The following is a 68,572-nucleotide window of genomic DNA, read 5'->3' on the forward strand; positions in this document are numbered from 1 at the left end:
TGGTTAGCAATGTTAGATCACCTGTAATCCAGGGGGAGCTAGCCATTTGGATGCAAAATTGGTATGAAGATAGGATACAGAGAGGGGTGGTGGAGGGTTGTTTTTTTGGGTTGGCGGTCTTTGACCAGCACTGTGTAGCAGGGATTGGTATTGGGTGCACCATTTTTTGACATTTATATAAATTGTTTGGACCATAAATATCTGTCTATACTCAAGAAGCATAGAATAAATCGATAAAGTTGCCTAGTAAATTTCTAGGTGATTCACATTACTGGTGAAAAACAATCAATGGTTAGTCTTAGATTTTGTTAGAAATGCGTTTTCATAAAGATAATGCTCTCTTAATTTTTATGGTTCACACACATCAACATTAAATTGCTAATTAAATGTTTGTGTGACTTGTTAGAAAGTATTAAACATTACTGCTTAGCATTGGACCAGAAGCTGAACCATTAAAATTATGTTCATTATGTGGCCACACAGATTAATTATCAGCCCGTTAATCCTCCCCGTTCTCCAGGAAAGTTTCCTGATCAGTTGAAGACAGTGCCAAATTACTGCAATACTTTGTCTGTAAGCTTGGACTAATCCAATGGACCAAACTTCATTACTCAACCTGAGGAGACAAGGAAAGTGGAAAAGAAGGATTTCTTTCCTGATGACATTATTCGCTGACGATTTATATTGTTGTTTAGCATTTTCATCTTTTAGAGGAATACTTTAGTGGGAGCGGCACAGTGCCAGGGACTCAGATTAGATTCCAGCCTAAGGCAACTGTCTATGTTGAGTTTGCTTGTTCTCGCCATGTCTGTTTGGTTTTCCTCCGGGTGTTCTGGTTTCGTCCCACAGTCCAAAGATGTGCAGGTCAGATGGATTGGCCATGCTAAATTGCCCACAGTGTCCAGGGATGTGCAGGCTAGATGGATTAGCCATGGGATATGCAGGGTTACAGGGATAGGTTAAGGCGGGGGGAGGGGGAGGGGGAGGGGGGGGGGGGGGGGTGGGCGGTGGGTGTGGGTCTGGGTCTGGGTGGGATATTGTTTGGAGGATTGGTGTGGACTTGATGGACCGGATAGCCTGCTCCCATACTGTAGCGATTCTATGATTCAAATCTTTTACCTGTTTTGCACTAAAATGCTTGCAGCATTTCAAAAACAATGCCTGACTTTTGTGGTCCTTTTCTCTTTCCAGACAAGAAAAGGACGATTGGTTGAACACGTTTGCTCCTTCCAACAAACATGATAAGAAGAAATTTGAGATTAATTCGCTTCTTTTCAGCAGAGGAAAACAGCACTCTGATTCATTTAGCAGACTTTGAAGCCACCTAGAGAATTACAATTGGCACTGCAGATTTTAATAAATGGAACAACCTTGGGATAGAGCCCAGTGTTGTGGTTTAATGTGGACTCTGAAACTTGGTGACTCCTTCAAGTCACTTTCTGTGAGAATCCCAAACCAATTACGTAGTGTGCCCATGTAGACTCTGTTCAAATTTGTTTAGAATTGTGGGATGTTGAAACATTATAAATTGTTAAAGCAATTCTGAATTGGTGGTGTCTGTTTTAAACAAGTATATTTTAAACTATGTCGTCACAGAGGCTGGACTTCAAACATAAGCGCTGAATAAAAGAAAGTAGGTCTTTTGATCATGAAAGGTATCATCTAATTACAGGTCATTTCATCTTCTTTTGTTTCAATTATTGTTCTAGTTAAGGAATTAGCTGAGCAGTCGAAGACAGAGAGGAGGGATAATTAGTAGCATGTGACTAGAATTGATCTACCAGAATCTGTGATGGTACCTCAACTGCACCAAGTTTATTAACTGCTTCATTATTAGATTCTGTTCATGAATGTCCACTTTGTCTTCAATAGCATTCAGAATACAGGCTGATGTTTCCTTCCACAGTCCAGACACTTCAGAGTTAATCCATTGTGGCCCTTTCGAGGAGCAGAACTTTAAGCTAAAGGGTAATTTTCCAAGCCTATGCTTTCAGAAGGAAATGTTTAATTGATGTCCACAATTTTCTAACCATTATCACATGTGCCTTTCTAGGTTTTACAGCTCAGCCACACCAGTGGTATGTGATTCATTATTAATTTTCAGGATATGAGCGTGTACTGGCAAGACCCCCAATACTTACAGTCCATCTCTCGTTGTGAGGCAATGGACTTTCTTCTTGAACTGCTGCCATACACAAGGTGACAGTGTTCTGACAGCACTGTTTCGTAGGATATTCTGGGATTTATCCATTGTAACAAAGGTGAGTTAAAAATTTATTTAGAAAGCTAAAGATAAATCATATTTTAGAAGCACTTTTTAAAAATAACTAATAAATTCTGAGGTGAAAGTAAATTGTATAACAGGAAAGAAGGCCCTGAAATTTTGTAGGGGTTCTCCCACCATAACTCAATCTGAAACATTGAAGACCATGTGGACAGAATGATCACAATAGCCCATTGGGAGTTTTGTGACCCATGTTTTGGAAGCAGCATTCTAAATGCTGGAATATAGGGCCCACTTGAGATCAGAAGAGATTCTGGGCCAAGAATGTCTAAAGGTGAGGAAGAATTACAGGTGGGACAAGCCCCCTGGTGCAGCCAAAAGTTGTTTAAGGTGTAAACAAAGCATGAAAATTTGCAGCACCACACTGAGATATATGAGGAGGAACCTTAGTGGAAGTGTATTAAATCACAACTTTGCAGTGATTTGTACTTGAGCACGTGGAATAGTTGCAAAATCGTTAAGTAAAAGTCTATAAATCATTTGAAGATAAATTTTACACTTACACTGTCTTTAAAGTATAGCTTCACAAGGCAACGGCACCACCTACTGCATAGGACAAAAGTGTAGCCCTGCTGCAGCTCTCATTCGATAGCATAACAGCACGTCGCAATGAAGCAGTTGTGGCTTTCACACCTGTTTATGGTTGGACACAATTTCTAAGCATTTAATATTCATCAATAGAGATATTAGTTATTGTAAAATTTAATATCAGAGCATAAACAGATATTGCATTATTGCTATTATTCTCTGCAAATTTCTTTGAGGTTTATAATCATCTGTCAGCTGCACTTTGGCAGAAATCCCATTTGTCCACAAACATCCACTAAAATAGATAGTCTTGCACAACAGATTTGTGTCAATTTTGAGTGCCTCACAAGTCACATGAGCATACAAGTTCGGGGCAGGAATAGGCGGTTCCATTCAAAGCTGCTCCACCATTTAATGAGATCATAGCCGCTGTACCTCCATACTCCTGCCTACCCCTGATAACCATATTAAGTCATATTTAGTACTGATCAGAAGGCTAGTTTTCTACATGGGTTGTTAAATAATCAAACATTAATTTCAAAGGCTTTCTCTGGATACTACTAAACAACCTGTTCAGAAGTGTTATTATTCACTTAGGGAACTTGAACCTGAAACTTCTTATTCAGTGTTAGGGTCACGACCACTTCACCACAAGAACCCTCAAAGGCTTATTTTATGCTTTTGTGATGTTACTTGAATACGCTACATAATTATAGGATGATTAGAATTCGCAAGATACCTCTGGTAATTTTTTTTTACATTGGGCAACCCACATAGGAAGCGAACTTAATTTACTGAAATGTTACTGCTCTGGTAGGATTTTTTGCCACTAACAGTGTGTAAAAGGGTCTAAAGTTAAATCTGCTTATTAATAAGAACTGTCAGTGTATGAATGGATCAACAGACTGGAAATATAAAGAACAGAGATGAAATATTCCACAGTGAGAGGGATAAGGGACTATATGCAGAACAGATGTTTCTTAAACTGAGCAAAAGAGCATTTAATTTTCCAATACAGGAAAAGAGATGGTGAATAAAGTTTCAGATACCTGACCTATCATATCTAAATGTCTCAAAGGACTATTGTACCAGCACTTCTGTTGGTTTTAATGCCACATTTCTGTTTTTAAGATTCCATATTTTTCTGTCAAAATGATCTTCAGTGTCTGACAACAGATGTTACTAAAACACAAATCATGGATAACAAACTTTGCTAGGTCAAGCAACTAGCTTGTTGTTGGCCACTATTACACTGCAGCTCCAAATCTCCGGTCAGTACCTATGGAATACATTTCATAACTCATAGACTGGCTTTACACTGTTAGCTGCTCACTCAGCAGGGTGCAGTACAATTAGTCAGAAAATATCTCAGCTGACAAATCCAAGCACATGTGTACACTGGTTTGCTCTTCAAACCATTTCTTTTTTTGTGGAGGAAAGCATGTTCTATTCATTCAAAATAATAGAAACCTGTCCTTAGAAAGTTTGAACAGTTTATTTTATACAGCCCAGTGATTGTTTGGAATCTGAAAATACAGTTTTTCGTGTGGTTGGAGCTGCGTTGTTGCTAGTACAAACTCGAAGCTTCCTAAGGTGCTCTCCTCACAGGGTTCTCCAATCCCTTATTTTTGGTGTCAGGGTGTCTGCCAGGGTCTGCTTCTCATTAAATTTTCATTTTCCTGTTCATGTGGACACAAAACTGTGGCAAAGCCAACTTTGCCATTCAGTGAGATCACAGCTGATCTGTGGCCGAGGTCCATAAATCTGCCCTTGGCCCAATTCCCTTAATACCTTTGCTCAACAAAAAAATCTCAGTTTTAAAACTAATATTTGGTTCGGTATTCATTGCCATTTGTGGAAGAGAGTTCTATACCCCTACCATCTTTTGTGTGTTTATCCTAACATCTCTCCTGAAAGATCTGGCTTTAATTCTCACTCTACGCCTCCAAGTTCTAGAATCACCAACCAATGGAAATAGTTTGTCTTTATCAATGCTGTCTTTTGCTGTTAATATCTTGAAGACTTCGTTCAGATCACCTCTTAACCTAAATTCTAGGAGGAAACAGGCCTAATTTGTATAATCACTTCTCTTCATGTCTGAGGTTCAGGCATCGTTCTTGTGTCATGTCTCTGTACTTAAACTCCATTGTATCTCAAGTTCTCAAAAGGCTGCTTCAGCATTAGATTAAAGTATAGACACCATTAAGCTCAGTTGTTCTGATGATCTATTTGAATGATTCTGGTGTGGTAAAAATTCAAGATAAATTAGTTTGCATCGCTCTAAAACATAAGCAGCAACCACATAACTGCAGTGGCAACTAACCCATATTCTGACACACCAGAATACCAGAGATGCATAGCACCAGAACTTGCTCATAGCAAAATAATACTAAATTATTAGGTATGGTCAGTTGCTGACGAAAAGGTTGAGTGTTCACATCCCACTCTAGAAACACTGGCACATAATCTAGGTTGAACATTCCCGATGTATTAATGTGCCATACTGCTGGTGTTATTGTCTCTTGAACAATAAATTAAACTGAAGTCCAGTAACCTTCAGGTGGCTGTAAAAGATCTCTTGGCACAATTCAGGAGCAGGGGTGTTTTCACAGGTGCCCTGGCCAATATTTATCTCTTAACCCCCATGGCCAAAAGTATTATTTGACCATTATCACATTGTTGTGTGTGGAGTCTTTCTGTGCACAAATTGGCTGTTGCATTTCCTAAAGTACGTTAGTGACTATACTTTACTGTATTTGAACACTGAGATTGTAGAAGGTACAAGTCTGACATCATGTGGTAATCATCTCTAGGCTAGAAGGTCCCATTTCCTGTCTCCCTCTCTATATATCTAAACATAAGCAGTGGCCCTAAGCTATGTGAACTGATTTTCAATCAATTACTGGAAGAGCATTTGATACTTTATGGAGGGTTGGCAGCCATTTTGTTGACAATCTGAATTTAAATCCATGTCACAACCATGCAGTTTGCACATATGCTGGGAAGAAAGCAGCATCACAGAGGGAAATAAAACAGGCTCACAAAACAGAGACCATAAAACCCCACTCTATAATTTACATTTTACAGGTGTGCGCAGGCTCTTTTGCTGCTTTGAAAATTCTAAACCCATAATTAGTTACCAACTTACAAATTAGCAAAACTAGAGGATACAGTATTCAATTATTTAGGAAGTTGAACGATGTTTCATTAACTCCAATTAATTCAAATTTGGATTTCTGATCAAGTATAGAATTCAATTTCATGATCACAGGTTTTTAAAAGCTGTATTCAGTCTTAAGATTAGCATTAGGAGGCAATGGCAGCCGGTGGCCCTATTAGAAGGTAAAGCACAGCTCTATATGTTGCCATAGCAATAGGTCTTACCTATAAAATTGAATCACCAACTTTATAAACTATAACATGATATTATTCTAATTTTAGTTGATAGTTAAGTTTTGTTTTAAGTTTTTACATCCCAGATTAGACATGTGAAAAATACTATTGAAATTTTATAGAAATATAGGGTGGCACGATGGCTTAGTGGTTAGCACTGCAGCCTCACAGCACGAGGCACCTGGATTCAATTCCTGCCTCAGGCGACTGCCTGACCTGCTGTGCATTTACAGCACCACTCTAATCCAGACTCGGGTTTCCAGCATCTGCAGTCCTCATTTTTACCTACCTGACTGTGGAGATTGCACATTCTCCCCATGTCTGTGTGGGTTTCCTCCAGGTGCTCCGCTTTCCTCCCACAGTCCAAAGATGTGTAGGTCAGGTGAATTGGCCATGCTAAATTGCCCATAGTGTTAGGTGCATTAGTCAGAGGGAAATGAGTCTGGGTGGGTTACTCTTTGGAGGGTCAGTGTGGACTTGTTGGGGCCAAATGGCCTGTTTCCACACTGTCGAAAATCTAATCAAATAACTAACTGGAATATGAAGACACTGTTTGGCAATATTTAGCTGTTTCTAATTATAAGGTTCAGCAACCAGTTCCTAGATCCATTATTTCTAGAGGAAGAAACCTCACAAGCACAGAAATTACTTTAAACTTGTACACAGCCGTGAGTAAATCACATTTGGATCACTGTGCACATTCCCTGGATTTCATATTCTATAAAAGGATACACAGGCACTGGAGAAAGCACAAAAGGATTGTTGAGGTGATACCAGAATCAAAATGTTATACATATTGGGAAAGGCTGACACTCTTGATTGTAATGTGGTCAGCCAGGTAGACCTCAGAGAATATGAGTTCCCTGATTGGAGCTGTTAATCTTGTCCAAGCAGGGAGCCCTGGCTGACACATAAGAACGGGTCTGTTAGAGGTTCTGTTCGCTCTGAGGGAACTGGATCATTATCACAGACCCTCCATGTGTAAATAAAGGGTGACTTAGTGACAGGATACCAACCTCTGTGAAGTTATTTCAACTTTTATTTTCTCAAAAAGAGACAGCTGAGAAGTAATCGGGCAGAGGAATTTAAAAATATCAGAGGGTTTGATAGAGGAAAGATAATGAAGATGTTTCCAGTTGCAGAGATTCCAAATCTAGAGATCATAAATATAAGATTGTCATTAATAAATCGAATAATTGTCAGGGGAACTCAGCCAATCGATTCTTTGCGTTACATCAGAATACCTGGTGTTGGGGATATGATTCAGAGATCCTAGGTTTTTCACCAAAAACTGAAAGTTATCATGGTGAAAATGAAACCGAGTCACTTTCTCTCCAATGAAGGTAAGATCTGAGTAATCAGGTGCTAGACCCCTTTGGTGATGAGCCGTCATCTGAGTCATCTTCCACTTTGCCTGGAGTTCTTAAATGGGCTGTATCAAGAAGGACATAAGGTATAAATCTCTCCACAAAAGAAAAGTAATTATACCCAATATTTCCCACATCCTGATATCTACCTTTCTACGTAGCTGCACTAACTGGACCACGCTACATCTGTCCCTCAGGGAACCCCTTGTGTTAAAAAGTACCTTTGGCTACAAGTTCATCAGGCAGTAATATGCATATAATGTTCTCCAAGCCCTGTGCAAACAGAAGGTATTGGGTCTTGTTAGATAGTCCCCAAGCAGACTGTCAAAGTCATTTGGCAGAATGCCTCGTTGCCAGACCTTAAAAACAAGCACCCACTTGGCTGTGATGTAAAAGATACTTCCTGTCTGCTCCCTGCTGCCTGCCTGGGGTCTCACGCACACACTGCTTCAAGGCAGCTGCAGTGGGAAAAGACAATCTCCCGCCTCCTTTGGAAAGATGAATTTACAAATAATGTCCAGAAATTGATGCACTGGATTTTGTCAAGGTCCATGCCAAACAGCTGCAAATTGTCCTCTGTAGGTTTTTCCTAGGGATACACACTGAGACTAACATCAGCTGCTGCTGGATTATTATCAACTCAGAAGATCTTTGCATTACGTAAACATGGCTGTTCTTCAAATGCAAATAGTTATCAACAACCAAGTCTTACATCTTCCAAGATCCAGGACTACACACTGAAGGACTCAGCAAAGCTAAGGGTGGGTGATACAAAAGCTCAATGATGAAAGGTCACTATTTTAAATCTGCAGTCCTCACTTTCTCCACTATTTTAGATCTGTCCACCATATTATACTGAGGGACTGAGAAGCATGTAAAACTCCTCAGGATGTGTGGTCAGCATGAAATTAATATAAATATAAATTGTAATCGGAAGAGTAGTAAGATACCCCAAAGTGCCACAGCCTGTTTTGAAATAAATTAATCTGTACTGTACTTAACATTATGTTAATTTTGAACTGTTGTAAGACAAATAGGGACAGGAGTAGACTATTTGGCTCATTAAGTTGCTCCACCATTCAATAAGATTGTGTATGAGCCTGAACTCCACTTTCCTGGAGAAAAAAAATTGCAGATGCTGGAATCCAAGATAGACAAGCAGGAGGCTGGAAGAACACAGCAGGATTGCTGTGTTTTTCCAGCCTCCTGAGTGAACTCCACTTTCCTGCCTGTCCCTCATAATCCTTGCTTCCACTATCAATGAAAAATCTGTTTAATTCAGTCTCAAATATATTTAATGACTCAGCTTCCTCTGTTTTCTGGGGACAGAATTACTTGGATTAACAACTCTCAAATGTACACCATTTGTTTTAAAGTGTCTATTTCTAGATTTCTCTCAGCATGAAGCCTGTCTCACACCCTCAGAAATGTACACATTTCAATAAGTACACCCTTCCTTCTTACACTCCAATGCATATTGGCCCAACCTTTTCATTTCTTCCTCATAAGACAAATCCCTTGCAGCCAAGAATCAGCTGACCAATTCTTCAGTGAACTGTTTCCAGTTCCTTAAGTAAGGAGACAAAAACTCTACATAATACTCAAGTTCTAGGAAGACTTTCACCACTTTTATATTCCACCCCATTGTAATAAAGACCAATATTCCTTCCTAATTACTTGCTGTACTTGAATGCTAACATTTTGTGATTCATGAACAAGGTTATCCAGGCTTCTTTGAACCACAGTATTCTGCAGCCTATCTCCATGTCCCATCTTGGTTTCAGAGGACAGCGTCTGTCCCCCTACTGGTTTTGTCACCTGCTGCAACTGTGTTTGGTTTCATTACCCCCATGTAAATAGCTTCCTGCCATTTGTGGTCAATTTACTGGCCGCGGTCTCTGCTCTCATCTCCGCAAACTGCTAAAGTTCAACCTTATTGGACAGTTTTGAGGTCAGAGTCTCCTCCTGTTCTAACAGATCACCTTATCAGCCTCACACATAGCTGCCCTCTCTTGCCTTAATCATGACCAATTCTGAAGTACCTAGCTTAAGAGGAGTGACTTGGTAATGGTGAAGCTTCATCCTGGGTCAGTCATTATTTTGATAAAAATAAGAGGCTTGCTCGGGTCGCTTTACAGGCTAAATAAAAGTCAACCATCATTGGTGTGGGGCTGGAGTCTGCATTGCACTCTGTAAGATCATGAGATTTGCTTTTCTAAAGCACATCAGTTAATCAGTTGAGTTTTTACAGTAATCTACATCTCATGGTCACTTTTACTGATACAAACTTTTAAGCTCCTGGAACTGAACATAAACCTTCTAACTGATATAGTGGGACTTGAACTTAAATTCTCTCGATTATTAATGTTGGCTTCATGAAGCATTAGTCCAGTCACATAATCACTACAATATTTAATGAACATCTAAATATCTTACACTCAGCGTTCCCTTTAAGTTTCCAAGGTTCTGTGCACTATGATTGATGTCAAGACATTGATAGTGGCATTGATTTCTGGTTTGAGGAGTCATTGCCATGACGGACATCAGAGGACCACACGGCTGGAAATAAAATTGGAGAAAACACTGCTTATGCTGCCAGTACCTTGTTCAAAATTAATACCAAGTTAAGCAAGCTAAGAAGCCACTTATAGTGCATAACATCCTACATACAGCATGAATGATATAGACATCCTCAATTGCACAAACTGATTATCTTTTCTCCCCATCTACTACTATTCTAATGACTGGGAATTGGATGACCTGATGTCAGTAACTACTAAAATTGTAAAGTGCCTGAAAACACCCTTCAGTAATTATAGCAAGTCAGATGTTATGTTAAGTTACAATGTCCTTTAATTCACAATGAGTAAATTTAGCCACTGAATAAAAGGATTGGGAACTTCATCACCTCACATCATTTCCACATAATCCCAAGTCAAATGATTTGGAGGTGCCGGTGTTGCACTGGGGTGTACAAAGTTAAAAATCACACAATACCAGGTTATAGTCCAACAGGTTTATTTGGAAGCACTAGCTTTCGGAGCGCTGCTCCTTCATCAGGTAGTTGTCAAATGAAAAGGCTGAAGAAGTAATGAAGATCACCAAAGAGATTATAAAGAAATTGAGGGAACTCAGCACAGACTTCTGCAAAGTAATCCTTGATGAAGAAATGCACTTACTGAAGTACGGAAAATAATCCAGTTCACAGACTAACGTGATGCTCCACTTTCAAGAGAAAATTACTGATCCAGAAGTAATAACAGGCACAAGAACACAAGAAGTAAGTGCAGAGGTAGGCCATTCAGCTCCTCGAGCCTGCTCCAGCACTTGATACAATCATGGATGATCTCATCTTGGTCTCAATTAAACTTTCCTCCCCATTCTTCATAAGCCTTCAATCCATTACTCATTGAACATCTGTCTGTCTCCTCCTTAAATTTACTCAATGTCCCAGCATCCACCACTCACACCCCTTTTACAAAAGTAATTTTGCCTTATTTTTGTTTTAAAACTGCAACCCCTTATCCTAAAACTATGACCTCTCCTTCTAGAGATGCGGAAAAATCAAGGTGAAATGACAGAAAATCAAATTGCACTGTGGTAAAACTGCCAAGGCATTCCTGGAGCTGAGCGTTGGAGAGTCAGTAAGAATGGAAACGTTCAACACCAGTCAGCCATGTGGCAATCAGGGACCTGTGTGAAGCAGGTGTCACCTTGATGATACACAGTAAACATGAAACACCAAATGTATTATCACAATGCCCGACATCTTCATACAGCCATTCCCTAGCAATGGAAATGGACCAGCAACACTGTGTCCAGTGGGGTTTTGCTGAGATCAGTAATTGTTTTCTGTGGTATATATAAATGATTAACCTACATTAACTCCTACATTCAGGTTTTAATCAGTTTGTGGATGATACAAAAATTGGTAGACTTAGATTGCAAGGAAAACATAGACAGGCTGGTCAGATGGGCTGATCAATGGCAAATGGAATTCAATCCAGATAAATGTGAGGGGATGGGAAGGACAAACAAAAGAAGAAACTATAAGGTGAATAGTAGGACCCTGGAGAGCACCAAGGATCAGAGAGACCTTGATCTACATATCCATCAGTGCCTTAAGGAAGTGGGATAGGTGGATAAAGTGGTTAAGAAGGCATATCATTTGGGATATTTGCCTTTATTAGCCAAGGCACAGATTAAGAATAGAGGTGTTATGCTGGGACTGAGTGCAATGTGGGTTAGGCCACAGCTAGAGTGTTGTGTGCAGTTCTGGAATCGACATTAAAGGATGGATGTAATTGCAGTAGAGAATGTGAAGACGAGATTTACCAGGATGTTGCCTGGGTTGGAGAATTTCAATTATATAGAGAAATTGGATAAACTGGGGTTAGTTTCCTTGGAGCAGAGGGTACTGAGGGGGCCATGACTGAACTGTATAAAATTATGAGAGACATGGTTTGGGTAGACAGAAGGTGACTTTTCCCTTTGTGGAGAGACAATGACCAGGGGCATAAATTTAAGGTCAGAGCAGGAAGTTCAAAGAGGATGTAAGGTTCTAGAAAATGGGATTAGAATAGTTAGGTGCTGGGTTTTGACTGACACAAAGGTCTGAAGGCCTTTTTCTGTGCTATTGACCTCTGTGACGGCATGTCTCACTGTCTCACCTATAGACTCATTAAGGCTTCAGAATGACTACAGGATTTAACTGAATTAACTCTTGCCTAGCTTTTATATTGTAATTCTTTGATGAAGTAAGACAGAGGACATGGTGGTGTAGTGGTTGCAGTGAGGCCAGCCAAGTAGACATCATAGAATATGAGTTCCCTGAATGGGGCTGTTAATCTGGTCCAATCAGGGAACCCTGGCTGACAGATAAAAACAAAGAGTCAGACATTTTGAGAGTTGGCTCTGAGGGAGCTGGACCAGTGTTTCGGACTCTCCACGTGTAAATAAAGAGTGTCTTAGTGACGGGATACTGGCCACTGTGGAGTTATTTCAAATAGTAGTGAGTTGTGTGTGGATATGCAAAAGGCATTTGATGAAGTACCAAATAATAGATATGCTAGAAATATTGATGCCCACGGGACCCGGCAATGTGGATGTGAAAATGACAAAGGGACAAAAACAGATAGTGGTGATGAATCTCCGTATTTCTGATTGAAGAAGTTTACATTACTGCTCCTCAGGCATCATTGTTTTTCATATATGTTAATGATCTTTACTTTGGCATATAAAACAGACATAATTTCAGTTTACTGATGACATGCAAATCAGAAATGTAAAGAATGAGGATAGTAGTTACAAATAGGTGAAATACATTACAGATGAAATTTAATAGAGGTCTTCAAATTTTGATAAAGTGAATAAGAAACTATTTCCAGTGGCAGATGAGTGAGGTAATCAGATTAAACAAATTTAAGGCGATTAGTAGAAGAACACATTTGATCAGTGAATTGAGTATAAGAGTTCGGAAGTCATTTTGTGGCTGTGTAGGTCATTAATTTGGCCACTTTTGGAGTGTTGCATGCAATTCTTGAAACTTGAAAGGGTTCAGAAAAGGTTTACGACAATGTTGCCCGGGTTAGAAGGCTTGAGCTATAGGGAGAGGCTGAATAGGCTGTGGGTATTTTCTCTAGAACATTGGAGGCGGACCTTATAGAGGTTTATAAAATCATGAGGAGCATGGATTGGTGTAATAGGCAAGGTCCTTTACTCCCGGAGTGGGGGAGTCCAAAACGAAAGGGCATAGGTTTAAGTGAGAGGGGAAAGATATAAAAGGAATCTAAAGGGCAACATTTTCACGCAGAGTAATGCATGTATGGAATGAGCGGCTAGAGGAAGTGGTGGAGGCTGGTACAATTACAACATTTAAAAGGCACCTGGATGGGTATGTGAATAGGAAGGGTTTAGAGGGAAATGGGGCAAATGCTGGCAAGTAGGATTGGATTTATATAGGATATCTGGTCCTATATAACGCATGGATGAGTTGGACTGAAGGGTCTGTCTCAGTACTGTACATCTCTACAATTCTATAACATGAGGAAACATTTTTACACAGAGATAGTGAGAAGTGCATTGTCCAAAAGACTTGTGGAAGCAAATTTGATTGTACATTTAGAAGAGAACAGTTCAAATAGTTGACAGGAAAAACATATACCATATATACTTGAGTAATAGTCAATTTTTTTGACTACTTTTTAAGGTTAAATTTGTGGGGTCGACTATTCCATGGATACTACTTTTGAGGGGCTGAAATTCATGCCCATCAAGATCCATACGGTATCATTAGCAACAATGGGGGGAAAAAAAGGGATGGGTAATTCTGAAAACCTGGAGCGGAACTCAACAGTCAGTGGGATGGAAGACCAGGACAGGAGCTAAACGACCTGCAGACTGGAAAGCTGGAGTGGAACGTGACGGCCAGCATACTGACTCATGAACGTTTATCTGTTATCTGTGAAGAACTAGAATCGACTTTTACACACGATATGGAAAATTCCGGGTTATTTGGCCAAAAATAGGGGGTCGACTTTTACATGAGATGGACTATTACTCGAGTATATATGGTAGTGCTAAGTGGAAACAGTAGGAGAATAGGATTCATTAGATACCTCTTTCAAAGAGCCAGCACAAGCACCTTGAGCCAAATAGCCTCCTTCTATGCTTGACCTTTCTATGATTCAAAGAATTGCATTTTTTTTTGACAATCAAAACCAACTGAATGGGAGCAAGGAAAGTTCCATGTCAAATGGAACTCGTAATGGGAACCAGGCATAGAAAGTTATGTTGTTGCAATATCTATGATGTCTTTCTGTATAGTCCCTATCATTTAAATTTGGCAATTGAATAAGCCAAAAAAATGTAAATATTACCATTAGTCAATTGCAAAGTTACGGATTATAGCATGCTAAATGCTCCATAGCTTTTGGGCAGAAACTTAGTCTATGACACTTTGTTCAAACCTTGTATATTTAATCGCCCTTAACTGATGTCAGGTTACTCAGGATTGACCGTAATACAAACATGTTCAATAAATAAATAGGCCCTCATTAATGTTGAATTATCTTGTGTATTAATCCACTCTGAGTGCTGTGGGTTTTTTCTGTGTACTATAATAGCAGACATGACTGCTTGAGGAAAGCCATGGGGTGCTGCTCTGATATTGACCTCTTGAACAAAACTAATGAACTGCCGAGATGAGCCAGACACAATTCCTCCCATCCTTCCAAAATCTATGGCAGATTTGCTAAAACAGTGTGAAGAGCTGTACATTGAATAGCATTAGAGATCTAACCCAAATAGGAAAAAGGAAAATGCGAGTGTAAGGATCAAAAAGTCCAAGAGTCAGATTTCCACTGATGCTAGACTGCACATGGAGACATATTCATAAAAGTATTAACGTTTCAGGTTGAGTGATCCTTCAGAACTGCAGTTGGCTGAAGCACTTTAAAAGTCTGGTTTGATCTCTCAAATCTCTCAGGGAAGGTAATCTTGCCCAACATTGCTCATCTATGCACATGGAAAGCTGATTCCGAGAGAACCCAGATGCACAGCTGTGAATAGAAAATGTGCTCCTTGAAGGCTACTGTTCCCAGGATATTCCTAATTGTGACAACTGGAACTTTCTGTATGTAAGTTGGATAAATCAAATTAGCCTTCATTTGATTGATAGAAAGCTGAGGAAAGAAAGGCATCAACCTAAAAGGTTAACTTCTCTTTCTCCTTCAGACGCTGCCACACCTGCTAAACATTTTCAGCATTTTCTCATCCTTTCAATAATTTCCATTCTGGTTTGCTGCAGTTTGCTTCTTGATGACACCAAGAAATGTGGTCTGTTAATGCCTGGAAAATTACAAAACACTTGCTATTTTAGAGAAGTTAACTGCAACTCAAACAAGACAGCTTAATCATAGAGATTGACAGCACAAAAAAAGGTCCTTCAGCCCATCATATTAACGCCAGTCGAAAACTATCCCCTATAATTCCATTTTCCAGCACTTGGCCCCTAGCCTTATATGCCTTGGCAATACAAGTGCACATCTAAAGACTTCTTAAGTGTTATGAGGGTTTCTGCCTCTACCATCCTTATGGGCAGTGAGTTCCAGATTCCCACCAGCCTCTGGATAAGAACATTTTTCCTCATATGTCCTCTAAACCTGCTGCCATCCTTACCTTAAATCTATGGCTGCTAGTCATAGAAAAGTCTCTTCCTCTCTACCCTATCTATGCTCCCCTCCCATTATTTCAGAGGTACATGATGGCCTAGTGGTTTATTGCTAGACTATAATCCAGACACTCAGCTAATGTTCTGGGGACCTGGGTTCAAATCCCACCATGACAGAAGGGGAAATTTGAATTTGAATTCAATAAAAAAAATCTGAAATTAAGAATCTATTGATGATCATGAAACCACTATTGATTGTCATAAAGACCCATTTGGCTCGCTTCAGGGAAGGAAATCTGCCATCCTCACCTGATCTGGTCCACACATGACTCCAGGTCCACAGCAATGTAGTTGACTCTCAACTGCCCTCTGAAATGGCTTGGCAAGCCACTCAGTTCTATCAAACACTATAAAGTCCCATAAAAAAGAAACAAAACCGGAAGGGCCACCTGTCATTGACCTAGGCACTGGAAAAGACAATGACAAAAACAGCCATGTCGATCCTGCAAAGGCCTCCTTACTCACAATGTCAAAATTAAGAGAGCTATCTCATGGACTAGTCAATCAACAGTTTGACACAGTCATACTCACGGAATCATACCTTACAGACAATGTCCCAGACATCACCATTCCCATCCCTGGATATGTCCTGTCCCATTGGCAAGATGGACCCAGCAGAGCTGAAGGCAGAGTGGTATACAATTGAGTTGCCCTAGAAGTCCTCAACATTGACTTCGGATCCCATGAAGGCTCATGGCTTCAGGTTACACGTGGGCAAAGAAACCTCCTGCTGATTGCCATGTGCTGTCCTCCCCTGGCTGATGAATGAGTACTCCTCCATGTTGAACAATACTTGCAGGAGGAACTGAGGTTGGCAAGGGTACAAAATATATTCTGTGTGGGGGATTTCATTGTGGGTCAAACAGTGGGCAGCAGTGGCTCAAAAAGGCAGTGCACCATCATCTTCTCAAGGGCAAGGGGCAATAGGCAATAAAAACTGTAGCTGTGGCCTAACCAACATTTTATATATTTTAAAGACAACCTTCCTGTTCGGCTAATAAGGGCAAACGTCTCACATGTTTTCTTAATTACTTTATCCACCAGTCTTGATACCTGAAGGGGCTGGTGTACATGCACATTGAGACCTCTCTGATTCTCAATGCTTCCCAGGATCCTACCATTCATCATGTATCCCCTTGTCTTATTTGTCCTTACTTGTGTTACTGCAGAAATTTTTATTGAATGGTATGTCTGTATGGTCTCAAAGTAGAGAAAATTAGTCCCAATTCTAAACAACACTACTAGAACCCTCACTTATTTAGGCTGGAGAATTCAGCATCTGACTTTGTAACAGGAGTTTAAATCAGGGCAGATACACTGTGTACCGTGCTATTTAGTTTCTTGAATAATTATTTGCTCTAGTCTTGTTAAAAATAGCACTTAACCAGTCAACTCATATAATGAGAAATTCACCATTTTTCATTAATGTTTGCTTTTTATTTTCATTACTAACAAATGGGAAACAGACGTTGTCAATGAACAGCACTCACAGATGCTCAAGTACAATTTGTTGGCACAGATGATAAGATGTTTCTCAATGACTCAGATTTATTTCTGAAGTTCAGTGGTTAACTAGTACACAATATTTTCCATGACTAAACACTACATTTGTTACTCTTCAGTGTGCGGGACTTTCCACTTTGTTTCTTTATAAATTATAGATACTTCGTGCTAGAATTGAATTGAAAACATGTGGGGAAGGGAGCGGGGGAGGTTGGTGGGGAGAATGTGTAAATTTAACCTACGTCCTTTGGTAGGAATGCAGGCGGAGAAGGACTTAGAGCTGCCTGCTCATTTCAATGATTTGTGTTCAGTCAGCGTTTTGGTGCTCACTTGCTGCATGCCAATTACAGCTGCACATTATCAAGGCTAGGTAAATTAGATGATTAAGAAGGTCAATGGGATACTTTCCCTTATTAGCCAAGAAATAAAATAATCTCTCATGCAATCACACACTTCCTATAAGGATCCCCTAATGTTTTTTTGCAGTGTGTGGACCATCGAGGTCCCTGCACAGCAGGACTTCCGAAACCATCAACATGTCAGCACGCTGATCTCACTAAGCATCTGTTTGGCAATAACTTGCTCATTGATGTTCAGTTGGTTGTGCCAGAGCCATGTGACTCCTGACCTTGTTACAGCCTTGGTTCAAACATGGGCAGAGTTTCAGAGATGAAGTGTAAGTGACAACTCTTGAAACAGAAGCAGGAGAAGACTATTCAATTTTTTTGAGCCTGCTCCGTCATTCAGTATGATCATGGACAATCATGCAACTCAGTACCTTGTTCTCACTTTCTTTCCATATCCTTTGATCCCCTTAGCCCAAAGAGATAACTCTAACTCCTTCTTGAAACATTCAATGATTTGACTTCACCCGCTTTCTGTGGAAGAAAATTCCACAGGCTCATCACTCACTGGGTGAAGAAATTTATCATCTCAGTCCTAAATGTCCAACCCCATATCTTTACAATGTGAGCCTGGGAACATCCTTCCTGCATTTACCTTGACTGGATCTGTTGGAATTTTATAGGTTTGAATGAGATCATAATTCTTTCTTCTGTACTCTAGTGAATATAGTACCAACCAATCCAGTTTCTTTTTATATGGCAATCCTGCCTTCCCATGAATCACAACTTCCTCCATAGCCAGAATATCGTTCCTCAAACTGCACACAATAGTGCAGCTGTGGTCTCTCCAAGGCCTGGTACAATTGCAGCAAGAAATCCCTGCTCTTGTCCTCAAATTTTTCACTATGAAGGCCAACATACCACTTGCCTTCTTCACCAGTTGCTGCACCTCGTGTTTACTTTCAGCAGCTGGTCTACAAGGATATCCAGGTTCATTACACCTCTCCCTTTCCCAACCTATTGCCATTCAGAAAATAATATGCCTTCCTATTTTTGCTATCAATTATCCACAATATATTTCATCTGCCATGCATTTGCCCACTTGCTGAATCCATACTGAAGCATCACTGCATTCTTTCACAGTTCATCTATTATCTTGACATCAAGGACACATATGATCCAGTGTGGCATCTAGATGTGAAGCCTTGCAAAAACGGAGTCAATGGAAATCAGGGGAAAAACTCTCAGCTGGGTGCAATAATACCTGGCACTAAAGAAGATGATTGTGGTTATTGAAAGTCAGTAATTGCAGATTCAGGACATTCTGCTGCATTCTTCAAGGTACTGAACTGGGCCTGACCATCTTGGCTGATTCATCAACAACTTTCTCTCCATCATTAGGTAGAATTGAGAATGTTTGCTGAAAGTTGTTCAATGTTCAGCACCATTCACGACTCCTCAGATACTGAAGTAATCCATGACTAAATGCAGCAAGACTTGGATAACATCTAGGCTTGGCTTGGAAAGTGGTAACTAATACTTGTGCCATGCAAGTATCAAGCAATCACAATCTGTAGAAAGAGAGGAGCTAATCATCACCCTTTTACATTCAATGGTGTTACCATCACTGAAGCCTCCACTATCAATATCCTGGTGTTATCATTGATCAGATTCTGAAATGGGCTGGCCATATAAATACATTGGCTACAAAGAGCAGATCAGAGGCTAGGAATCCTGGAGCAAATAACTCACTTTTTGTATCCCAAAGGCCTGTCCACATTCGACAAGGCAAAAGTCAGAGTGGAATGAAATACTCCCCGTTTGCCTGGATGAGTGTAGCTCTAACAACACTCAAGAAGCTTGACACCATCCAGGATAAAGGAGCCCGTTTGATCTGCTCCACAATGTTGTGGACCAGGCCAGACCCCTCTAAACATTCTAAGAAGATAGCACAGACCCTAACTTTTTTAGTAGGTTTCAGGCAGGTATTCCAGGAGTGATGCAGCTGGTCAAACCATAAGTAAAGTAAAACACCAAATTTACATACCACCAAATGAAACACAAGCAAAACAGAATTTAGAATAACAACTATTTGAAGATGCAACCAACACGATATGCTCGTAACTTAACAAAGGAGCTGTTCCAATTTCCTGCAACATCCCCATAAACACACCCCTTGACAAAAAAAAAGATAAGTTCAAACACAGGTTCTTATAGGAAAGATGTTCGAAAGGGAGAGTCAGTCATAAACATCTGTTAAATCAGGGAACCTTTCTTCCCAGCAACTTTCTTTGACTAGCAGCTTCAAACAGACTGCTTGCTAAAACCCAAACTAAATGAAAACCCTGAACTGGGACAACTGGTCACTCCTCTTTCTTGTACAAATATTTTAAAAGCCTTTTCCCTGATTGCCTTAGGCAGTATCTGTTTGGCACTAACAAGGTCCCTAAAAGCCAGTCAAATCTGAAGCTCTGTCTTTTACAAGCCCTCTTGAAAAAAAAACAAGGACAACATAACTTTGTTAAAGGAGTAGCATCACAACCACAAACATTCACTTCCTCCACCACAAACACTCAGTAGCAGCCGTGTGTACTATCTACAAGATGCACAGCAGAAATTCAATACCACTCCTCAGACAGTTTTTTATAAACCCACGACAACTTTCATCCAGAATAACATGGATATTAAATACATGGTAATACCATCACCTGCAAGTTCCCCACCAGGTTACTCACTATCCTGACTTGGAAATATATCATTGTTCTTTCGGTCTTTGGGTCAAAATCCTGGGATTCCTTTGCATTATGGGTCTACCTACAGAATATGAACTAAGCAGTTCAAGAAGATATCTCACTACCACCTTCTAAGAAATACAAAAAATGGACAACCAGGTTTAGAATGCATGTATGTAAGTGCAAAAAGGATGATGAACAAGGTTAGAGAGCTGCAAACTGAAATAGTCACGTTGGAATGTGATGTAGTAACAATGCAGTGAGGGTTGGGCCCTTAATATTCAAGGTTCAAAGTGTTTAGAAAAAAGGATGGGTATGAAAGAGGGTGTAATGGTAGTTCTGATTAGGGATAAAATTGCAGTTTTAGAAACAAAGGATGCCCTGAGGAAGCTGGAACAGAATTCATCTGAAGAGAGTTAAGAACCAAGAAATGGATTATCACCTTACTGGGGATATTCTACAAACTTACAAATAGTAGGAAAGTGATAAAGGAGGAAATCTATACGAAAAGTCAAGAGATATGCAAAAATTATACAGTGGTGATGTTCAATGAATTTACTTATTCAAATTTCAATTGGGGTAAGAGTACGGTCAAGGGATAAGTGAGGAGGGATTTCTGAAATGTGTTCAAGAGAATTTCCTTCATGAATATGTTCTCAATCTAAGTAGAAAGTAGATATTGCTAGATCTGGTAATAGGGAATAAGATAGGCAATCAGCAAAAATGTCAGAGGGCAACACTTGAATAAGAGTGATCTTTAGATTAGTAATCAAGGAAAACAAGTCTTAAGTGGAACTTCTAAATTGGAACAGGGCTAATTTTAATAAGAGGGTATCTAGCCAGGGTAAAATAGAGCCAATAACGTACTGGAAAAACTAATAAAATAATCAATGATCCTTAAGCACTGTATATGTCAGGTAGGCTCATTCCAACTAGGATGAAAGGAAATCAAATTCCTTGGGTGACAAGGAAGATAGAGGATACAATGAAACAAAGAAAGAGATTTTAAATGCATGTGAGATGATTTCTTCATGTGAAATTAATTTTATTTGATTTGATTATTATTGTCACATGTACTGAGATACAATGAAAAGTATTGTTTTGTATGCCATCCAGAGAAATCATACCTTACATAAGTACATCAGGGTAATGCAGTAGAACGTAAAATACAGTGTTACAGCTACTGAGAAAGTGCCAAGATCAACTTTAATATAAGAGAGATCCGTTCATAAGTCTGGAACAACGGGGAAGAAGGTGTTCTTGAATCTGTTGGCACGTGTTTTCAAACTTTTGTATCTTCTGCTCCATCGTTGAGGGAGGAAGAGAGTATAACCGAAGTGGGAGGGGTTTTTGATTATGTTGACTGCTTTCGCGTGGCTGCGGGAAGTATAGACAGAGTCAATGGAAGGAAGGCTGGTTTTGGTGATAAAACTCTCTGTAATTTCTTGCAGTTATGGGCACACAGTTGCCATACCAAGCTGTAACACATCCAAGTAGGATGCTTTCTATGGTGCATCCTTGAGAGGGAAATTGAAGAGTAAAATAAGGCTGGTAAAGAGACATTGTGAGAACAGAATCTCAGTCAACATAAAGAAACCCAAAATTCTTCTATTAGTATGCAAATAGAAGTAAACATTAAGAGGCAAGGTTGGTTCTATTATGGACTGAGGAGGTGATAAAAATTTGAATGCTTAATAAGCACAGTATTTATTCAGGAACATTGTTTGAAGCCGAGATGGTAGAGATTGTGTGAATATTGTTAGGCGGGGATCCAGGAAACGTTGGCTATGCTCATAATGGATATGTCACCTGGCCCCTGACCCAACTAGTACCCCTCCACCAACACACTCATTCGATTGGCTGAACTGGTCGTCACCCTCAACAACTTCTCTTTCGAATCCTCCCAATTCCTTCTGACCAAAGGGGTAGCCTATGCACTCGCACAGGGCCCAGCCACCCCTGCCTCTGCCTCAGATACTTGGAACAATCCATCTTCTGTAATTACACTGGCACTATTCCCCAGCTTTTTCTCCGCTACATTTATGATTGCGTCGGCGTCACATTGTGCTCCCATGAGGAGCTTGAACAGTTCATCAACTTCACTAGCAACTTCCACCTTGACCTCAAGTTCACCTGGACCATCTTGGACACCTCTGTCCCTCCCCTTCCTGGACCTCTCTGTCTTTGTTTCTGGCGACACTGACATCTACTTCAAACCCACTGACTCCCACAGCTACCTGGACTACACCTCTTCCTACCCACCGACATAAAAATGCCTTTAATCCCAATTCCTCCACCTCCGCCGTATCTGCTCCCAGGAGGAGCAATTCCACCCCAGAACATCCTCCTATTTCAAGGATTGCAATTGTCCCTCCCACGTGGTTAACAATGCCCTCCAGTGCATCTCCTCCACTTCCTAAATCTCTGCCCTTGAACCCCACCCCTCCAACTGCAACTCCCTTCTTAGGTCCATGTCCCCCACCAACTCACCCTCCACTCCTGGCACCTTCCCTTGCCACTGCAAGAGGTGTAAAATCTGTGTCTACACCTCTCCCTCACTTTCACCCAAGGCTCCACAGGATCCTTGCACATCCAGCAGAGATTTTCCTGCACATCCAAACACCACAGCTATTGTGTCCATTGCTCTTGATGTGGTTTCTGCTACATTGGGGAGACAGGATGCCAACTTGCGGAATGTTTCAGAGAACATCTCTGGGACATATGCACCAAACAACCCACCACCCTGTGGCTGACCACTTCAATTCCCCCTCCCACTCCGCCAAGAACATGCAAGTCCTGGGCCTCCTCCACCGCCAAATCCGAGACACCTGATACCTGGAGGAAGAATACCTCATCTTCTGCCTTTGTACTCGACAACCACATTGCATCAATGTCGATTTCATCAGTTTTGTCATCTCCCCTCCCCCATCTCATCCCAGATCTAACCTTCCAACTCAGCAGCACCCTCTTGAACTGTCCCACCTGTCCATCTTCCTTCCCACCTACCTGCTCCACCATCCACTCTGACCTATCGCCATCACCTGCATCTAACTTATCGCCTTCCAAGCTATCTTCCCCTCCAGCCTCAGCCCCCTATTTATCGCTCAATGCCTCCCCTCCTCCAACATTCCTAAAGAAAGTCTTATGCTTGAAACGTCGACTCTCCTGCTCCTCGGATTCTGCCTGACCTGCTGTGCTTTTCCAGTGCCACACTTTTCGACTCTGATGTCCCGCATCTGCAGTCCTCATTTTCTCCTAGTTTGATGGAAACATCAATAAAGCGCTACAGGGATAGAATAAGGAAATTGGTCAGATGTGATGCTCCATACAGACGCAGAACAGACTTAAGAGCCAAACCAACTTCTTTTGTCCTGTAAATATCCTATAACAAGGATGAGAATTTTAAAAACAAAACATTACTGAACCAAAAAATCATTATAGATAATCAGGCAGCATGGTGACTCAGTGGTTAGCAGTCTCATAGCAGCAGAGACCCTGGTTCGATTCCAGCCTTGGGTGACTGTCTGTGTGGAGTTTGCACATTCTCCTCGTGTCTGCGTGGGTTTCCTCTGGGTGCTCCGGTTTCCTCCTACAGTCCAAAAATGTGCAGGTGAGGAGAATTGGCCAAGCTAAATTGCCCGTAGTGTTAGGTGAAGGGGTAAAATGTAGGGAAATGGGTCTGGGTGGGTTGTGCTTCGGCGGGTCGGTGTGGACTTGTTGGGCCGAAGGGCCTGTTTCCACACTGTAAGTAATCTAATCTATGCTTCAAGTATAGGTCTCTACTGGGAGTATGGGCATCAGTGAATTTATTCTGGACTCCTCATCCTGTCAGTTTCTTGCAGCTCATTTTCTGCTTCTGTAGGTTAGATAAGTATGAGTTTCAAACTGCTGTGCAATCCACTTTAGTCAATTCTAATGAATAATGATATTTCCTCCAAATCACATCTGAGATTTAAACTCCATTCTCGACTCATACTTAAATGCAATTCTAAGGAGGGAGTGCTACACTGTTAAAGGTGGTCAATCTACAGATGAGGGATAAATTGAGTTACAATGTTCCCCCTTGATGGATATAAACATTCCTACGATAGTCTTCCAGAAAGATCTGGGATGTTTACCCAATGGTTTGCTTAACATCTGGCAATTTATCTTACGGCTGTGTATGATTTCAACCATGTATGGGATCTTGCTGTGCAGAGTTTGGCACCTATGTCAATTGTTGTATAAAATCACATCAAGGTTGCAGCATTGAAACATTCCATTTAACCAAACAATGCTGACGTACTTGCTGCATTTCGACATGTCAGGGTTATACTTCGTTCCAATCCTTTCTCCCACATGTACTTGTTTAGCTTCCCCTTAAATGCACCCGTACTAATCACCGCAGCTCCTCTCGTGGTAGCAAGTTATTCTTCCGACTTCCCTCCTGGACTGACTGGTATTCTGTAAATATTATACATTAAAGCTTTGGTCCCCTGCATCTCCGCAGAGCAAGCCCTTCCACAATTTAAAAGACCCCTGCTCAACTCTCTCTTTTCGGGCTCCAGGCCCGAGATCAGTCCACCTTGATCTCAGTTCTGACATTATCCTTGTAAATACCGCCCTCCGCCAGCGGGTATTTCTCAGTCCTTTGTGGGAACACGGAGACAGCAGTTGAGTGGGAGCCCTCAGCGTCGCCGCGGTCTCCTCCGCCTCGGGCCTGAGGCCTTCCGTTACCACGGCAACCGCGGCGGGATCTCGCGAGAGGTGGGCTGGGAGGTCAGGGAGGTCGCGACGTCACAGGGGCCCCGTCGTCAGGCCCAGGGGCCGGCGGGGAGGAGGTTCAGTGCGGCCTTCCCTTCCCTCCGCTCGGCTCGGCTCGCCTCGCCCCGGCCTGCTGCCTGGATCCATGAGCGCGGCCCTGATGGTGGCGGCAGCCGGGCCGAGCTGAGGCCGGACTAGCCCAGCGACCGCCACCCCGCCCCCGCGCATTTTCCTGAATGCGGCCGTGTGGAGCAATAACCCAATGGACGTTATGGAAAGCCCTCTGAACCTGGTGAGTCAAGTTCACCGGGGCCGCTGGGCTCGAAGCTGAGCCCTCAGTCTGTGTGTGTCAGGTACAACTCCCCTCCCTCCACATCCCCAGGTCCTGTAATGTCAGGGTGTTTACTTTCTTTCTCAATGTCCAAGATATAAAGAGAGGAACACCTGCATTTACATAGCACCTGTCATTGAAGTGCTGGGGCGGGGCAATCAAGTAGCTCCAAAGTTCTCTCTTAGGAAACGTGGCATTGCACGTAGCGGGTTCCCACAAAACATTAATGTAATCACTTGTTTTCAGCGATGTTAAGGAGAAATCCTTTCGTTTTCAAAACACCACCATGGGTTTATTTGCAAGGGCCGGACAGAACCTTGCTGTCTCGTTCTCTTCACGGTTTAGCATCCCCAGTCCTGTTTCATCAACTTCTAGTGGGACTTGAACCCACAATCCTCCAACTCTCAGGCGAAAGCGTGACAACTGAGGCACCACTGACAAATAGTCGTAAATGGCAACAACTTTTCTTGACAGAAGTACGCAAGTGAATTGTGGCTGCACAATATTTTCATGGGTTATGTACCAAAAAATAACATGCTGACTTTTTAACTCTTCTATAAAGAGTAAGGCAGGATATTTGCCAACTGTTTTCCTTTGAGTCTAATCTTTATTTAATTTAATGAGTTGCATAATCTTTGATCATGCTGAAATCTGTTTGGTTTGAAGTTTTAAAATCGGGTAAGGATGGTTTGTGAAGGGAAAACTCGGTCGCCTAACCATACGTTATAATGTATTGAAATGTCTGAAATTTTCCCACAAAGTGTAAGTTGGTAGTCCACTGACATTCCGTTGTTTGAATTTCTTTAGAGTGCAATCATATGGAAATAGACACGGTAGTATAAATGATCAATCTTAAGGAAGGACCAAAATCTCAACATGTAGTTCTCATCTTAGGTATGAAAGTAAAAAATTTAAATCATATTGGCATCAAGCAGAGGATATTTTGCAAACTGAAATCAAGGAAGACTTTTAAATTTGTTTTATACTTATGACGTTAAAAATAATTCAAAGAAACAGTACAACCTTAACATGATCGAAAGCTGATCCTTTCAAGTAGCATTGTAAAAGATCAAAGATTTGGATGTATCATGCCTAATATCACTTATGCCCAAAGTTCTGTAATACTTTAGACTGTGTAATTGATTTGGGCACTGATTATGTATGTCTCTGATTTGTAAATGCAGAGAAAAGCCATGAACTGAATGGAAAAGCTGCCTGATTGCTGAAGGAATTCTGAAACAATCCCCAAAACTGTACTTGTACAAATAGAAGAATTCATGGACAAGTGGGTCCACAACTTATGTAATTTTACTGCTTATTGATTATGCAAGTGCTTTATTTAGCAAAATTCATGAAAAGTTTAGTCTAAATTATGAATGTCCTTGGTCTAATGTGTTGCACAGAGTACTAAATTTTGAAGATTGGCTGCAGGGATGGAATAAACTTCACTATTACTGATGGAGGAGACACATTAGGCAAGAAGAGCAAAGGAAGCAAATTGGTTCACCAGTTTGAGGAATGTTGCAGAACTTGAGCCAAGAGTTTTGAGCATTTTCTAAATAAACATGAGGATTCTGAAATCATTGGAGAATGGGCAGTCAGCAAAGATTGGAGAGAAGTTAGAGATGACTTGGAGTGAGACTTGAAAAAGTAATGCTGGATAAATTGAATGAAGGACAGTATAGGATATATTCAAACAGGATGTTGCAGAAATTACCATTAAAGGCTCCAGTGATAGATGATATGAAGATGGAAATAGAAAGCTTGGAATTGATTCTGATCCCATGAGTAGCAGGAGGAGAAACCTGGGGCTTTGATAGCAACATGTTGCTGTGTGTTGAACTGGAGACTGTTCTAGCTCATCGATGAATATAGGAGGAGAAAGTGAGGTCTGCAGATGCTGGAGATCAAAGTTGAAACTTTATTGCTGGAACAGCACAGCAGGTCAGGCAGCATCCAGGGAACAGGAGATTCGACGTTTCGGGCACAGGCCCTTCTTCATTCCTGAAGAAGGGCCTGTGCCCGAAACGTCGAATCTCCTGTTCCCTGGATGCTGCCTGACCTGCTGTGCTGTTCCAGCAATAAAGTTTCAACATCGATGAATATATATTAGTCAGAGGATGGCATAATGATAAGCATGGGATTAAGGATGATAGAGTAACCAAGCTGAGTGTTATTGACTGACATATACAGATAGCAGCTGTATTTCTACCAAAAGAATTTGCACATAAAGTATTTTTCAAGCCATCAGAACATCCCCACAAGAGCTTATTACCATTAAAATATAGACAGGCAGAAAGGTTTAGAAATGATATTCTTAGATTTGGGAGCCTTGGCATCTGATTGGTCAGGTGCCAGTGGTGGAGCATTTAAAATCATGGTAGCTCAAGTGGCCAGAATTGAAGAATTTTAGATATTCTGGGGGGCTAAAGAAGAGTACAGAGATAGGGAGGAGTAAGAATTAGCATTTCAGAAAAAGGGATTGGCTTAACTGGTCAGTGAGCATTCAGGTAATATGTGAATGAGTCATGTGCAGATTAGGACACAGCAGCAGAATTTTGGGTAACCACAAAATTTACAGCAAGTGGAACCTGGGAAGCTAACCAGGAGTGTATAGGAGTAGTTGAATCTAAAGCTAACAGTGGCATGGATGAAGGTTTCAATAGCATGTGAGCTGAGGCAGGGACAGAGTCTAGTTATGAATTCAAGGTGGAAATAGATGGCCTGGGTGGCAGCACAGATATGTAGTTGGAAAATCATCTCAGAGTCACAAATGACACCAAGTTTTTAAACGTTCAGTTCAGGCTCAGCAAGATGGACTTGGTGGTGAGGCAATGGAGTTTTTTCAGTCTTTCCAATATTTATTTGTAGAAAATTTCTGTCCGTCCAGTCTGGATGCTGAGCAACCACTCAAATGACTTAAAGCCTGTGGAGTCAGTGAGATGGGTGGTGCTGATTTAGATGTGGTGTTGTCTGCACTGTTGTGTAAAACAAGACTATGTATTTAAGTCATATCATGGGGCTACTTTCTATGATTTAGGATGTGAATATATGCTAATATTTATAATACCTACATGTGCTGAAAGCATGTTGCTGTTGATAAATAATGGTCAGAAGAATTGTGGAGGACGCTCTGTTTTTCTGGGATAGTATGCTCAATTGAGCGGACAGATAAGGCTTTAGGATTAGTATCTCTTCCAAAAGATGGCATAAGAACATAAGAACTAGGAGCAGGAGGAGGCCATCGGGCCCTTCGAGCCTGCTCTGCCATTCAATAAGATCACAACTGATCTTTTTGTGGACTCAGCTTCACTGCCCGTGCTCTCACCATACCCAGTAATTCCTTTATTGTTAAAAAAAAAACTATCTTTGCGTTAAAAATGTTTACTGATGTAACGTCAATTACTTCGCTCGGCAAGGAATTGCGTAGATTTACAACCCTCAGGATGAAGAAGTTCCTTCTCAATTCAGTCCTAAATCTGCTCCACCTAATTTTGAGGCTATGCCGTCTTGTCCTAGTTTCACCAGCCAGTGGAAACTTGCTCTCTACTTCTATTTTATCTATTCCCTTCATATTTTGTAAATCTATAAGATCTCCCTCTCATTCTTCTAAATTCCAATGAATATAATCCCAGTCTACTCAGTCTCTCCTCATAAGCCAACCCCTCAACTCCAGGATCAACCTAGTGAACTTCTTCTGCACCCCTTCCACTGCCGATACATCCTTTCTCAAGTAAGGAGACCAAAACTGCACATAGTACTCCAAGTGTGGCCCCACCAGCACCCTATACAGCTGCAACATAACCTCCCTGCTTTCAAACTCAAAGCCTTTAGCAATGAAGGACAAAATTTAATTTGCCTTCCTAATTACTTGTAACTGCAGACCAACCCTCTGTGATTCATGCACAAGGACACCCAAGTCCCTCTGCAAATCAGCATGCTGCAACTTTTTACCATTCAGATAATAAACCTTTTTACTGTTACTCCTACCAAAATGGATGACTTCACATTTATTAACATTGTATTCCATCTGCTGGACCTTTGCCCACTCACTAAAAGTATTTATGTTCCTCTGCAAAGTTTCACAATCCTCTGTACGCTTTGCTCTGCCACTCATCTTAGTGTCATCTGCAAACTTTGACACACTACACATTGTCCCCAACTCCAAATCATCTATATATATAGTGAATAATTGCGTTCCAACACTGATTTCTGAGGCACGCCACTAGGTACTGATTACCAACCAGAATAGCACTTATTTATCCCCACTCTTTGCCTCGAGTTAGTCAACCAATCCTCTATCCATGCTAATACTTGACCTGTGATGCCATGCATCTTTATCTTACGCAGCAGTCTCTTGTGCAGCACCTTGTCGAAGCTCTTTTGGAAATCTAGGTACACCACATCTACTGGGTCCCCATTGTCCACCTTGCTCGTAATGTCTTCATAGAATTCCAATAGATCTGTTGAGCATGACCTGCCCTCCATGAACCCATACTGTGTCTGTCCATCGGGACAATGTCTATCTAGATGCCTTGCTATTTCTTCCTTGATAATAGACTCAAGCATCTTCCCCACAACAAAGGACACATTTGACAGTTCAACACAAAAGAACAAACAACCTCCTGCACCCCACTATTCAAGAAAACAGTTGAACAAAATAGCTGGGAATTTGTCTCTTGTTTTCTTGTACAGGTAAAGAGGTGAAAGAAAATTACAGTAGATTGCATGCATTTGGAGTTGTATGGAGCTTTTACAGGAGGTTGGACTGTGGAAGTGTGTGGAGGTTACAGCAGGTTTGTACTCTATTTGATTCCTGTGTTGGTATGGTATTTGGAAGATTAGTGGTTTTTGGAATGGGGATGTTAACTCTTTTGAAGAGATGAGATTGTAGCTTCAGCTTGTCTTTGGGGAATTACTTGTAATCTGAGGAAACAATCTGATGGAGAAAGTAGCAATAAGAAAAACTTTATAGTTATATTTGAGAACATCTACTTCAAGCTGTTTGAATTGTAGACAGGAAGGTCAGCCTTCAAGCACCTTGTTTGTCTTTTTAAGGAAATGTGCATTTTAGTAACTGGACAGGCAGTCAGTATTGTCTCCCAGTCTGTTGCTTTCTGTGCTGTTTGTCACTGGAGGTCTGCAGCAGCTCCACTGGATTAACTTCAAAGTGACTTGAAAGTTTTCCTTGGATTCTATAAATTCAAAGGAATGTTTTCTCAAACAAAAACGTGTTACATAAGATCAAGTGCAGGCCTTTCTGCCCTTCAAAACTCTTCAATTATCTTTGTAGATGTGTGTATCCTTATATGAATTTCACACCTTTGCTCTATGTCCCACATCCTTTTGAAACAAAAGCTTTCACACTGGGTCCTTTTGGTCCCTGATTTCTGTGCCCTCCACCTGGAAAAAATGCTTTCTGGTTTTTCTTGTGAATAGGCTAGATCTAATTTCAAGATTATTTCCACTTTGTTCTGGATCCTGCACAGTAGGCTCTATTGCATCAACTCATTACTATTGTAAATATTCTGGTTAAATCAGCTTTCTAAACACAATAAAATACAAGATCCGCTTATGCTGCCTGTCTTCACAATTTAACGTAATTGAACTGTAATTGATTTTAAACTGCTGAAATGGCCTGGCAAATCACTGTTCAAAGGCAATTAAGGATGGACAAAAAAAATGCTGTCCTTGCCAACAATTCCCACATCCCATAAAGGAATATAGAGCAAAAAGCCTGCTTTGGACTGTTATCAAGGCCGATATATCCTCTCCACAGTACTGTGTTTAGACTTGAATGCACTTGTTATTAATTCACCTATTAGTCATTGATACAGGAACTTGTGGGCGACTGGAAAAGAGCTGTTTCTAGTGGCTGAGAAATTTATCAGAGAGCTTAGAAAATGAGGTAGCTGAAACAAAGGCTGTTGCTCTGTGCATTGATTTGTCCATCAAGTTCACAATCTCACCTGCATGCTTTGTGCAGGTTCTTCTCTCTTTGGGGAAGGAGAAATGTGCCTCCACATTGTGTCTAAAATACTCTTTGTATGTAAACATTTTGAATAAATTAAGGAGGGCCTTTGAAAAATCTCTAACTTGATGTGGCTCCTTTCACTTTTAGTTTTAAGTCTTCACAAAATGCTGTGAACCATAAAAAGAGGAAGTTTTTCCGAATAGTTTCCAAATCCCTCAATAGTCTCCTATATTCTGTAATCTCCATCAGCCCTATAAGATGTGGGATCCTCCAATTCTGGTCTCTTATCCAACCATGATTTTCAATACTCCACTGGGTACTGTGCTTTCAGCTGCCAAGATCCTAAACCCTGAAATGTTCTCCTTGTGCCTCTCCACACTACCTATCCTTTTTGGAGATGCTCTTCAAAATCTACTTGTTTGACAAAAAAAATCTCATTAATCTGTTCAGAGATATTACACACCTCTAGCCTTTGGACATCTTGTGTGGCTGTGTGATTTTGTATGATAATGGTTGTGTGAAGCACTTTGGATTGTCTTACTCTGTTAAAAGTTCCTTTATGCACACAAACCTTTATTGTTGACACATGACTGCCAGGCAGACATGTTTGCAATGTGGTCATTGAGCCATAAATTAGTAAATCTTGTTTACTGACCCTTAATTTAGAGTCATAGGATCATAGAATATGGAAACTAATCTATGCCCACCATGTTTTTTTTTATTTCAAAAATATACTTTATTCATATATATTTAATCTATACAATTGGACATGTCATCATTCTGTAAACATTCCATTTCTTTGTGTCGAAACAGGGTGATCATTCATATTCACAGGTTGGTGCGATTACATTGAGCTGAGGCGCCAGCGGAGCCCAAATGACTGCGTGGGCCCCCTGTTCTTCATTAGGCAGGCAGATGTTAGACGGTGGTCTTTCCCCACCGCGCCTTGGCGGCAGCTGCCCCAAGCTTCAGCGCGTCCCTCAACACGTAGTCCTGGACCATGGAACGTGCCAGTCTGCAACACTCAGTCGGGGTCAACTCCTTCAGCTGGAAGATCAACAGGTTTCGGACCACCCAGAGAGCGTCCTTCACCGAGTTGATGATCCTCCAGGCACAGTTGATGTTCGTCTCGGTGTGCATCCCGGGGAACAGACCGTAGAGCACGGAGTCCCGCGTCACGGCGCTGCTCGTGACGAGCCTCGACAGACACCACTGCATTCCTCTCCAGACTTCCTCTGCATAGGCACATTCCAGAAGGAGGTGTGTGACAGTCTCGTCCCCCCCGCAGCCGCTTCGAGGGCAGCGTGCGGTGCGGCAGAGAGTCCGGGCGTGCATAAAGGATCTCACAGGCAGAGCCCTTCTCACCACCAGCCAAGCCATGTCTTGGTGCTTGTTGGAAAGTTCTGGCGATGAGGCATTCTGCCAAATGGCTTTGACAGTCTGCTCAGGGAACCGCTCGACAGGATCCGCCCTCTCCTTTTCCCGAAGGGTCTCAAGGACACTACGTGCTGACCACTTCCTGATGGACTTGTGGTCAAAGGTGTTTTTCTTGATAAATTTCTCCACGAAGGACAGGTGGTACGGAACGGTCCAACTACTCGGAGCGTTCCGCGGCAGCGAGGCCAGGCCCATCCTTCGCAACACCGGGGACAGGTAGAACCTCAGTACATAGTGACACTTGGTGTTTGCGTACCGGGGATCCACGCACAGCTTGATGCAGCCACACACAAAGGTGGCCATCAGGGTGAGGGTGGGATTGGGTGTGTTTTTTCCCCCATTGCACCGGTCTTTGTACATTACATCTCTTCGGACCCGGTCCATCTTTGATCTCCACACGAAGTGGAAGATGGCCCGGGTGACAGCGGCAGCACAGGTTCTGGGGATAGGCCAGACCTGTGCCACGTATAACAATACTGAGAGTACCTCACACCTGATGACCAGGTTCTTACCCGCGATGGAGAGCGACCGTTGCTCCCATCTGCCCAGTTTCTGTCTCCCCTTCCTGATCCGCTCCTCCCAGGTCTTGGCGCACGCCCCAGCCCCCCCGAACCAAATACCCAGCACCTTCAGGTGGTCAGTCCTGACGGTGAAGGGGATAGAGGATTGGTCGGCCCAGTTCCCGAAGAGCATGGCTTCGCTCTTGCCTCGGTTTACCTTGGCCCCCGAGGCCCGTTCGAACTGGTCACAAATGCACATGAGTCTGTGCATGGACAGCGGATCCGAGCAGAAAACGGCGACGTCATCCATGTACAGGGAGGCCTTAACCTGCAGGCCCCCGCTGCCAGGAATAGTCACCCCTTTCAGGCTCGCATCCTTCCTGATGGACTCGGCAAATGGCTCTATGCAACACACAAACAAGGCAGGAGAGAGAGGGCAGCCCTGCCTGACTCCAGATCTGACTGGGAAGCTATCTGATTCCCATCCATTGATTGAGACTGCACTGACAATGTTGGTGTAGAGCAGTCTGATCCAATTAGCGATTCCCTCCCCGAAGCCCATTTTGGAGAGGACATCCCTCATATATGTATGCGATATCCTATCAAAGGCTTTCTCCTGGTCCAGGCTGATGAGGCAGGTGTCCACCCCCCTGTCCTGCACGTAGGCGATCGTATCTCTGAGGAGTGCGCGACTCTCAGCGATCTTCCTGCCCGGTACAGCACAGGTTTGGTCAGGGTGAATCACCCCATGTTGCCAAATTAAACTAGTCCCACCTGCCTGTACTTGGCTCATAACCCTCCAAAAAACTTCTTGTTCATGTACTTATCCAGGTGTCTTTTGAGCGTGACTGTACCCGCATCCATTACGTCCTCTGGAGGTTCATTGCATTCACGAACCATTCTCTGTGTGAAAAAGGAAGTTGCCCGTCAGTTTGCACATAGCAAGATCCAATAAATTTCAATGACACGTCAACTAGTTCTTTTAGTTTTTTTGATGACAATTGATGGAGATCTCTGTTCTTAAGCAAATTAGCACCATTGAACCTATTAAACCACTTCAGAGTGCAGGCAGGACTTGCATCTCATCAGACAGACAAGACCTCCATTATGCAGCGCTCCCTCAGCGCCAACCCTCTGACAGGGAGGATGTGAAGGTGCCGGCGTTGAACTGGGGTAGACAAAGTTAAAAATCACACAACACTATGTAATAGTCCAACAGGTTTATTTGGAAGTACTAACTTTCGTAGTGCTGCTCCTTCATCAGGTAGCTCTGGACCAAGATCATAAGACACAGAATTTATAGCAAAAGACCTCAGTGATATGCTACTGAAACAGTATACAGAACAACCTTGATTATTCGAACAAGACAGGCAGGGAGAATTTTGTTTGAATAACTGATTGTTCAGATTACGTTTTTACGAGACCTTGAGATCTTGATCAGATAATCCGAAATTCAGATAATTGATGTTCGGATAGCCAGGATTGTTCTGTGTTGAGCTATAGCAAGAAATCTTTTGCTATAAAGTCTATGTCTTACGAATCTGTGCCACAACTCCCTGTTGAAGGAACAATGCTTTTTAACTCTGACAGGAAAGCATTCCTCAGTTTGTATGATTCAAGTTAAAGTGCGCAGAAGTCAAGCTTTTGGTTTAAATATTTAGTTTAAATAGATGGAGGTTACTTTATTGTTATTATGGAATCTTCAGTGATTAAAAGAGAAATTTAGTAACAAAAAATGAAGGTCAAAATTTAAAAAAAGTACAGATAGGTCGAAAAGAATTCTTGGTATTTTATTGTTCAGGTGGAAGTTTATAAAACAAGAGACTTAGAGAGAGAGAGAGAGAGAGTTGACAGATTCCTGGTTTTGCAGGCAAGGCTTTTCTGGCTGCTTAGTTGCCTTACATGATGTGGAGATCCCGGTCTTAGTCTGAGGTGGACAAGGTCAGGCAGTCACCCAACACCAGGTTATAGTCCAACAGGGTTATTTGAAATGATAAGCTTTCAGAGCGCTGCTCCTTTCTCAGGTGAGATGACTTCATCTGATGAAGGAACTGCTCTCTGAAAACTTGAGTTCTGATAAGCCTGTTGGACTATAACCTGGTGTTGTGACTTCTGAGCTAATTGCTTTACAGCAGACCACTAACTTTCAAGAGCCTTCAAACTTTTCGTCATGCTCTGTGCCTGGGGAGACATATTTTCCTTTGGTAGTTCAAGATGGAACCCCTCTGTCGAGGCAGCTTACCTTTTCAAAGCATTCTTAGCTAGCATGTTAGGATGACCACTATTACAGGGTGACTTATGCAAAAAGTAAGTCGTGCTACGCTGGTGTTCGGGAAACAGCTCTTATTCCACCTGTGGTTCTTGGTCTTTGTACTAGTCCGTACCTAATTTGCATTCTCTCTCTCAGTGAATCATCAAGGAACTTTGTTGTCTTGTGAGAGTTGTTACATATCTGGATATGTCTCTCTGTCTGTCACATGGTTGTAGTTGTATAGTCAGATGATTTGTAGCAATTTTTAACTATTGGTGTCGCCATGTCCAGTCTTTTTCCTAAAAATGACTGTACCATATCCGCACATTTGTAATGGTTAGACTTATCAACGATGCTGCATAAAAGTAAAGGTAAGGTCGGCATAGTCTTTCCAGACCGTAGGGCTGCTTTGTCATTGGAGAGAGACTGGTGGTGCTTTAAACTGAGGGTCCCCATGCCTCAGGTAAGGGGAGAGGTTGAAGAGGAGAGTCCTTCATGGTGTCACTCTGCATTGAACTTAGCGTACTAAGAGATTTGGGTCGAGTGGATGTTGGGAAGCTAGAATTCAAAGGCACAGCCTCAGAATGAAGGGATGAGCCTTTAGAACTGAGATGAAGAGGAGGTTCTTCAGTCAGGTGGTTAATCTGTGGAACTCATTGCTACAGAATGCGTTGGAGGCTAAGACATTGAGTGTATTTAAGACAGGCGTAGATAGGTTCTTGAGTAGTATGGGATTAAAGGTTATTGTATAATAGAATCATAGAACCCCTACAGTGTGGAAACCGGTCATTTTGGCCCAACAACTTAGAGTCATAGAGCTGCACAGCATGTCCAACTCGTCCATGGCAACCAGATATCGAAAACTAATCTAGTCCCATTTGCCAGCACTTAGCCCATATCCCTCTGAACTCTTCCTATTCATATACCCATCCAGATGTCTTTTAAATGTTGTTGTAATTGTACCAGCCTCCTTCATTTCCTCTGACAGGTCATTCCAAACATGAAAGGAGCTTGGGTCCCTTTTTAAATCCTCCTCCTTCCCCCCCCCCCCCCCCCAACCTTAAACCTACACCGTCTAGTTTTGGACTCCCTTACCCTGGGGAAAAGACTTTGGCTACTCACCCTATCCATGCCCCTTATGATTTTATAAACTTATCACTCCTCAGCCTCCGATGCTCCAGGGAAAACAATACCAGCCTATTAGGCCTCTCCCTATAGCTCAAACCCTCCAGCCCTGACAACATTCTTGTAAATAATTTCTGAACCTTTTAAAGTTCACAACATCTTTTCTATAGCAGGAAAACCAGAATTGGTATGAGGGGGAACATTTTTGCCACTTGCAGAAAATCGAAGCATAACCTAAGTCTCTACATTTATCTGACCCAAGTCTGGCCATTGATTGGTTTGTGTTGGACTGCAGAAAAGAGTTCCTTTGAACTTCTTGGACATGTCTGTTTTGTGGGGGTGCGTGGGAGGGGGAGATGAGGTTTGTGGGGTGAGGGGGAAGGGAATGGAGAGAGAGAGAGAGAAGGTTTCGGTGCATTCTTCGGTCTTTGTTCATTCATACATGTTTCTCAATTTCCAGCTGTTTTATTGCTTTGCTATAGTTATTTTACTTAGTTTTTTTTTCACTTCTGTTTTTTGCAAATTGCCTGTTTCCTTTGTATCCATTTTATCCCCCTTGTACTATTTACTGAGTCATCTTTCACTCAGTTTCTTTTATTTATTTATCACCTATTTCCCCAGGTTAGTCTTCCTACAACTTTTCCTCACTTGCTGCCTCTTTCACCTGTTTTACTTGTATGTATTTATGTATTTCCTTCTGAACCCACAGTCTTCTGCCATAACTGCTACTCACTTGGGTACTCCATCTTTCATCAGCACTTCTTTCTTCATAGCAAACTCCCTTAATTACACTTTTTATTTCTCCCTTTAAGTGTGTAAGGTATGAACAGGTAGGGAAAGAGTTAAATTTTGGATGACAAAAGGCTCAGTGAGCATGACTTTCTGCAGATATGCAGATAAGAGCTTGCAGTAAACAATGAGGTGCTGGAGGCAAGGTTTAACAAGGTGAAAAAAGCTTTCATTGTGTAAAGCCATTTAACAAGATGAAGAAGCATTTGTTATGCAAAGTCAGTTAAACAAGGTGAAAAGCATTGATTATGTGAAGCCAGTTAAGGTTAAGAACATTCAGTGTGTAACAGCAGATGGCTTCATCTTTACTATTGAAACTCGCTGATTGTAATGGTCACCCAATCAATATGTATGTCACCTTATCTAGATGCTCCTCCCTGCAAGTGACTATATAATTCATTAAGAATGTGTTGTTCAAGAGAAAACTGAGAACTCATGTCTCTGTGCACATGGGCGATTGTGCTCTCTCCCTCCAGGACCCGTAATAAAGATGAAGGAGGTAAAGCTGTACTGTGTCTTTGAGCGTTTTGCTTTGACTGATACAGGGATAGGGAAATGGGATGACACCTTTCCAACCGGTTTGCCAATCTCTCCATTTAGTCATCGAGATGTACAGCATGGAAACAGACTCTTCAGTTCAACTCGTCCATGCCTACCAGATATCCCAATCCAATCTAGTCCCATCTGCCAGCACCTGGCCCACATCCCTCCAAACCCTTCCTTTACATATACCCATCCAGATGCCTTTTAAATGTTGCAATTGTACCAGCCTCCACCACTACTTCTGGCAGCCTATTCCACACACGCACCACCCTCTGCATGAAAAAGTTGCCCCTGAGGTCTCTTTGATATCTTTCCCCTCTCACCCTAAATCTATGCCCTCCCAGTTCTGGAGTCCCACCCCAGGAAAAAGGACTCGTCTATTTATCCTATCCCTGCCCCACATGATTTTATAAACCTCTATAAGGTCACCCTTCAGCCTCTGGTGCTCCAGGGAAAACAGCCCCAGCCTGTTCAGCCTCTCCCTGTAGCTCAGATCCTCCAACTCTGGCAACATCCTTGTAATCTTTTCTGAACCCTTGCAAGTTTCACAACATCTTTCCGATAGGAAGGAGACAAGAATTGCACGCAATATTCCACCTCTCCCTTATATCTCAAAATCCTCCAACCTGGCAATATCCTTGTAAATCTTTTCTGAATCCTTTTAAATTTCACAACATCCATCCTTCTGATAGGAAGGAGACCAGAATTGCATGCAATATTCCAAAAGTGGCCTAACCAATATCCTGTACGGCTTCAACATGACTTCCCAACTCCTGTACTTGATACTGTGACCAATAAAGGAAAGCATACCAAACGCCACCTTCATTATCCTATCTACCTGCATCTCCACTTTCAAGGAGCTATGAACCTGCACTCCCAGGTCTCTTTGTTCAGCAACACGCCCTAGGACCTTACCATTAAGTGTATACGTTCTGCACTGACTTGCTTTCCCAAAATGCAGCACCTCACATTTATCTAAATTAAACTCCATCTGCCACTCAGCCCATTGGCCCATCTGATTGAGATCCTGTTGTAATCCGAGATAACCTTCTTCGCTGTCCACTACGCATATTTTGTGTCATCTGCAAACTTACTAACTAAACCTCTTATGCTCACGTCCAAATCATTTATATAAATGATAAAGTAGTGGACCCAGCACCGATCCTTGTGGCACTCCATTGTCAGTGCAACATTTGCATTTAGATGGGAGGAGATTCTGCTTTATAGAGAACTCTGGAAGGAACGATCGTTTTAAAGAGACGGTTGTGTTGGGAGTCCAAATTATCCTCTGTGCAGAAAGAGCAAATAATCAGTGTTTGTTTCAGGATACGAGGAAAGTCTGCATTATCCAGTTGGCTGCTCAACAAAGACAAATTAGGGTGCTGTGTTTGATGTTCCTTAATGTGGAGCCTTGTGTTAAAATGCTGCCCTATTCCTACCCATCTTGCTGTATCCTCCTAAAATATTTTCTCAAGTTCAAAGTTATGTTCATTTAATAAACAGCCCACACATCAAAACTAAACTATTTTGGTCTAAGTTGCAATAAGATTTGTGTTGCCTGGTTGAAATAAATCGGGGGAGAGCATTGCATCGTCTCAAAATAAGGCCATTAATAGTTTATTGGTGTGAATAATCATTAGGCAGTCAGTGTGAAAGACAGGTTTCCCAGTTACACAAGCAATCCTTTCGTAACAAATTTCCAGACTAAGGGTTTTATTTCTCTAGTAGTTAGTTTCTTAGTTTTATTTTGATTGTTGAATCCACACTGTTGTTTGTTGCCAGTATTCTTGTTGTCTCTCTAGAATGTCTTTATTTTCAGACTTTCCAGTTCCCATGAGAAGTGAGTAGATTACAAAAACATGGCTGAGGGCTCTAGAACCAAGGATATGGTGTTAGTTTTTAAAAAAAGCATCAGATGAGGGGCATCTCTGTTCAGAAGGTGGTGAATGGTTGGAATGGTTGCAAATGCTGGAGATCAGAATTGAAAAGTGTGGCGCTGGAAAAGCACAACAGGTCAGGCACCATCTGAGGATCAGGAGACTTGACATTTCGGGCATAGGCCCTTCAACAGGATGAACGAAATGTTGACTCTCCTGTTCATTGGATGCTGCCTGATCTGCAGTGCTTTTCCAGTGTCACACTTTTCGCCTCCTAACGTTTGGAATGTCTAGATGTCTCTACCAGAGGGCAAAAGTATGTCAGACATTGAGTGTTTTCAAGATAGTGATAGATTTCTAGTTACTATTGACATTAAGGGATATGGAGTTTCTGTGGCGATATGGCATTGAGTAGATGGTCAACCATGCTAATGCAGAGTGTAATGAAGCAGGCACAAGGGACTGAATTTATTCCTGATGAAGGGCTTTTACCCGAAATGTCGATTTTTGCCTGTCCTCGGATGCTGCCTGAATTGCTGTGCTCTTCCAGCACCACTGATCCAGAACAAGGGACTGAATGGCCTACTGCTGCTATGTTCTGATCTTTTTCCATTCTTTAAAGCAATAACTTTTCAGTTGTTTGAAAAAAATCCATGTATCATTTGAAGTTGCCATTTTTGTATATGAGGGTGATGAGGCAGCCAGAACTCTCCCAGCGATGCTGTGCTTGAGCAAGGTGTGCAAAAGCAACTTCTGCATAACTTCCTTTTCTCCCTTTGAGTTCTGGCTTCAGTTCTGCCTCAGTGAGGAATTTTCTGGCCTTGATGTAACCTTGAACAGCCATTAGGGATTCACGTGAGGAACTGTTGCAGGCAAGAATATTGTGACCGTTCTCTAGGCCTTAATAAGCTGGAACTCCTACAGCTGTCTTCTATTCGTGATCATTTTAACCTGTTGCTAAAATTCCTTTGTGTTACTGCTTATTGCTAACTGATTCATAAAGTAATGTACTAAAGTCAATGTACTTTCACCTGATCTATCTAGATTGTAATCTTGCAGTAAATTAATTAAAATCAATTCAAGTATAATGCACATCATATTTGTTAGATATTAGTTTGCCAGAAGGCCTGTTTTAATAAAACATTCCGAAAGATTTTCTTCCATCTATTGCTTTCTCTCTGTGGAGGCCTTCACTTACAAGCCACCGTGTAACGCACTCTGCCAGGACTTTGCATACAGCTGTCAAAGTACAATGTGATGTCCTTTGTCATTGGTACATCTTGTGTACATAAATTTAACTGACTAACCAAATCAACAGTCCAAGATCCCATGGTGTAGATAATCTCTTCTCCTGAGATGTCTTGCTGAATTGTAGAAGGTGGCCTTGGGTTTCCTAATTCTGTCCATATCACGTTGTGACCTTTTTTATCCAAACATTGGTTCAAGAATGGTTAAGGAGAAAGTGAGGACTGCAGATGCTAGAGATCAGAGCTGAAAATGTGTTGCTGCGCTTTTCCAATAACACATTTTCAGCTCAAGAATGGTTAAACCCCACACAGAAAAGTAAAACTAGTTCAGCAATCTGTGATATAATTGAACACAGTGTGCCACTTGTTAATCTATCTAATTTGTATTTAGAGTTTTCTTTTCTTTCACTCATGGAATGGGAGCATCGTTGGCTAGGTCAGCATTTATTGCCTTTTCCTAATTGCCCAGAGGGCAGTAAAGATCAACCACATTGCTATGGGTCTGGAGTTACGTGTAAGCCAGACCAAGTTGATAGGATTGTGAAGAAGGCATATGGTGTGTTGGCTTTCATTAGCAGGGGGATTGTGTTTAAGAGCTGTAAGGTTTTGTTGCAGCTCTATAAAACCTTGGTGAGACCACATGTGGAATATTGTGTTCAGTTCTGGTCACCTCATTATAAGAAAGATGTGAAAGCTCGAGAGAGGGTGCAGAGGAGATTTACCAGGATGCTGCCTGGACTGGAGGGCATGTCTTATGAAGAACAGTTGAGGGAGCTGGGGTTTTCTCTTTGGAGTGAAGAAGGATGAGAGGTGACTGTGTAGAGGTGTACAAGATGATGAGAGGCATAGATAGAGTGGATAGTCAGAGACATTTTCCCAGGACAGAAATGGGTATCATAAGGGGGCATAAGTTTAAGGTGATTGTAGGAAGGTTGACGGGAAATGTCAGAGGTTGCTTTTTAAACAGGGAGTGATGGGTGCGTGGAATGCATTGCAAGTGGTGGTAATAGAGTCAGATACGTTAGGGATATTTAAGCAACTCTTGAATAGGCACATAGATGATTTTAAAATGAAGGGTATGTACGTTTGTTTGATCTTAAAGTAGAATAAAAGGTTGGCACAACATCGAGAGCTGAAGGGCCTGTACTGTGCTGTACTGTTCTATGTTCTATCTAGTCCATTTTCCAGCATTTGGCCCATATCCCTCTAAACCCTTCCTATTCATATACCTATCAACATACCTTTTAAATGTTCTAATTGTACCAGCCTCCTCCACTTCCTCTGGCAGCAAAGTTCATACAGGCACTGCACTTGGTGTAGAAAAAGTTGCCCCTCAGATTCCTCTTTAATCTTTCCCCTCTCACCTTAAACCTATGCCCTCTAGTTTTGGTCTCTTAAGCCCCAGGGAAAAGACCTTCGCTATTTACCCTATCCATGCCCCTCATGATTTTATAAATCTCAGTAAGGTCACCCCTCACCTTCCGATGGTCCAGGGAAAATAACCCCAGTCTATTCAACCACTCCTAATAGCTCAAACCCTCCAAATCTGCCATCATCCTTGTAAATCCTTTTTGAACCCTTTCACATTTCATAACGTCCTTCCTGTAGGAAGACCAGAATTGCACGCAATATTCCACTAGTGGCTTAACCAATGCCCTGTACAGCTGCAACATGACCTCCCAACTCCTATACTCAATACTCTGACCAATAAAGGAAAGCATACCAAACACCACCTTCACTATCCTATCTACCCGTGACTCTACTTTCAAGGAACTATGAACCTGCATTCCAAGGTGTCTTTGTTCAGCAACACTCCCCAGGACCTAACCATTAAGTATATAAGTTCTGACCTGATTTGCCCTTCCAGAACACAACACCTCCCATTTATCTTAATTAAACTCCATCTGCCACTCCTTGGCCAGTTGGCCCGTCTGATCAAGATCCCGTTGTACTCTGAGGTAACCTTCACTGTTCATTACACCTCCAATTTTAGTGTAATCAGCAAACTTACTAACTATATGTCCTATGTTCACATGCAAATCATTCATATAAATGAGGAAAAGTAGTGGACCCAGCACCAACCCTTGTGGCACACCACTGGTCACAGCCCTCCAGTCTGAAAAGCAACCCTCAGTCTTCTACCTACGAGCCAGTTCTGTATCCAAATGACTAGTTCTCCCTGTATTCTGTATGCACTAACCTTGCTGACCAGACTACCATGAGGAACCTTGTTGAATGCCTTTTTGAAGTTCGTATAGATCATGTCCACTGCTCTGCCCTCATCAATCATCTTCATTCCTTCTTCAAAAAACTTTGTTATTCCTAATCAAAAATGCCACTCCCATGCATCTCTTGTTTTCCCCCCCCCCCACCTTTTTTTATCCTTCCTATGCCCTGGAACATTAAACTGCCAGTCCTGTCCATCCCTGAGCCACGTTTCTGTAATCACTGTGATATCCCAATCCCAGTGTTCCCAACCATGCCCTGAGTTCATCTGCCATACCTGTTCAGCCTCTTGCATTGAAACGAATGCAGTTTAATTTATCAGTCCTACCTCATTCTCTGCATTGTTCTGCCTGCCTTGATTGTTTGACTTGGTCCTTTTCCCATCTGCACCAGTCTCACTAATCTGTTTTTTCACTGTCTCCTTGGGTTCCACCTCACCACCTTACTAGTTTCAGTACTCTCTAGCAGCTCTAGCAAATCTCCCTGCTAATACATTAGTCCCCTTCCAATTCAGCTGCAATCCGTCCTCTTTATTCAGGTCATTTCTATCCCAGATGAGATTCCAATGATCCAAAATCCTTCTCCCCTGCACCAACTCCTCAGCCACGGATTCATCTGCTCCATCCTCCTATTCCTACCCTCACTAGCCCGTGGCACCAGGAGTAATCCAGATATTGCTACCCTCTTAGTGCCTATTTTTTATATTTTTAAAGTTTAATCAAGATACAGATCTAAAAAACATATATTCGAGCAAGAACCCATTCTACTCACAATTGTAGATTTACAGAGGGAGAAAAAAATTACTCTTTCAAACTAGCCATTCAGCTCCTCCCCTGCTGTGAACTCGTCCACACAGGTTTCTCCAACTTCATTGTTTCTTTATTTTTCTTAGCACAACTCTGATGCCCAGAAATACTTGAAACCAAACAGCAGAGGCAGTCAGCTGTGTTCCCTGCTGGGTCAGACAGCTGTGCAGGTTTACTTCTCCGTTTTGATTCACTTCCCACGTGGTCACTGCTTTGTCTCTCTTTCTCCTTTGTGAAGTGCTGTTATTTTGCATCTTTTTTTTTCCAAAGTTTCAAGACATGAAACAGCTTATGAAGCAGTACTTCACCTAGAATTCAAGAAAATCGCCTCCAGCACTGAAAATACCTCAAAGGTGGAGCAATTCTTATAGCCACGATTTTTTCCCATCCTTCATCTTCTGTTGCAGCTTTCACTTTTTAACATCTATTTTCTATTAGCTATTTGAAATGTGAATCTTAATAAGATGCAGGCATGTGTTTTTTTAAAAAAACAGATTTCAATCAAAGGATGCCCAAAAAAAGAAGAGAAAATAAACTTAGAACAAGCAAGCAAGTTATACGAAAACTGATAGTAAGAACTTATTTAAGAAACCTAAAAATAAGAGTGGCCAAAGTGAATATAGGCTTCTTAGAAAGTATGCTGGAAAATAATAATGGGGAGCCAGACAAATGGCAGAATTGAATAATTTCTTTGCATCAACCTTTACAGTAGAGGCAACATTAGTATTTCAAAAAAGCTAAATAATCAGAAGAGGTTGTGGTAAAGAGGGAGGAAATGAACATGGTATCTCGAGAGATAAAGTGCTAATGGGGGTTAAAGGGTGACAAGTCCCCTGGACGTGATGTGTTGTATCCTCGGAATTTAAAGGAAGTAGCTACAGCGGTGGAAGGTACACTGCTAGTAATCTTCCAAGAATCCTTAGATTCTGGAGAACTGCCAATCTAACACTCTCTTATTCAAACAGTGAGGGAGACAAAAATGGGTAACTATAGACCAGTTAGCTTAACATCTGTCATTGGGAACATTTCAGAGTCTGTTATAAAGGATGTATAAAGGAGCATTTAGAAATAGATAAGATGACCATGCAGAGTCAACATGACTTCATGAAGGGAAAATGATATCTGACAAACTTGTTGGAGTTCTTTGAGGGGATAAAAAGCAAGATACATAAGGAAGAACCAGTAGATGTAATACTTGAAATTCCAAAAGCCATTTGAAAAGGACTGCAAGTAAGACGACTAAATAAGATGAATCCATGGTGTTGCAAGTAATGTACTAGCATGGGTAGAGGATTGGCTAACTAACAAAAAGAATGAGAGGAAACATAAAATTCCTAGGGGACTAGACAAAGTAGAAGTTGTTTCCTCGTTTTGGGAGATTCTAAGATCAAACTGCTTAATCTCAGAACAAGCGGTCACTCTTTAACATGGATGAGGAGTGATATCTTACGAAGGTAGTGAATCTGTGGAAATCCTTACTGCGGAATGCTTTCAAAGCTTGATCGTTAAGTATATTAAAGACCAAAATAGACAGTAAGGGAATTGAGGTTATGGAGTTGAGGACTATCAGATTAGCTGCTGTCTCGTTGAACTGGAGAGGGCTAATTGGCCTAATGGCCTGTTTCTGCACCAACATTTTATGGTCTAAGCCTCTGATTTGAATACCAATTTTAGTTTGAAATGTGCAGTTGCAGTTATGGCTTGTGTGATTTCTAATCCAAGGCTTTATACGCTATTTTGCGAGTATAATTTGTATTGGGAGGGATGTATTCATTGCTGTCACAGGTGTTTAGAGTCATAGATGGAATTACAGATGAGATGTAGTGCAAAGCATAGTGGCATATTGGCAAAGATTTGCTTTCAGAACATTTTGCAACCCGTTTCATGTGTATATTTGGGAGTAATCACCACTCATAATATGCAATAGATAATGGCAGCTTTAATTAATTACGTGATCAACTTAGTGACAAAGCAACAGTTATGATCGAACAGTTCATTGTACCTGGAAATACGACACTTATTTCACTGAGGTTATCATTGAGTTTGTGATTAATTTTGCACATGTGACATGATGTTCATGTGATGATCCATTTTATACCATGAACATTCTGACCAATCTTGCTTCAGCCTTGATCAATGAGGAAGTGGGATATCATAAGGAGTCGTGCAGTTTTGGAGGTGTCTGCCTTTTCCAACAGTATAAATGAAAACGGCCCAATTCAGCTGCAAGGCTATTGCCTAATAGAATAATAGCTATCATGGTAGAACTTGATTTGGAACAACCATTTGCTTAGAAGTATTGTTTCTTTCAGGCTCACCAGCAGAGCAGAAAGGCGGAGCGTATGCTAGCAGCAGGAAGGTATGCTGAAGCAATTGAATGTCATGGGAAGGCTGCAGGTTGGTGAATCTTTTCAGCATATAAAACCAAAATATTAGTTCCCCCAGCAGGCACTCTGAGGAGTTTTCATGCAAGTTTTCATTATATTTGTAATAATTTGATCCTATTTCACAGCCTGTGATTTCTCTTTACTTTGCAGACCTGGTTTTCATTCTCATTCTAGTTACTTCCACTAAGAAATCTAACAACAGTAACTTCCATTTATGTGATGTCTTTAATCTAGCACCAGTCCCAAGGTGCTTCTCAGGAGTGGTATCAAACATGACTTGGCATTGAGCCACGTAAGTGGAGATGATGACTGACTTGGCCAAAGATATGCTGTAGGTTTAAGGGGTATCCTAAAGAAGGAGAAGGACAGAGATTTAACAGGAAAAATCCAGAGCTTTCCCAATAGACACTGCTGCATGTGTTGGAGAGATTAATATCAGAGCTGCACGAGAGACCAGAATTGGACGAAGGCAAGAGTTTGCAGGGTTGGAGCACTGGAAGAGACCCCAGAAGTTGAGTATGCAGATGCACAGACCCAGGATAAAAGTTTGACTAATTAGGTCTGAAGTGAGAAGATCAGAGGGTTGTGGATGTTCTGTCGTTGAAAATATTTAAGACTGAGACAGAATTTTAGAAAACAAAAGACAATAATATATAAGAGCAGAATTAGACCATTCATCCTATTGAGTCTGCACCACCTGTCAATCATGCTGATATGTTTCTCAACCCTATTCTCTGGTATTCTTCCCATAACCTTTCATCCCCATACTAATCACAAATCTATCTCTGTCTTAAAGGCACTCAGTGATTTGGCCTGCACAGCTTTCTGCGGCAGTGAGTTCCACAGAGTCACCTCCCTCTGGCTGAATTCGTCCTCATCTTAGTTCTAAACTGTTGTCCCTTCACTCTGAGGCTGTAACCCCATCCAGAGTAGGCAGAAAAGTGAAGTTTAGATTGAAGAGCGACTGCGATTGTGTTGGAAGGGTGGAGCATGTTTGAGGAGTTGAATAGTTTATTCCAGTGTCTATTCCTTATGTTTTTGTAAGCTGTGGAAGGATTTGCAAAACGATGGAAATTTTAAATTCATGAGGTTGTGAGATGGGAGAGCACACAGCTGATGGGTAAGTGGGTTTTGGTGCCAGTTAGGATACAGAATTATGAATTCACTCAAGGGATGCAGATGTCACTGTAGGGGCCATCAATTACTGCCCAGGCCATCAATTACTACCCATTGCTAATTGCCCAGACGGCAGTTAAGAGTCAATCACATTTCTGTGTGTCTTGAGTCACATGTAGCTAGACCAGGTAAGGACGTCAGACTTCCTTCCCTAAAGGGGATTAGTGAATCAAATCAAATGGGTTTTTAGGACAGTCAAAAGTGGTTAATCACATTAATTCAAATTTCATCTGCCATGTTGTGATTTGAACCCATGTTCCCAGATCGTTAGCCTCAGCCTCTGGGTTGCTAATTCAATGACATTACCACTCTGCCTCCCTGCAATTTTTGATGAGTTTGAGTTTATGTAGGGCACATCAGAGGAGGCTAACCAGCAGAGCATTGGAATAGTCAAATTTCAATACAGCAAAGATACACAGCTCATCATGCTCATGACTAATATTTGACACTGATATCTCACTGGTTTACTCTTTATCTCCTAACTCTATAAATTTCTCCTTTGCAAGCATTATTCCAATTCCCTTTTGAAAATTTCTCCTGAATCTGATTCCACCACCCTTTTAGGCATTGTATTCAATATCACACCGATTCAGTTCTGCTATGGGACAGACAATCCTTCTGAGAACAGATGTCATGAAGCTGGTGAAATGGGTAAATGAAATTTAATGTTAAAAAATGTGAAGTGATGCTTTTTAGCCTGTCCACATCTTTTTGGAATAGAAACCGAAAATGCTGGGTGAGAAAAAAAACTCTTGGAATTATCCTCCTGGTTTCTGTTTGCTACCTAATTGTTAAATTTCCTGTATTTATTATTTGCAAGTTTTGAAATTGTGCCCCGTATTTATGTATCATAGACGGCAGTGGGTCGTAATATCAACCTCATTGCAGCGGGACTTACCATCTATAGAAAGCTGTTTACGCTATTCTTTTGCTTTTTGTACTTCAGCTAATTTCATATCCATACCGCTATTCACCTATCAATCCTGTGATTTCATTTTTTAAACAGAACTACCGTATTTTATCACATATCATTTGAGAGTTCGTATACATGACATCAACTGCACAACCCTCTTCACCTTTCTCTGATACTTCATCATGAGTCTTAAACAAGTTTGTCACATGTTCAATGCTGATGTACTAGATTTTGAGCACATTTTCCCTCTTGACTTTTGACTGAAAATAGAAAAGTATAAACTCAGGATGAGGTGAGGATTTGAATAACAAGCTTATCCAGTTTTTTAACTGCAGTGCAGTTGAGGTTTAACTTGCTTGGTTTAAAGGTTGTAAGGGTATTATTGCAGAGGTCCAGTGAAAAGAGCCCTTCAGTAATTAATGTTAATTGAGTTTAAGAGCAGTCTAAGGATTTAAATAAAATTTAAAATAAAAACGCAGCTCTTAAAAGCCCAGGTTTCAGAGCTGGAGCGATGGCTGAGGACACTATGCAGCATCCGACAGGCAGACAATATCTTAGCTAGCATGTATAGATAGGTGGTCACTCCGCTGGCTAAGGTCCCACAGGCAGGGAAAACTAGATGACCAGGCAGGCAGTGCAGAAATCCCCCTGAAGCTATTCCCCCGAAACAGCAGGTACATTGTTTTGGATACAGTTTGGGGAATGGCACTTCAAAAGAAAGTAACTGCAGCCAAATTCTTTGCAGCACAGTTGGCTCTGCTGGAGGAAGAATTAAGTGTGGGAAGTCTAAAGTAATAGGGATTTAATTGTAAGTGGTAAATAAGACTCCAGAGTGATATGTTGATTCCTAGGTGCCAGGGTCAAAGATGTCTCTGAGCAGCTGCAGGACATTGTGGAATAGGAGTGTGACCAGCCAGCTGTTGTGGTAAACATTGGCACCAACTTCATGGGTAAGAAAATGGATGAGATACTAAAAGCAGAATTTAGGAGTTAGGAAGCAAGTTAAGCAAAGTGTGTATAAATCAACACTTTCCTAGCTACGATCAGTTCTGAGGAAGGGTCACTCGACCCAAAACATTAACTCTGATTTCTCTCCAGTGATGCTGACAGACCTGCTGAGCTTTCGAGCAGTTTCTGTTTTTGTTTTCAAAAAAAGTTAGGACCTCAAAGGAATTGATCTCAGGATTGCTACCAGTGCCATATGCTAGTCAGAGTAGGAATAGCAGGATATATCTTACGTGTATGTGGGTATAGTTATGGTGCAAGGGGGAGGGTTTCAGATTCTTTGAGTATTGGAGCAGGTTCTAGGAGAGGTGGGACCAATGTGAACTGGATGGGTTACACCTGGACGATGAGGTCCTTGAAGAGTCTTTGCTAGGCAGTTTGGCAGGGTTTAAACTAAAATGGAAGGAAGTTGGGAACCTATGCAGGAAGACAGTGAAGGAAACAAGGGCAAAAAATTCAAACAGTAGTGTAAAATAATATGAACAGGACGAGAAAGATTAAAGAAACAATTAAGACTCTGTGTCTTAATGCATAGAGCATTTGCAATGAAGTGAATAAATTAGTCACAGGAATAGATATAAATGAATACAGCCTAGTGGGATTATGGTGATTATAGCTGCATGGTGACCAGGAATCACCCAGAGGTATTCCGTTTTTTAGGAAGGATAGAAAAAGACTGAAGGAGGTTTGGTAGTACTCCTTGTTAAAAGAGGAGCTTAACACAATAGTCAGGGAGAATATTACCTCTGGTGAAATGGAATCTGAATTCATTGAGTTTAGAAGCACCTAAGGGCAGAAAACAATAGGGGTTATTGTATATGGACCACTAAACTGTAGTGGTAACGTTGGGGAGGGCATTAAACATGAAATTAGACCTGCAAACAATAAAAGGTACAGCTGTAATTGTGGATTACTTTAATGTAGATTAGATATTCTGGAGTGGGTATGAGTTGGTTTTCTGGGTAAATGCATTGAGGAACCAGTTAGAGGACATACTAGCCTAGACTGAGGATTGTGTAATGAGAAAGCAATAATTGGCAATCTGGCTGTGTGAAGGCCCTTGGGAAATAGTGATCATGTGATAGAATTGATAGTTGATTCTGAGACTAAGGTCCTGAATGTAAACAAAGGAAGCTATGACATTATAAGGCAAGAGCTGTTTATGATAAATTGAGAAATGTTATCTAAGAGTATGACAGTGGATAAATAATGGCAAATAATTTAAGAGTGCATGGAGGAATTGTATCATTCAGTTGTTCATTCCTATCTTACACGGAAATAAAATGGGAAAGGTGGCTTTGTCATGGTCAACAATGAAAATTAGGGATAGTATTAGATTCAAGGAAGGAGAATATAATTCGGCTAAAATGAGCAGCAGACCCGAGAATTGGGAATAGTTTAGATTTCAGCAAATCTAATCTTGGATTGATTAAGAGGGGAAGATTGAGTATAAGAGTAAAACTGACTGTAAATGCTTCTGTGGGTATGTCAAGTGAAAAAGATTGGTGAAGACAAATTAAGGTCTCTGTCAATCAGAAACAGGAGAGGTTATAATGGGGAACAAAAAAATGGCAGACTAATTAAATACATATTTTGGTTCTGTCTGCACAAAGGATGACACACCATGTCTCAAAAAAGTTGGGGACCACAGGGTCTAGTGAGAGGGAGGAACTGACGGAAATCGCTTTTTGTAGGGATTAAAGGTCAATAAATCCCCAGGGTCCAATAATATACATCCCAGAATACTTAAGAAAGTGACCCTAAAAATAATAGATGCAATAGTGGTCATTTTTCAAGAATCTTTAGACTGAAGTGTTCCTACGGATTGGCTAATGTAACCCTACTGCTTAAGAAAGGACACAGAGAAAATAACACGGAATTAAAGACCAGCCAGACTGCATGTGGTTTACTTGGACCTTTGGCAGGTATTCAGTAAGGTCCCACACAATAGGTGAGCATATAAAATTAAAGCACATGGGATTGGGGTTAGTCTACTGACAAAGATAGAGAACTGGTTTGAAAACAGGAAATAGAGTAGTAATGAAGAGTCATTTTCTGAGTGGCAGCCAATGACTAGTGGGGTACCACAGGGATCAGTGCTTGGACCCCAGTTATTCACAATATATATGAATGATTTAGATGAGGGAGCTAAGCATAATACCTTCAAGTTTGCAGATGACACAGTGCTGGGTGAGGGTGAACTGAGAAGAGGATGCAGAGCTTCAGTGTGATTTAGACAAGTTGAGTGACTGGGTAAATAATGGCAGATGAAGTATAATGTGGATAAATGGGAGGTTATTCACTGCAGCAAAACAGGAAGGCAAATTATGATCTGAAAGGCAATAGATTGGGAAAGGGAGAGGGTGCAATGAGGCATGGGTGTCCCATTACACCAGTCACTGAAAGTAAGCATGCAGGTGTAGCAGGCAGTGAGGAAGGCAAATGCTGTGATGGCCTTCACAGCGGGAGGATTGGAGTACTAGAGCAGGGATGGTTTGCTGCAGTTGGACAGGGCCTTGGTACGATCACACCTGGAGCACTGTTTGCAGTTTTAGACTCCTTATCTGATGAAGGACATTCTGGCTTTGGAGAAGTGCAACAAAGTTTTACTAGACTGATTCCTGTGTTGACAGGACTGTTATATGAAGCGAGATTCAATCAGTTTGGATTGTATTCACTGGAGGTTAGTAGTGTAAGGGGAGTATTTAATAGAAACCTATAAAATTCTAATAGGAGTAGTCAGGGTAAACACAGGAAACACATTCCCAATGAGCAGGGACTCCAGAGCTAGAGGTCACTGTGTAAAGATAGGCCATTCAGGATTGAGAGAAGGAGAAATTTCTTCACCCAATGAATGGTGAGCCTGTGGAATTCCTTGCCACGGAAGGTTGAGGTCAAAGCTCTGAATGTTTTGAAGGAGTTAGATATAGTTCTTAGTGCTAAAAGGTTCAAAGGACCTGGGGAGAAAGCTGAGTACTGAGCTGGATGGTCAGCCACGTTCATATTGAATGGTAGAACAGGTTTGAAGGGCTGAATGGTCTATTACTGCTCCAATTTTCTACATTTCTAAGATGAATGGTTCCGCAAATAGGTGGAACTACTTAACATTATTAGGCGTGAACAATGCGCATGTTGGAGTGCATGGATGGTTTTGTTTAGGTGTGTAGCCCCATTGATATTTTCTGTAGCAACTTCAAGAAGGACCAATTTATTTGGTGCCTGATTGGGAGCTTTCAGGTTGCTGCTTAGAAGGAACTTGGGTAATAAATAACTATTAGTGGGTGCAGTTGAGGCAAATAGTATACGGAAATTAAAGGAAGTCTTGCGCATGTATCTGCAGAAACTGAAGTGCAGTAGGATATTTCATCAAGTTGGGATGAGCTGGCGAGAACTCTGAATTTGCAGATTCCTGCAGGTTTGTAGCTCTACAGAGCTTCCTGTGGTTTATCCTTATCCTATTGTTCCTTGCTGGAAGAATTAATTTTTAATGAGTACAGTATTATCTCATGCTTAAACCTCTAGCTTTAATGTATCAATAGTATTTAACCAATTAACAGTATGATACTTTTAAATATACATGTATATCTGAGCTGTCTGGAAGTGTTTTGTGTTTAGAATGCTGACGCAAGTGATTAGAACGAATCTTGGTGCGTGTCACTGTTTAAAAAATAACAACATTAAAATATAAAGGCTCAGTTAAATCTATTAAAAGCACATCACTAACAACGTGCTATGATTGATGGCATTGATAAATCTTTCCATCAAGTGTAGTAATCTCATAACCAGCGTCTGGCTTTTGGTCTCTTGTCAAGTGATTCAAGCAGAAATGGTGCTGTGGCTCATTCTAACTGTATTTCAGAAATTAAAAAAAGCCATAGTCTAACGTTAACACAGTTAAAAGACTTTCGTATTTTCATCTTTTGTTCAGGTCCAGCAGTTCCTTTTGTTGGTCTCATGTTTAAAAGGTGCTGTCCCCAAAATGGCAATAATTTGAGCTGTGAACTCCAATTCACAATGTAACATATTTAAAAGTGCCAGTGTTAAGTTATGTTCAAGCTGGGAAACATTCTCCTGGATTCTGGAAATGTTTATAAAGCACTGTAAGGTCATTTTCTTGGTTTGTGACTTGCTCTGAAACCCTTGTAATAGACCAGTGTTAGCCACAAGCTGCCTGGAGTCATGCAATCTAAATCCTCACTATATAGTTTGAGTGGACTTTACTATCTTTTTGTTAGTAAAATGATAAGAGGAAAAGCTGTGCATGAGAGAGGGTTTATTGATTGTTGTGAATAATTTATAAATGTTTCAGTAATATATGTGTGTGTGTTAGTTAAGATATTTTCTACTGAATGTCATGCATGTGGGTGGAACAAAGGCTCCATAGTCACATTTTTGAGTCAGTGATGTTTATTGGACAAAAACAATTCTGCTAAGATGTAATACATTGTTCAATTTAGGAGGGAAAACTGTGGCACAGTCCTACCTTTGGCTGTAAACCTCTGTTTATCTTTCTTTCTGGTCAGCTCTGTTTGTAAAGTGTACTTTGTGAAGTGTGGTCAAATCACTTGATAAAGATGTGTCACTCACAGATTTCTTCTTTTCCCCCCAGATCATCTTGAGAAAGCGATGAAGCTAACAGAGTCTGAACAGGTCCGTAATGAAAGCTGAGCCATTCTGCAATGTGTTTATTCAGTACTGAATTTAGGGAAGTAACTACTAGACTTGGCCTGCCCTATACTGATCCAGTTTCATTTGTGATCATTAGTGTACCAATGTGCAATCTCTCCTGTTTAAAGGAGTTTCAGAAATAACTGTGCTTTTCCCTTCTCAGTTCTGGTCTCTTTTCTACTGCAGCAACGTTCACTGGAGTGCAGTTGCCCAGGCACTTCACCGTTCTCTCCTACATATCACCATTTCCTATGTATGAGCCAAAATAATGGACAGTGCCAGCCAATTTGATTTCGGGACATCACAGAAGAGTTTAATATTGTGTTTTTATTCATGTGCAGGCCGTTGACGTCACTCCCTGGGACAGCATTTATTGCATGTCCTTAGTTGCCTTGCAATGATAGTAGTGAAATTGCCTTGTTAAACCATTGCAGTCTCTAGTAGCCTGTGTTATGTTGTACAATGCCATTAGCAAGGACATTCCAGGACTTTGACCCAGCGGCACTGAAGGAATGATAATATATTACCAAGTGAGTGGCTTGGAGTGGAGTTGACTTATGCCTTGTAGATGGTGGACTAGTTGTGGGGAGTCAGAAGGTGAGTTACTTACTGTAATATCCCTAACGTGACCAACTCTTGTAGTCTCAGTGTTTATATGGTGAGTCCAGTTGAACTTATAGTCAATGGTAACCCCCAGGATATTGATAGTGGAGGATTCAGTGATTGTAACACCATTGAATGTCAAGGGTTTGGTAATTAGATTGCCTCTTACTGGAGAGGGTCATTGCCTTGCATTTGTGTGGTGCAAATATTACTTCCCACTTGTCAGCCAGCCTGGTTATTGTCCAGGTCTTCTGTATTTGAACATGGACTGCTTCAGTATCTGAGGAGTTGCAAATAGTACTGAACATTGCACAATCATCAGTGAACATCCCCATTTCTGACTTTATGAAAGAAGGAAGGTCATTGAAGCAGCTGAAGATAATTTGGCCCAGGACACTACCCTGAGGAACTCCTGCAGAGATGTCTTGGAGTTAAGGTGACTGACCATCCACAACCACACCCATCTTCCTATGTGCCAGGTCTGACTCCGACCAGCGTGGCCCCTGATTCCTGTTGATTCTAGTTTTGCTAGATTCTGTCAAATGCAGCCTTGACCGGGTGACCGGTGTTGGCTGTACTTCAGCTTGAGAATAATGTCTCCACAGGATTGTAAGTTCTAGCTGAGAGTTTTCATGTGCCTGAAGGAGCTGATTCCCACTCCACTGACATGGAGCAGGATGTCCAGAGGGTAGTGGGACACAGCAGCATTTAGTTCCTTTCTTTCACTGCCTTGTACAGTCGGATGGTCAGTGGGGAATTGTATTTAATATCACACTGGAATCCTTCTGGTATCGTTCTTACGCGGTGGTTGAATTTTTTCAAATTGCCTTTTGTATCAATCTCTTGTTATAAGAATGAACACTGCAGCCAAGTTGGCTGGAACTGCTGTGGTGTTTTCCTTGTAGCCACATGGAGAGCAGCATAGCACAATGTGTGGGAGTGGTTTGCCGCATGTGTCCTGGCTGAAAATGATGTGTTCCCTGGAAAAAGCTGGAACTAGAAATATCTCTGTTTTAAAAAAAAATCTTTGTTTTCAAATCTATTGCGAATCTGGTTTAATTGTGTGTATATCCAGTTATCTACATAATTTCCTTGAATTTTGAAGATACTGCGGATGCCAACTGGGGAAGGGAGGGATGGTGATATTTTGGGCCCAGGTTCAATGCTGCACAGGCAGCCATGCCTGAACCAGAAGGCCCAAGACCAGGCTAGAATTTAAACTGATTTCACTCAGCTACCGGGTCCTCCACTGGTGGTCATTGTTTTCAGAAACAAAATTTCAGGCTGTTGTCATTTGAAACTGCCTTTGACTGGTCTCTTGCCAGGTGACAATCACTGTTTTGCAAATCTAAATATGTTAGGCACAAAACCCTATATACTCCACTTGGGAGAGTGCAATTGTTCCTTAGGCCTTTCCTTGGTGCGGGAACCATTTTAGGTAACCAGCTCTGAAATCTGAAATTACCTGAAACTGGTTAGTTCACTGGAACATTTTTGAGAAATCTTGAAGGCACAATGTATAATGTTGTAAAACCTATGTTTTTAATCTGGGAAATGGCTACAAAGATGACCAATTTCTAACCCCAGCCTTTCTGAAAATTCCTGTGAAGTGTTGTCTCTGAGCCTCATGGTGAGAGCTTTAGAATTTCATTAGGAGTGACAGTATGCTGGGACACTGTTCACTGTCCCAAACAGCAGTTCCTTCAGTTACCTGTCTGAAGTAACGGGTCTTTGAGGGAATATGCATCTGACTATTTTACCTAATGCTTTTAAAATGTTTTGTTAATCTATTGTGGATTCCTTTCATTCTGAATTTATCAATTTGTACATAGCATCCAGAAAACTAACTGGGCTACAAAAAAAGCCTCTTTAGTAGATCCCTGATAAGCGTTAGAACGACTAACCTTTCCATTGGAATGGAATTTTCCTGCTGCTCCAGAGGTTAATTCTGCACACGGCAATAATGCAGTCTGTCCTGTGTCTGGTACATGTGAATCCCCCATGCCCAGATTTGCAATCATCCAAAGCTCTGATAAACACCACATTGCACATCACATGGGATGACCTTTTTATTTGGTAACATCATGAAGTACCATGACAGTCTACAGGTGTTGGAATTTCCTACCCAGTACCACCTTCCCCTTTGTATCACCGGGAAGCTAGTGGAATTCATTCAACTGGAGCAGGTGATTGGAACCAGCAGCACTCCTAACCTGGAATGTTTGCACCCAGATTATGGTATTGTTGTAGTATAAGCAAAATACTGCTGAAGATCTGGAAAAAAAAATCCAAAGTGATAGGGAAACTCAGCAGATCTGGCAGCATTTGTGGAGAGAGGCACAGAGCTAATATGTCAAGTCCAGTTACTCTTCAGCACTCCAATGAGTCGTTGGTCTGTACATTAACTTTGTTTCTCCCCCTATAGACTGGCTGAGCTTCTCCAACACAGTTTTTATTACAATGTAATTGTGTTCCTTTTTCATATTTGCTGAAATGCTCATTGCTTCGAGACTCTATTTCCCCACTAATCAATTGCTTTCTTCTGAATATGCAGGCCTTGTTATCACTGGAGCTGCAGAGAGACAGTCACATCAAACATCAGCGTCTAATCCGTGAAAGATGGAAGAAAGACGAAAAGCTCAGGGCTCAGATAAAGCCAGCAGTAGCAGTAAACAGGGAAACCGATCCCCAGTTACCACTGAAAGCATTCTCAGATGAATCAGATGGTCAGAAGACACTTCCCACATGTGCAGAAATGAGTAGCCTTAACCAGGAGGGATATCTGAAACAAATTCGGAACTCCTATGATCGGGAACCGGATACCCTTCTCTTTCTGTTGGAGAAGAAGCACGTTCCTTCAAAGATCTTTGCAGTGAACAAAGCTCCTAAAGACGACAAGACAAGGATAGAGGAGCAAGAAATGAAAATTTCTGAACTGAAAAGACTTGTTGATCTACTTACAGCTGAGAATGAGAGACTAAAGAAGGAGAACAAGCTGCTAAAGGCAGAGAATGCGCGACTTAAGAAATCGCCATTGGAGAAGGAATTAGATTTGGATTCAGACTTTGTGAAATCAGAGTTGTGGTGCATCAGTCAACCGTCCGATAATGCTACCAATGCTGGAAAAGCGAAAGACATTCCAATACCCAACCTTCCTCCTTTGGAAATGCCAACTCAGAACATTTCATTGGACGATCTTCCCCCTTTAGAACTTTCTGAGGAGGTTGTGTATAATCTGAAAGAACCATTGGACGACCAAAAGGAAACCTCAAAGGACAAACTATAGGGAGCATACTTGCATTAAAACAAAACAATTTGTTAACAAACAAGTGGTACAGTGCCTCAAAACAGCAGTTAATGTTCCTGTTATACATACAAGATCAACACCAGATGTGTTCAGTGTGAACTGGGGCACTGTTTACAGTCAGGTACTCCATGGATCAGTCTGTGCCACTCAATGAACTCTTAATGTGATGCAAATTACAAAGCCAATCAGGAACATTATATGTATTTCTACTGTATGATGAGGGAACCAAATCAACAACTTTTATTTCTGAACGATCAGTTTACATTGAAATAATAGGGGTGCATCATTGTATACTTTTTTTATCGTTTTCTTTCAGAATAAATGAATTACCCTGTGTGATATGAACTACTTTTTTTTTTGCTGCATGAATGAGTACAATTAGTGTTGGTCTTTGATTTGCAAATCGAATAATTAAATAAAAATACAATCCTTGCAATTTGATTTTAGAGAATTTTTATTTGTTTGAAGTACCATTGTGCAACTGGTCACCCACTTGCCCTCAACAGGTTGGACGCTCAAGCCCATTAGGTCTGATCGAGGTGCACAAGATCATGACCAGTTTAGATCAGATAAAACAAACGCATACTGTTGCTGGAAGCTGATTGTGCAAGGATTAGTGAGACAGAGAGTTATGGTTTTAAGCAAGAGATGGTATCTGTCTTTTGAACCAGCATGATGCTAATGATTAGAGGCACTGTTTCAAGAGCAGAGAATTTTCAGCATTATGATTTGTATTCTTCTCTCAGGTTAAACCATCATTCATTTTGTTGCTTGTAATGCAATCCTGAATGGCTTCATGAGGGGAGATTTGTCCAGGTATAGCGAGGTGCTTTATAAATAAGATCACTTCTGTTTCAAAGGGAACTGTTGGAGCAACACAGATGTCATTTGCAATGAAAATAATTGATGTAAACTGTTTCATGTACGATAGCGGTTAATAAATCTCACAGAAAGCAACATAATAATGATCAGATAATGCATTTTTCTGATGTTGATAAATATTTGATCGATGTTTGATGACACAAAAGAGCACTACCCCAAGGTTTTGAAATAGTGCACCGGAGGTCTAGATGTAAGAATTGTTGAGTAGGAGAGATGTCCTGTATCCACGGGGAACCAGCAGCAGGAAGAATTGTTGTCAAAGCCAGGGATGTTCTTCCAAAACCAAGGATGCAGTGCAAGAAGACAACTTATGATCTGACAGCAATGGTGAAGGTGAGTGAATTTATCTTCAACTGGTATAGCCTACCAACTGCACTACTTGCCACACTCATCCATTGCTGAGGTCTTTACAGTCCCTTCACCCGCCTCCCAACAATTGCTGCTCACTGTTAAATTCCTGTGCTATCAACAGGACTTTAAACAAAATAATGGAGTTGACACTGATATGATAAATTGAAGAGAGCAGAAGGCAAGTGAGCAAGGTAATGAGGAAATTAAAAAATGCAGGAAGTAAAGGCGTCCAACATTGAGAATGCGCTACAAGTTAAAACTAGAGGGGCATAAAAAGGTTTTAAAAATGCTGAGGGTTTTGTATCTTAAATGTGCAAAGCATCCATGACAAATTGGATGAGTTGACTGCTCCAATTGAAATAAATGTAATTTGAGTCTTCACAGGAACATCACTGCAAGATGTCAATGGCCGGGACCTGAATATTCAGGGTAGTTGTGATTTGGGAGGACAGGAAGCTTAAAAAGTGAAATGTTAGCTCTGTTAATTATTTGGGTCAAGATGCAAAATCAGAGATTTTGTTTTAACTCATTCACAGGATGTGAACGTCGCTGGCCAGGCCAACATTTATTGCCCATCCCTAATTGTCACAATTAAGAGTCAACCACATTGACTGGAGTCCCAGGTAGGCCAGACCAGGTAAGGATAGCAATTTCCTTCCCTCAAGACCTTTAGTGAACCAGGTGAGTTTTTCCAACAACTGACAATGGATTTATAGTTATCATTAGACTCTTAATTCCAGATTTTTATTGAATTCAAATTCTGCCATGGTGGGATTTGACCTGGGACCTGAGTCTCTGGATTAACAGTTCAGTGATATTACCACTAGCTATCGCCTCCCCTAAGGGCGGGAAGGGATTCTGAGGGGCTGAGTTTCTACATTTGTTTCTATATCCATCGTGCCCTTATTATCTTCTCATTATCAGCCTTTAGAGAGGGCCAACGTGCTTTACCTATTCAGTGCCTTAGAAAGTCTTGCTCTGTGTTTTTAACGTTTTCAGCTAGCTTCTTTGGACTTGTATTAGTCCCGATTAACCATTCTTTGTATTCTGCCCAGTCATCTGACCTGCCACTCATCTTTGCATAATTATGCTTTTTCAAATTTGTTGCTTTCCTTCAATTTCTTCCCCTTGGAATTTCTCTTCATGGTACAGATTCTGAGCATTCTGAACTATCCCCTTCAACATCTGCCAGTGCTTCTCCACTGACCCACCTTCAAGCCTAAAATCCCCATTCACTTTAGCTAGAGCAGCCTTCAATGCCAATTTTAAAATTCTCGTCATGAATCCATTTTTCTCTTACAAACTGAAAATAAAGTTCAATAATAATGTTACCCAGAGGTTGCTTTTACTGAGGTCATTCATTAATTCTGTCAAATACTTCCATTCAGTAACTTGGCAAGTAATTTTAATGTCTGTTTTGAGAAGCATAGGTTGGACTGACAATAAGGCCTTCCTCTGTCCTTCAGAATTTGATAAACATGTTCTTCTCTAAACAGTTGAGTTGTCTCCTTTGGTCAGAGTGATGTTGATCTTCAGCAATGTTCTTAATTCTCTGGAGAGAAATTGAATTCCTATTTCAGATAATATTCTTCCTGAAATCCCTGCCTTAGCTTTTACTGCAAAGATGTTGGTAGTTCTCGGATGGTTCATCTCATCTTTGTGTATAAATAAATCAGCTCCCACAGTGCGGCATGATTTGGATGGTCATTTGGTCAGCTTGTTTTTCAACTGTGTGTGAGATTCTGCCATACACAGTATTCTTTCAGTTTTGTAGATGGCTGTCTGGTACAACCAAGCCGGTTCTGAGGTTATTGTTCTCCATTTCCAAGTGGCCTCCATGTATCCTCTGGCATCCTTGCTGCAGTTTCTGAGGCCTGGCTATCCAGCTAGCAGAATGCCGACTTCAAGAACAGTCATCCTCGTAGGATTGTATTCCATCAGATCATACCGGACTCAGAGCAGCTGGACCTTACCTCTTTGCGGGTCTCGTGTCTGATTTGACTCCATGTCAGGGGTGTTATATTCATACATTATGGACTCTTTTTGTCAAACCTAGATTTTCTACAATGCCTCTGGGATACGAGGCTCGTTTCCACTGGAGTTCAAAAGTGTGGGGTAGCTGGAGTAATTTAACTGAAGTCTATAAGATGCTGAATGGTCTTGGCAAGGTGGACGTGGAAAGGATCTTTCCTCTTGTAGGTGAATCTAGAGCTAGGGGAACTTTTTAAAATTTGGAATTTCAGGACAGAGGTGAGGAGAGTTTTTTTTTCTCTGAGGGTTTTGGAACTGTCTGTCTCAGGAAGCAGGGGGCATGAGAACTGGGGCTGGTTAGAATGGAAGCACAACAGTAATAACTCAGTCAGAACTCCACTGCGAGCTCAGAGCTCGGGACCCCAAAATTGCAGCTCATGGCCTCACTTGGGGTCCCAACTCTCACTTTGAGAAGCCCTATCCTAGCATCTGCTGGAAGTGGCGAGAGGGATAGCGGATGCTTTACATAGAACATAGAAGAATACAGCGCAGTACAGGCCCTTCGGCCCTCGATGTTATGCCGATCCAAGCCCACCTAACCTACACTAGCCCACTATCCTCCATATGCCTATCCAATGCCCGCTTAAATGCTCATAATGAGGGACAGTCCACCACTGCTACTGGCAGGGCATTCCATGAACTCACGACTTGCTGAGTAAAGAACCTACCCCTAACATCTGTCCTATACCTACCCCCCCTTAATTTAAAGCTATGCCCCCTTGTAATAGCTGACTCCATACGTGGAAAAAGATTCTCACTGTCGACCCTATCTAAACCCCTAATCATCTTATACACCTCTATCAAGTCACCCCTAAACCTTTTCTCCAATGAAAACAGCCCCAAGTGCCTCAGCCTTTCCTCATACGATCTTCCTACCATACCAGGCAACATCCTGGTAAACCTCCTCTGCACCCCTTCCAGTGCCTCCACATCCTTCCTATAGTATGGCGACCAAAACTGCACACAATACTCCAGATGCGGCCGCACCAGAGTCTTATACAACTGCAACATGACCTCAGTACTCCGGAACTCAATTCCTCTACCAATAAAAGCCAGTACGCCATATGCCTTCTTCACCGCACTATTTACCTGGGTGGCAACTTTCAAAGATTTGTGTACATGGACACCAAGATCCCTCTGCTCATCCACACTACCAAGTATCCGACCGTTAGCCCAGTACCCCATCTTTTTATTACTCTTACCAAAGTGAATCACCTCACACTTAGCTACATTGAACTCCATTTGCCACCTTTCTGCCCAGTTCTGCAGCTTATGTATATCCCGCTGTAACCTGCCACATCCTTCCTCACTGTCTACAACTCCTCCGACTTTCGTATCATCCGCAAACTTGCTCACCCAACCTTCTAACCCCTCCTCCAGGTCATTTATAAAAATGACAAACAGCAATGGTCCCAAAACAGATCCTTGCGGAACACCGCTAGTGACGGCACTCCAAGATGAACCTTTGCCATCAACTACTACCCTCTGTCTTCTTCCAGCCAGCCAACTCCTAATCCAAACCTCCAACTCACCCTCAATGCCATACCTCCGTATTTTTTGCAGTAGTCTACCATGGGGAACCTTATCAAACGCCTTACTAAAATCCATATACACCACATCTACTGCTTTCCCCTCGTCCACCTCCTTAGTCACCTTCTCAAAAAATTCAACAAGGTTTGTGAGGCACGACCTGCCCTTCACAAAACCATGCTGACTATCCTTGATCACATTATTCTTATCCAGATGTTCAAAAATCCTATTCCTTACAATTCTCTCTAAGATTTTGTCCACAACAGAAGTGAGACTCACCGGCCTATAGTTACCAGGGTTATCCCTACTCCCCTTCTTGAACAAGGGAACCACATTTGCTATCCTCCAATCTTCTGGCACTACTCCTGTAGACAACGAGGACATAAAAATCAAGGCCAATGGCTCTGCAATCTCCTCCCTTGCTTCCCAGAGAATCCTAGGATAAATGCCATCAGGCCCAGAGGACTTATCTATTTTCACCCTTTCCAGAATTTCCAACACCTCTTCTCTACATACCTCAAAGCCATCCATTCTACTTAATTGTGACTCAGTACTCACATTGACAACAATGTCCTGTTCCTGATTGAATACTGACGAAAAGTATTCATTCAGTGTCTCCCCAATCTCTTCAGCCTCCACACGCAACTTCCCACTACTATCCTTGACTGGACCTATTTCCTACCCTAGTCATTCTTTTGTTCCTGACATACCTATAGAAAGCCTTAGGGTTTTCCCTAATCCTACCAACTAAGGACCTTTCATGTCCCCTCCTTGCTGCTCTTAGCTCTCTCTTCAGGTCCTTCCTGGCTACCTTTATAACTCTCAATCGCCCCAATTGAACCTTCACGCCTCATCTTTACATAGGCCGCCCTCTTCCATTTAACAAGGGATTCCAATTCCTTATTAAACCACGGCTCCCTCACACGACCCTTTCCTCCCTGCCTGACGGGCACATACTTATGAAGGACACTCAATAGTTGCTCCTTGAACAAGCTCCACATACCAATTACACCCTTGCCTTGAAGCTTACTTTTCCAGGCCACACATCCTAAGTCATGCCTCACAGCATCATAATTTCCCTGCCCCCATCTATAACTCTTGCCCTGTAGTGCACACTTATCCCTCTCCATCACTAGAGTAAAAGTCACCGAATTGTGGTCACTGTCCCCAAAGTGCTCACCTACCTCTAATTCTAACACCTGGCCTGGTTCATTACCCAGAACCAAATCCAGTATGGCCTCACCTCTTGTTGGCCTATCTACATATTGTGTCAGGAAACCCTCCTGCACACATTGGACAAACACTGACCCATCTAACGAACTTGAGCTATAGCTTTCCCAATCAATATCTGGAAAGTTAAAGTCCCCCATAACAACCACCCTATTACTTTCACTCTTCTCTTGAATCATCCTCGCAATCCTTTCTTCTACATTTCTAGGACTATTAGGAGGCCTGTAAAAAAACTCCTAACAGGGTGAGCTCACCTTTCCTATTCCTAACCTCAGCCCAAACTACCTCAGATGGCGAGTCTTCATCCATCGTCCTTTCCACAGCTGTAATACTATCTTTGACAAGCAATGCCACACCTCCCCCTCTTTTACCCCCACCTCTGACCCTACTAAAACATTTAAATCCTGGAACCTGCAACAGCCAATCCTGTCCCTGTTCTACCCATGTCTCCGTAATAGCCACAACATCGAAGTCCCAGGTACCAACCCACACTGCAAGTTCACCTACCTTATTTCGTATACTTCTTGCATTGAAGTATACACACTTCAAACCACTTTCCTGTTTACAGGCACCCTCCTTTGAAATTGATGCCATGTTCCTAACCTCCCTACACTCCAGGTCCTGCACCCTAAAGCTACAGTCTGGGTTCCCATGCCCCTGCAGAGTTAGTTTAAACCCCCCCCAAGAGCACTAGCAAACCTCCCACCAAGGATACTGGTGCCCCTCAGGTTCAGGTGTAGACCATCCTGTTTATAGAGGTCCCACCTTCCCCAGAAAGAACCCCAGTTATCCAAATACCGGAATCCCTCCCTCCTGCACCATCCCTGTAGCCACGCATTTAACTGTTCTCTCTCCCTATTCCTCGACTCTCTATCACGTGGGACGGATAACAAACCAGAGACAACAACTCTGTTCGTTCTAACTCTGAGCTTCCAACCTAGCTCCCTGAAAGCCTGCCTAACATCCTCAGCCCTCCTCCTACCGATGTCATTGGTGCCAATGTGGACCACGACTTCGGGCTGCTCCCCCTCCCCCTTAAGGACCCGGAAAACACGATCAGAGACATCACGTACCCTTGCACCTGGGAGGCAACATACCAAACGTGAGTCTCTCTCGTTCCCACAAAACCTCCTATCTGTGCCCTGAACTATCGAGTCCCCAATTACTATTGCTCTGCTCTTCTCCACCCTTCCCTTCTGAGCAACGGGGACAGGCTCCGTGTCAGAGGCCTGAGCCCCGTTACTTGCCCCTGATAAGTCGTCCCCCCCACAAGTATCCAAAACGGTATACTTGTTCTTGAGGGGAAAGGCCGCAGGGGGTCCCTGCACTGGCTGCTTCCTCCCAGTCCCCCTCACTGTCACCCATCTGTCTGCAATCTTTGGAGTTACTACTTCCCTAAAGCTCCGATCTATGACCCCCTCTGCCTCCCGAATGATCCTAAGTTCATCCAACTCCAGCTCCAGTTCCCTAACACGGTCTTGGAGAAGCTGGAGATGGGTGCACTTCCTGCAAGTGTTCTCAGCAGGGACGTCCATGGCATCCCTCACCTCAAACATTTGTTCTCTAAATTCTCCAGATTCTGGGAAGGTCTCAGCAAATTAGAAAACCCTTAATGTAACACTCCAGCCAAGAAAGAAGGGAGACAGAAAGTGAAGGATTATAGGTAGTTTCAGCAAGTAAGCAAAAATATGGCAGAGTATAATCTGGAAAAATTAGGTTTTCATTTTGGAGAAATTGAAAAGTAATATGTTATTTAAATGCCAAGGTACCAAAGGACACAACAAGTTAATGTGTAGCTACGGTGCATAATTTAACTATAAGGAATAGGAACAAAAGTAGACTTATCCAACCCCATGAGCTTGTTCAATAAATTCATTGCTGATCTGTCTTTCCTCATATCCTTTCCCCATAATCTCTGATTCCCCATTGATGAAGAATCTAATTAGAAAGGTGAATGGAAAATTAAAATTTACTGCAAGGGGGTTGGAGTGTGAAAGTTGGGAGGTTTTGTTGCTGCTGGACAGACCATTGGTGAGAGTATGTCTAGTGTACTTTATACAGGTTTGGTGTCTTTCTTAAAGAACATACCTACACTGAAGACTGTTCAGAGGGGGTTCGCTAGCCTGATTCCTGGGTTTATAGGGCTATCATGAAAGGTTGGGGCAGGAGGTGCCCCATAATGTTTGGAGTTTAGAAGAATGAGAAGTGATCTTAGTGCAGCGTGCGAGATTATTAAAATACCCCATGGGGGGCATTCTGAACTCTGGGTAGAGTTTCAAAAGCCAGATGAGGAAGAATTTCATCAAGATTTCTTTTTTTTTGGAATTTGCTACTTAATCAAAGGGAAGCAGGATTTGTGAACATATTCAAGGTTAAGTTAGAAAGATTTTTGATCCACAAGGGAGTCAATGATTATGGTGGACAGTCAATAAAGTGGTTAAAGCTACAGTTATGTTCTTATTAAATGGCAGAACAGGCTCAATGCTCCTCTTCATCCCTATATTTAAGATGGAGGCTTGATGTTCAAGTGGGACTTAGCATAGCAGAGTAAGCAGTTGGTAGAATTGCAAAGAATCTGGAGTACAAGAAGAAGAACTGTTTATCTGTGTGGCCAGACAGCAGGAGTGAGTCACTGTTTGCTCATCCAGGATATATGCCAGTAGTTGAAGTATTCGGGGAATTACAGACTCATGGCTGGGCCAAAGCCTCTTTGTTAGGACTAGTTCCGACACACCCAATGCTTTTAATTTTTTTGAAATTCTCCTCCCCTTAAGATTGAAATGGTGACTTTAAGTAAAGTTGCAGATAATGGTTACGCAAGTACCCTTGACATGGTTGAGAGCAGAGAGCTGATGAGCATAGTAGAAGGATATAAAGTGTGAGACAATACTGGCCTCTGCTGGGAAATAGAGGAATTTGACAGCAATTACATTGTCTCACAACAACTTAAGAGATTCTGCCATGTTTAAGTCCAAATATACATACTCCTGCTTCACCAATTAAGCAGCTTTTGAAATTTTGGTTGTGCTACAATATTACCCCAAAAGTCAATCTTTTACATCCATCCATCAAAGTCTGAACAAACTTTTATCCAACAAGAGACAGGATTCCAGATTTTTCGATGCGTGCTCAACAGAACAATCAGACTTTTAAGGCATCATGATAAACAGACTTCTTATAGACTTTGAATTTTAATTATCTGAATGTTTTTAAAAAAAAGATTCACAATGAGGTCTGCTCTGCATTTCTTTCTCTGACAGTTTACAATTTAAAAAAAAGTCAATGAAAAATTGCAAAGCTTCCCCCTAAACTGGAAATTCCGAAACACGCTAAACTGATGTGAGGAACGATGATTGAATGAGTAGAAATTTTCAATTTCACACCTTACAGCCGAAATGCACATTGTAGGCTAAGGATTTCCTTCCGTCTCAATTTTTTGATAAAACGCTTAGTCCATTTTAAGAAAGTGCTTATTTTAACAAAGTAGGACAGTATTTAGATATTTATTGACAATGACAAGTTGGATAACTGTTTTCAGGAACAATGTTTGGTTTATGTAGAGGGGATATCCTGGCCAAAGTTTTCACAAATTCATAGAATTCCTAGTGTGGCTGGAGGTCATTTGGCACATCAAGTCTGAATCAACCCTCTGAAGTCCATCACACCCAAAATTAGCCCAGACCCCCTCCCCACATTTGCCATGGCTAATCTGCCTAGCCTGGACACTACAAGCAATTTAGCATTGTTAATGCACCTGACCTGCACACCTTTGGATTGTGAGGGGAAACTAGAGCACCTGGAGGAAACCCACACAAACAGGGGGAGAATGTGCAAACACCACACAGTCACCCAAGGCTGGAATCAAGCCCAGGTCCCTGGCAGTGTGAGGCAGCAGTGCTTACCACTGAGCCACTGTGCTGCCCGGACTCACTTTTGATGGATGTTTTTCTATGTTAAAAGCAAGTTTTTGTTTCCCTGTACTTAATTCCTGTCACCAATGCAGCAGGTCTGATGGCAGGTGTCAGTATCTTTTGTTCCAGGTGTTGAATTCAGTTGGTTTAAACGCTGCTTGGTGTAGTAATGGCTCTTTCAGTTAGTAAGAGTTTTCTGGGGGGGTGGAAGAAGTGACTTTGGGAGCTTTACAAGGGGAACAAGGCAAAGCTGCTGGAGTTGGAGTTCCCTTCATCGGTGAGAAAAGGAGAGACAGTTACAGCAATAGCTTGGCTTGTACGTTTGCTGCAAACACTAGCAGAATCTTT

The 68,572-nt window shown here is 41.7% G+C and overlaps 1 protein-coding gene across 4 annotated transcripts; it reads left to right on the plus strand.

The window, feature by feature from the left end:
- The first annotated feature begins 25,216 nt into the window (after positions 1–25,216).
- On the plus strand, positions 25,217–58,625 carry nrbf2b (nuclear receptor binding factor 2b). 4 transcript variants are annotated; one of them, XM_043712306.2, is made up of 5 exons: positions 25,217–25,416; positions 26,640–26,757; positions 46,543–46,627; positions 54,321–54,361; positions 57,537–58,625. In XM_043712306.2, exons 3-5 carry the CDS (start codon positions 46,573–46,575, stop codon positions 58,266–58,268), a joined length of 828 nt encoding a protein of 275 aa, XP_043568241.1. In that variant the 5' UTR covers positions 25,217–25,416; positions 26,640–26,757; positions 46,543–46,572; the 3' UTR covers positions 58,269–58,625. The 4 variants fall into 4 exon arrangements, with proteins under 4 accessions (XP_043568241.1, XP_043568240.1, XP_087855239.1 ...); XM_043712305.2 differs by having other exon boundaries at positions 26,640–26,740; XM_043712304.2 differs by lacking the exon at positions 26,640–26,757 and having other exon boundaries at positions 25,219–25,416.
- The last annotated feature ends 9,947 nt before the right edge of the window (positions 58,626–68,572 follow it).

Source organism: Chiloscyllium plagiosum, unplaced genomic scaffold (genome assembly GCF_037043375.1).
Source record: "Chiloscyllium plagiosum isolate Xiang-an unplaced genomic scaffold, Cpla_swu_hap1 HiC_scaffold_22, whole genome shotgun sequence".
NCBI classification, from domain to species: domain Eukaryota; kingdom Metazoa; phylum Chordata; class Chondrichthyes; order Orectolobiformes; family Hemiscylliidae; genus Chiloscyllium; species Chiloscyllium plagiosum.

What these genes read in the sequence shown, in the direction of transcription:
- nrbf2b (XM_043712304.2), top strand. Translation starts at nt 25,387, where the DNA reads ATGGACGTTATGGAAAGCCCTCTGAACCTG. An exon ending in ATGTCATGGGAAGGCTGCAG is followed by an intron (nt 46,628 to 54,320) that starts GTTGGTGAATCT and finishes TTTTCCCCCCAG; the next exon opens with ATCATCTTGAGAAAGCGATG. An exon ending in AGCTAACAGAGTCTGAACAG is followed by an intron (nt 54,362 to 57,536) that starts GTCCGTAATGAA and finishes CTGAATATGCAG; the next exon opens with GCCTTGTTATCACTGGAGCT.